General features: G+C 45.0%; 2 protein-coding genes across 2 annotated transcripts; both read right to left on the minus strand.

Annotated features, from left to right (window-relative positions):
* Positions 1-6286: 6286 nt before the first annotated feature.
* Positions 6287-22792, minus strand: LOC144166832 (annexin A6-like). Its single transcript, XM_077696319.1, has 5 exons — positions 22727-22792; positions 18556-18684; positions 14660-14738; positions 12652-12746; positions 6287-6496 (listed from the first exon to the last, which is right to left on the minus strand). The coding sequence occupies exons 1-5, from the start codon at positions 22790-22792 to the stop codon at positions 6287-6289; spliced, it is 579 nt and encodes a 192-aa protein (XP_077552445.1).
* Positions 22793-32536: 9744 nt separating this feature from the next.
* On the minus strand, positions 32537-48648 carry LOC144166833 (annexin A13-like). The gene is made up of 3 exons (XM_077696320.1): positions 48588-48648; positions 40274-40368; positions 32537-32782 (listed from the first exon to the last, which is right to left on the minus strand). Exons 1-3 carry the CDS (start codon positions 48646-48648, stop codon positions 32537-32539), a joined length of 402 nt encoding a protein of 133 aa, XP_077552446.1.
* Between the last annotated feature and the right edge of the window lie 23441 nt (positions 48649-72089).

The raw sequence follows: 72089 nt of genomic DNA on the forward strand, positions 1-72089 counted from the left end.
GTGTGGGTGCAGGTGAAAATCACGTTTCCGAAACAAATATAAGTGGCGGATGAGATATACAGTTACTTTTTCAGATGTACGGCGCAATAACCCTACTTCGATGTGTTACTTGCATTTACAATGTATGCTTTGCTCGCACTGAAGGCTATAGAAGCAAGGAAAACGCACACGGTGCTAATGGTCGAGTTAGAAGAAAGACAGAGACAATATGCACTTATGTGGTTGAAGATGCCAGCTGAAAAGGTTGCGGCTGCGGGTTGTAGGTCGGAAGTGACAGCGCCAGTGTTTTAAAGATTTATTCTCTCGCATCGTAATCGTCCTTAACAAATTTTTGGTTTCCGTTCTAACAGGGATGAGGCGGAGAAAAACCCTCTATTGGGCAAGTTGTAGTGGGAGTTCGTGAAGTGCAGGGCCTTGGTGCAGCTGCCATTTTTGCTCTCTCAAGCGCTCACGCTGATGTGTAGTGACGTGTAGTGGCAGCTTTCATGTACCACCCCCTTGCAAATCTATGTATAGAGTCCTCCAAGGCGCCCATTTTCCTGGTACTCTACGTAGTGTGGAGCGCAGAGATCTCGCAAGGCGTGCTCCCGCCAGAAGCCCATTCGAAAATAGCTCAACATATCGAATTCGGGGGTGCTTAAAAAAGATAAAGAAAACATGGAGTTTTGGCAATGCCCAACGCAAATATTACAGGCCACTTTGCGTGCTAAACGGAGGTTTTATTCTGTCATAACTTCGATGCTCGAAAAGCCCAGTTAGTACTCTTTTCTTTAGTGAGATGCGTCTTACTTTGTCTGGGGTGCAGCAAGGTTTACACGCATTCTCTTTGTGAAGAGCGGTGAAGCTTATAAAAAGAAAGCTTACGGTCAGTCTATGGCATCATTATAATTCAATTGTCTCACATGGACAAGTTTTAAGGTAGAGTAACAAAATATAGTCATTGACAGGCATAGATGTACAGAAGTTTTGAACATCAAAGGAGAAAGCTGAGTAACGCCTTTAGATGCCGTTATTATACTCACGTTAGCGTCGTTTCTTGCTTTATTAAAATCCAGAACACCTTCTTGGCGGCGGGCCTGCAAATATAGGGAATGCTTTTGAGGTCGCTTCTGAGCGAATACGGGCGACAAAATATTTGTTCACCAGCATCGCCGTCAGTACAAGGCCGTAAAGACTTGTGTATTAAAGGCTCATACTCGTGGATGCGTTCGCTTTAACATCGGTGGCTACAAGTAAGGGGGGGTGAAGACGTGAGGAAAATGCTTCCATTTCTTGGAGGCCAACTACTTCTACTTTTATTTCTCATTTACGCTTCTCTGGCTTGTCGGCGACACAGACTCGATGGCCAAAATTTGATAACCGGTGATGTACGCATAAATATAACAGAGATTACCAAAATGCTTGTTGACGGCACGGCATTGTTATTTTTCAGTACAAAGCAGATGTGAGACACCCAAACTTCCATCCACCCGCACCTAACGTAAACAAATGTTAGCTTGAACTGTGTATTTAAAATAATTGTAGACATCATAGAATTGTGTTTTATTCAACTGAATTTTTTTACTGTTAGGAAAGTTCTGGCGCTTCCGCCTAGACAGCTACTACAAAAACAATGAGGGCTACACATCCAGCCAATCGCCGCTTCCTTCTAGAGCCTTTACTGCAGGTGTCCTACCCTTGATTGAAATCGTACCAATTCTACAGGGTTCTCGCGGCTCAATATACGAAACAAAATTGCGTTAGGGTCAGAATGCTGTTGCAAGCTGTAGATGACCGTGTAGAAGTCGTTTCGTTGTTATGGAGATCCGTCAGTTAATATGAACCCAGCGGTTTCTATTGTCAAACTTGTGATTGAATACACTGACACTTTACAACATTCCCCGGCTGTCGTGCTTTTGCAATCTGTTTTTAGTTCAGTAACCACTGATGCCTTCAAGCTTTCCATCAAGTTTCGTCGTCGCAACTGTGTTCCACTGACATTCGTCTTCTGATCAACCACATTGAATTGAATATCACGTCCGTTTCTCCGTTTCCAATTGGCCTCCTGCGTGATGTTGTTACTACAAAGACAAACACTTGCAAGTATTAAAACAATTGTTATTTCTGATTTTCCAAGCAAGGCTGCCGAAAACAGGGTTTAGCTTCCCAGGTTCTGAATGAATCCATTTTCAGGAAATCAATCCAACCCATTCCTGTAATGTTCCGGATGTGTATCAGCGGAGCTATCGACTCTACACAAAAAATCCCAAAGTGCTGCACTGCTGTACCGGTTTATTCCTTTTTAGCTCTCCTGCAACAGGCTTATCATAAATCAAGTTACACTCAGCATCGACACTGATACCCACAATCACATTAGCAACGGCCACACGGTGTTTTGCTCAGCGTAGCGTCGGAGCCTAGGTTCAGCCGCACTCCGGTTTTTATTACACATGGCATGCAGTTTCATGCTAAGGGGCAAGTAAGGGTTGCTGCCCGCCAAAGTAGGCACGGGAACCTTGGTGGGTTTCCCCCGCAAGGTTAGCGCATAAACAGGAAAAGGTTTGTTCGTTTTGGCGGCGTCTTCCGTTCTACCAGGAGTGGAAACTTACGGTGCACATTGAGAGGATGAGTTTTCTAAACTCTGCGGAGGCCTCACTCCCAAGGTCGCTTTCCACGTCCGTTCCGAATGCTGCGTGGAAAGAACAAAGCGCGATTGGAGGCTACCGAAGTGTTTATTACTCTCAGGGGTTTATTACTGTTTATTACTCTACCGAAGTGTTTATTATTAATTACGCACCCTTAAGAGCATAAACGATTGTTGTATGAGGACGCTCGTGTTCTAAACACCCCTGGTCACATTCAACGAATAAGCTTTGGATGCGGCTAGTCCGAAAGGCTCCGGACGCAAGGCGAAGCTTCGAGTGCAGAACCCATTCAAACATTTTTAAGGCTGTTTGAGTGGTGGATCCATGTAATACACTGCCATTGTCCAGGCGCGACCTCGCCAAGCTGTTGAAGAGACGCAGAAGGCAGGTTTTATCTGCTCCATATGACTGCTGAGTCAATATTTTCAGTATATTCATTGCCCTGACACAGTTATTTTTAGTTGTATAATGGATAAAATAAACGTTAACATCATCTAGCACAGAACCTAAAAAAATGTGTTCTTTCTAACCGAATGGTCACAAAGTTCAGAATAATATACGGATCTGGCCTAACGCCACATGGCGTGGAGAACAAAACGCAAGTGCTCTTTTCAAGATTCACCTGGAAACCATTTTCATCAGCCCACTTTGCATGTTTTAGCACCCAATTGTAACTACCGCTCACAGACTGAGAGAATAAAATATTTGTAGTTCATTTTTATATCGTGAACCTAAACCGAGTACAAAATAGTAGGCGGCAGTGCCTTTTGGCGGCAGTGCCTTTTGAAGTCAGTGCATTTTGGCGGTGAAATGTGTGCTGCTCATTACGGCACCTTGCGGGACCCCGCTTTCTTGAATCTGTCTTCTAGAAAGCAATGCTACAACCCTTAGGCGAAAAGGTCGTTCAGTGTTGAGCGTGCTTCCCTATACACCGTAACGTAATAGTTCATGCATGATGCCTTGTATCCATGGAGTATCGTAGCGTTTTTCAAGCCAAAGAAAATAGGCATACAGTTCTGCGTCCAGATAAAGCATCTTTGACGTGCGATTCGAAAGCCACAAGCTGGGCGGCCATATATCTTGCCCAGAAACCTGCCTGCAGTTATCCAGAATACCATGGTATTCTCAAAAGTACACAAGTCTTTTATTGACCATTTGTTTCGAACAGCTTGCTTAGACAGCTGGTTAGGGCTATTCGCCGGTACCTTGCCGGACAGGAGGCACCTTTCCCTCGTTTTAGTAACGTAACCATAATTGACTCCTTCCAAGCCCTTGGGAAACATCCGGCCCACCATATCTTATATAATAAAAGCAGGAGGGTTTGGAGGGTATCTGCATACAGGTGTTTAATCATTGTGTATGTGTTCTGGTTTGCACCCTGTGGTAATAACCTACACGTCGCCAAGGCAACTTTAAGCTCAAGGAGGGAAAATGGACTGGTGTAAGTCTTGTGACGATTGCGTTATATCCCTAGTTGATTTGCGCTCCTCAGATCTTTTCTGCCTAATTAATCTGTCTGTGTAGTGTGAAGATCTTGATACAATTTCAAAGTGTATATGCAGTGTATTTGCTTTATTTTCTATTGTGCCACCAGTGGTGTTTACAAGGGGTAAGTGGTTTGTGTTTTGGGACCTTTTACTTTTCGTATTCCGTTCGAGACTTTTCTTGTGTCTGTGTAAGAATTATTCGACGATACAAAAGCCCTCCAGCTGTTCGTTTTTGCCTCTCGGCGAATACGCTTGCCAACTTCCTTAGCATGCCCAATTAAAAGCAATGGGGTTCTATGCACTTTCATAGTTGGAAAGCATACCCCAGGCTTTTTTTGTACTTTACGTCATCTCGACACTCTTCATTGCACCGAAACCACCTGGGGTTTCGTAGATTGCCACAGGTCTGAGGAATAGAACTCCTAGCAACATCGAAAATGTGTGCGGTAAAGATGCTACAAGCTTCTCCAAACTGTAAGGGTTGTATGGATGTGTGGGATAGTTGCAACTTTAGGATGAAAGCCACCGAGTCTGTGCGAGTTTCTTTAAACTTTTTATGGTACCTAAAACTGTGCTAGCGTTTATCTAGGCTTTTCAGAGTGACAGGGAAGTGATCGCTTAAATAGGGGTTGGAGTCCACGTTCCACTCGAAGTAAGGGAAAAGAACGGCCGAACCAATTGCTAAATCAATGGGTGGGTAGGTGTTGTGTTCAAGAAAATCCTTCAACCCTTCAGGAATATCTGCTTCAGTTTCAGTTATCAGATAACTTTCTGAGATGACACATTGGCAGGTGTTGAGGCTTTGGTGAGGTGTTATAAAGATTTGTAGGCCAGATTTGTTTGTTTGCTTGAGAAGGTTAGTAGACTGTTCCTTACATGTAAATTCAATAAGCACGTCCAGAGGTGCAAGTTTCTTTGCGTCATAGATTGTTGCCACCACACTTTCAATAAGCTTGGCGAATAGGAAAACAGATTTCAACGAAAGTGAGGTTGCTTTGTCGACGGTGTACACGACTAAAAAACGGGAAATTTTTCCGGGTTTGTAAAGACAAGGTTCGATAGGGGTTTGAAGATTTCTTCGGTGCGCACCCTTTTCGGGGCCCGATCACTTGGAAAGGGAGATTAGGCACATACCATAAAGCATAATATGAATGAGGTCAGGAGGTATTGTGTCCACTGAGGTTACCCTCATGCCCAGCAAGACCACGGGGCCCCCTGCCTGATAAAGTGACAGTGAGCCCGTCCGCCGCAGCTTGGCCAAGAGTCCGAAGGACAGCATTCAGGGCTTCTAACCCTTCAACTTTAAACTTCTCACCACGGTATGTAATAGCTTAGGTACGGGCGCTTGGGGTACGTGGCGTCACCACTCACCGTCACCTGGATTACTCAAGGTGACCCATGCGGGGATGCAGAGAGAAGTGAAGCACTCTCGATTCGATTGTTTTACTAAGTTTATAGCGTAAATTCACCCAGAGGGGACCAAACATGGCCAAGGTTACGCAGGCTTCAATTTGCACACGTAACTGCACAATATTTACACATCACTTCAGTGTTCCTTTAGGTCTGGAACGCTTATACCAGTACAAACTGCTGAATTGGCAATTAGCTTCTGACGTCAGCCGTCATAGTCACTAGCTAATCACTGGAAGTAGGTCCTGCAGATAAATAAAAATGAATACAAAAAATTTTGCGGAAACGCTGAACTTTTGCAACAAAGCTCACCACATGCCTTACAGCTGTGTTGTCCTAAAATTAGGCCACCAAAAATAAATGTATCACACCTGGCTTAAGCTATCCAAAGGCAATATGCACTAGTACTTCGGGCGTGATATCACCCGCATATGCATAAACACCGAAACTTCACAAAATGGTTATTTACCAGTAGAAATATCTGGTTCATGTCCCACCTGTACATAATATCAAGTGAGAATAAACTTGACACAAGAAATAATACTGCCGCAGGACAGGCACTTTCGCCTGTCCTCTGTGAGTAACTTTTGGGTCATCGTTTTTCTCGCGCTTTTTATCATTTCGAAGCTTCATAAACCAACTAGCCCAGATTTCTGCATTTAACCATGACCGGCAGCCGCTAGCGTTGCTGAGGCACTATGGATCCAATGAACGATATCAGCTACGAGTGTTCCAACGATATCAGCTACGAGTGTTCCCAGAGCACTAGCCTTTGGCGTAGCTCTCCTTGATGCCGCGGATGTCCTTGTTGCTGCGAGTGCACAATATCTCGACGAGCACTTCCTCGTCGGCTCCAGCGCCCTTAATAGCTGCGCGTAGCTCCCGGGCTAGGAACTCTTCCATGGGGCACAGCAGGGTGACCACCAGTTCTTCAAAGCGGCCCCGAAGTTCCGACTTGATATGAGGCTCCAAGTCCTGAAAGAGTTATTACTTATTCCCTCCACCCAAACACAGTTACGTGTCTCGTCAGCGCCATCGCAATATTCACCAACACCACGCCAACTCAGACCCACTGGCACCGAGTAGTGGAAACATGCAGAACTTTTTGTAACTGGCCGCTAACCGATTATTCTGGTCTAGTCGTCAGATATAGGTTTATAATGAAATGCACATATTTTGCCACTGGAGCTGCTCTCCGATCAGCCCCTTACCTTCAGTCAAACTAACGAGATTCAAGGCCGCACATAAAGCGAAGACACCGCATTATAACGGGTGAGCTATCTGCCTAAGATAGCCTCCTGCTGCATTCCCAATCCTTGAGTAGATCTTGCAGCTTTTATAGCAGGCAATGCATGTCGAAAAATGTAACCTTGCGCTTACCTGTCACCCCATTCAGAAGAGCTTAATGGTAAGGCGAACCCTACTCTGGAAATGATTTTAGCTTAGCACGAAGCTCTGCTTCCTTAAAGGGCCATGAGAACAAAATACAAGTTTGTTTTATTCGAAACATTTCGTGGTCTATATTGCCCCCCAGTGCTTGTCGGGAAGCAAAAGATGCTTTACTCATAATCAATTCAAGCCCAAATTTTGACTCTCGCGCCAAATTGTGTGTTTGAACGACGTTTTTAATGACATCATAAGAACACGTCTTTCAGCTAATTTAAATTGAGGGGGGGGAGACTTCCTTACTGTTAGTGAACCTAGAAGGCGCCACCACACCACAGCAAGCCGTTTTCTGTCTTTGGTTTGTTTGGGACCATATTTAAAAAACCTGGCTTATTTTTGTTCACGGAGAACATAATCGTTTCGTAAAACATGGTGCTTGCTCGACAAATATAGTCACGTAAGACGCCGTAGCTTGCGTAAATCAGCTAGTGTCGTCTGAGACAACCCCACAGGCCCGCAGTGCTGTGCATCTAAAAGAAGCATAGTGCACGCAGTACCAACAGCAGTACGCATCAGTACTTTTATGTTTACGTGTGCTTTCGTAACTTCCACTGTTTGTCCCGCCAATCTTACTAATATAAAAAGAATGTACCCTAAATTAAAGCGCAAATAGCTCGTTCGGCTAACTTGTAAATTCTGCCTAATTTGCGTTTGCTTTTTCCGGCCTCCGCCAATCTCCGAGCTGGCTGGTATGCCATCATAGGTTCTGCTGCAGGAAATCAGCTGGTTTTTCGCATGACCATTCTCTTTTTTGTAATTATACAGCTTATGTGAGCGAAGTTTAAGCTAATGTGGTGTCAGTATGATTCTAACGAGGCCACAGTTCGAAAAAACCAAACTTGCAATTTGTATTCACGACTCCTTTAAGAAAGGCATACTTGCGGAACGCGCCGGATTTAGAGAAATCGTCGCCAGCCAATTTTTATTTGCTGATCTGGAGAAACTACCAATATTTACCTTCATTTGTGTCAAGTCAGTAGCTTTTAAAAATTATTAAAGGCCAGAACACCCAGGGATAGAAGTGTAGGTTCAAGTGCTGCTGTTTGCGAAAAAAGATTATTTAGTGAAAGTCGCAGGAAAATTTCTACTCGGGAAAGTAATTTACGCGGCAGAAATCGAAGAGCGTGAGTAGAGTAGGAAAAATGTCAAAGGCAAGTACAACAGTTCCCTACGCTTACTTTTAGACCATTCTGATAGTCCAGAAACAGGCACAGCTCAGTAGCTTTTGTGCCGCTTCAGTATTGATACTGCCGGAGGAAAATCTCGGAAATAATAAAGCTTCAAGCACGTCTGTGGAGCACTGTTTCAAAAATTGTAGTTAATATTAGCGCCATAGCTAATGTAATATTGAAGCGTTCAACACCCGTTACGTCCCAGCTGCTTTGATAGGATTATATGTGAGCTTTACCCGGGTTATCTGATCTTTGGATTGAACATTACATCGCTTTTTTCTTTAGGTGGTGGAATAAACAACACAAAAATTGTAAGATACGGAAACTCAAGTCTCCTTTGAACAGGGAAGCTGTTTATCAAATTTTATTTTTTCCTGTCCGCAACTAACACCAACAAACTGCCGAGCGGGCCAAGTGAGCGCAGGCCTCGCGTTTTGCGTCCGGGCGTTAAAGAAACAAAGAAAGTGGCTAGCGCTCGTGTGGACGTGCTTTGAGAGGACGGCCCATCGTCCCCAGCGCACGTTCGTCAAACCAAGCATACCCACTTAGAAAGATTGTCCAAGATTGCGGCGACCACCCGGAAGTGAAATTAACCAAGCAAATGCCCAGCGTTCATGCGTGCGTACCTCGACACACGCACGTATGTCATGCCAAGCATACCCACTTAGAAAGATTGACCAAGATTGGCTAAAAATACCGGCGTCCGCCGTAATCGTGGCAACACTTGCTCGAAACGAGAAAGACATGTCATAGCGTGCGCCCCTCCTAGGTGGTGTTCAATGATTATCACTTCCAAAAATATGAAAAAAGCTCACACCTATAGCAACAATGATGTTGTAACGGTCGTTGCGGCGGCGAAGAAGTAGCCAATCGGCGTCAATTGTCGACTCAAAGCGTCGTTATGCTTTGCAGCTTGCGCATAGCTTCGCCACCTTCAAGTCTTTTGGGTTAGTGCAAACTTCCTTCATTTTTTGATGCGGTGGGTGCGTTATGCGTGCACATCAAAATTGGTGTTTTGAAAGTGCACTGGCTTTCTCGCGTATGTGCGAATTTGTTTTTCCTTTCAGCTCGGTTATTCTGACAACTACCTTCCTTTGCAGCGAATCATAAAATAAAAAAAAATCCGTTTCTTGTACGCACTCGTGTTTTTGTAATAATAAGTTCCCGGTCACACGAACCTATAACTGCGAAAATACGCCGGTCTTCCTACATAATGCAGCAAGAAAAACCCCAACCAAACATAAAACCTACAAATACTGCGTAAAGCTCCAACATAACACATAGAGATGAGTCCAAATAAGTAGGCTTGCCTTTACTCCCTTTGAAATTTACCTATTGCGCCGGGCTTCATTGACAATACAGCAAGAAGCCGCTAACGAAACAAAGTGTGTAGTCACAATACAATGTTCAATATTTATTCGCAGCAGTGAAATTTGTTCTAAATAATGTAAAAATGGAAACGGTATTTTTTCTAATATCCGTGCAGATAATTATGGTGAGTGCTGTCAGCAAAGTATAGACCCAATTATGGACTCTATTAATTTTTCGTAAATGGCCAGCCTAACCTCAAGGCTTTTTAAATAACCTCTCAGTTCAATGTCCTGGTTCCTCCCAACCCACCCATTGCGTGTAGTGATATTTTTTAGGTTTCATTAGAACACATGTGCATAATTGCACGTCTGCTTTAGTTTCCGATGCGTCACTTATCATTGCACAAAAAGCGGTGGAAGACAAGGCTTTATACGTTCTTTTGCTGTTCAACCACAATACCGATTGCCCAACTCCCGGGGGCCATCCTCATTTTGTGATTGGAGTGAATGTCGTGACGTGGTACAAATATTTACGGAATAGATTACGTTAGTGATTTTAGTTTGCTCAAAGATCATGTATTACTTCGTCAAAACGAAATTTGGGTCGCAATTATGAAGAATTACGCGAACGTTTTTCGAAACCTTTAAGCCCCGTTGTTTTCTTTGTATGTCGCGAGCAGCTACCATTCGCACTGCATACAATTTAAGCCTGTTTGTTCATTTCAACTTGTTTTAAGTGAAGAATTAGTGAGTGCTAATATACGAATCGGGTTTTGCGTTTACTACCTCTAGTAAATTTCTAGCAGTTAGTTTCTAGTAGATGGTTCTAAAGAGGGCTGTGCCTTTGAAAACGGGTGAGCCTATTATTTTATGTGCATGATAGTTGCGGAGAAAAACAATGACAGCGGATATGTCACTTAGCGAGGCACAATTAATGCTTCTTTCAGAAAAGAAGGTATCTTGAAGCGTACTTGTGCCCCGCAACCTACAAGTAACAACAAGCGATCAAGAAGCAGTCAACAAAGCGGCAGGCGCAGTCGTGCCTCGGCGAATGGAAAGCTGAAGCAATTTCCTAGCGACCATTTATCGTTTCGAGTAATTCTTCTTGGAAGTGTTGAGATTGTAAACACGGACGATCAAGGGGCACATTTTAGTTTAGTGAAAACAGGGCAAAACACACTCGCTATAAAAAAACATAGTCGGTGCGGCATGCACAAAAATGAGAAGACGCGCGCTCTGCTTTGAAATCAGATAAGTCATCCGGGCGAGGGAAGACCAAGGCACAAAACACGTAAATGAACAAAACTGCCGGCAGGGTTCGCGGCAATGTCTACATCAGAGAGCTTAAGGACCCGGTCTAGAGAGTCTACGACTCCAGACTGTTACTGGGTTTCAGCAAAATTTCAATGTTTTGGTTTTGCAACATGTGAGAATCCTGACAGCGCCAGTTCTTTGCTGTGTTTCGCCGTGTATCGCTTGAAGGTCAAAGTTCGCGGGTGGTACCGTGGGTGGAAAATTGGAAAGCTACTTTTAACCTGCCGCATTACGACACTTTTTACGGGCGTTGTTACTTATTACGGGATATTTTACGTCGTTCATGGACATAATATGGCCATTACGTACGTTTTTCATAGTCTAGCCTAAATTGTGTTGGCTATGCCTGCTTAAGTGATGCAATCCTGGCCCGGACAATAGTTTCGGTAGGGAAGGTGGTTTGTGCATGGCATTTGTTCCGAGAATATCTGGCGACGGTGTCTGCCAAGCACCGTACGAGCCCCCAAGAGGGAAGACGGATCTTCGCTGAGCAGGACCACCACATGCTAAGATCGCGTAGCATTGATTTGTATCGCCTTTTCGGTGAGGCTACGGGCATGGCACCACTAAACTTTCCCGTTGACGCAGTTTTCGTGCTTGAAAAAGAGGACTGCAGTTGTGCTAGTGGGCCTAGCCATTAAGATGGCCGTAACGACCATCATCCTCGCCATTGGTGGACGGGCGTAGGTAGGGATGTCGAGCCACCATTGTGGAATAGTTGCAACTGCTCTCCTTAAGTGTCACTTCATATCAAGCTGTGTAGCGTTGTGTCTGCGGCCCAAATCAATGGTTGACGTGACGTTTTCGGCTATTGGGTACTCCCTAGAACAAAAGTTTAAAAGCGCTTCTCCTTGACACCACTTTTCATCTTTCGGTATTTTGGGTTGTAAACTTTTTTTAATAGATTAACGAGGCAGCCGAAACGTAGGCCCTGCTGCCATGAACTATATTTTTCCGCACGTTCATACCACCGTGCTCGAGCCACTTACACTGCAGTTAAGTTACGAATTGCAGCAATTGAAATAAATAATTCCTTCTTCCTTTCTTTCCTTCCTTCCTTCCTTCCTTCCTTCCTTCCTTCCTTCGTTCATTCGTTCGTTCCTCCCTTCCTTCGTTCTTTCCTTCGTTACTGTATTCCTTCAGTTCTTCCTGAATTTATTATAATTAGTTAATTATTAAATTAATTATTTAAATAAATAATTAATAATTATTTAAATAATTATTAATTAACTGATTTGTATTCATGTTCATTGTACTTCCAAAATACCACCTCGCCTTTTGCCATGACACGCGTGTCGCAGCGATAAAAATATGAGTGCTTGTAAGAACTGGCAGATTGTCCCCAACGAAATCTCTCAAGCGTTGAAATGGATAGAAAAAAAGGTACACTTGCATAAAAGCTATACGGTCAAGTAAATGCATTCAAAACATTTTTTTTCATATCTCATTGGGAGGCTTGAGATCCCCTTTAAGCAGGCATTGCCCATGTTCCCATATTCTCTATTTTTTGCGGAGCAATCAGAAGTGAATAAAATTAGTGCCCCAAATCTTAGAGTGTGTTCGTAAGACTATTAGGGAGGGAAGAACGGAAGCAATACCAATGTTTCTCCAAATCGTCATTGCCCGCCAAAACTTCAGGGTGTATAGAAGGCCAGGGGCGCAACCACTACGTACTTTTAATTTAATAAAGATGCATTCGCTATAAAGAAGATGAATATCAAACTTGTTTTCTTGTAGTTATCAAGCTTTCACCTTGGGATATCTTATATGTCAAGTGTTAACGATGTCGATGATGCCTAACGCCAGAGAAGATTTTCAGAGCGATATGGGTAAGTGATGCAGGAATGTAGACTGTGTGACAAAAGCAAGTGGTCCAAAGCGAACTTACGCGATTAAACATCTGCTTGTACTCCCGTACAATTTCTTGTCGCTGGTCTCCGGAACGGGCGCAGAGAACTTCCATGATGGCCGTCTTGTCAGCGCCTACGTATGAAAGAGATCCACACAGTACAGATAGTTATGTACTGTGATTGGGTACAGCTAGAAACAAATATAAGAATATACATATAAATGGAAGTCTGAAATCGCACGAAACGAATTTGAAAGCACCATCTGCCTACATTCTGTGCACTCCCAGAGCACAGAGCCAGGCTATGGAAGGAATGGGGGAGACAAAGGACTCGTGATTGCGATAAATTCGCTCCGTTCTCGGAGCTTATACGCTGTAATTTCGGAGCGCACTAACTTTTTTGTCGTACGATGTGTTTTGCAATGAGAGCACAAGCTGCGCCAACCATGAGGGTTGATTGTCAAATTTTGAAGCCGTGTTTTTATAGGGCACCTACGTCAGCTGAAAAAAAACAATATTGGGATGCCTCACCTCGTGTGGTGGTACTGCTTAAGATAAAATGTTTCGCCTTGCAACCAATTGCCACTTGTGCATACAAACATACGACAGCAGGCTGCCGTTGAGAGATTATTTTCGCAGCGCTCTTCGCTGCAGAGAACCGAATACGTCGGATTTATTGAAAGTCTAATCGTGCGCGTATTTTCTTTAACTTCCCCCATGCGGAAGTTTTGTATGTGTGACATGAAGGAGCGTGGCTTGAAGGCCGGCTCTTTTTTTTTTTTAAATGCCGGTACTGCAATCTGTCGTGAATATGTTCTTTATGTATTTCTTCAATCGTTTAGGTGAGTGTGAGAGCCGATAAAAACCTTCTTTGAGGGTGATCTGACAATAGAGTAGAAACCTAATTTGGCGCCGGCTAGTTCTCTTATCTTTTTGGCACGCTATACCACGTTATGAAAATTCGAAGAGAACAGAAGAGAAGAATGGTGCCTGTATAGTGGAAGCCTATGGAAGATTGGAACGATGCTTTGTTTCTCCAGGCGCGCACTGGCAGGCTGGAGACCAAACAACCACGCAAGCTAAACCGGTAGCACTGATGCATAAAAACGTTCCTTCTGCGCATGCCCTCCCAGGCAACCTCTACGCCGACAGTCACACAATTTTTGTGCGCCTTTTTGGTTTTGTGACTGGGCCACAACTGTAGCTTTAATTATAGATTCCCCGCAACCAAGGCACCCCTAACCGTCGAAAAAGAGCAGAGCAGCCAAGAAAACACGTCACCTTGCGAGAACATCCAATTCAGCTTTATGACCGCCTAAGATTGGGGGCTTTGTGAGTCACGTTGGAACCGGCCTTGATAGGTCACCATTTGGGTCGTTGCAAGGTTACGTGCTCTTCTGTTTCCTGTTTACACTCTCGCACCAATATCAGGGAGCATCTCATAACACAGGTGGGGAAGAAGGCTGTGGTGCCGATATTGGCGGGTTTCATGAAATAGTGCAGCGAATCAACTTTTCCGACTCTGGAGGAAGCCGCCGGTAGTATGAGCGGTTTGGGTGGCGTCTGCGCGAGTGTTACTCCGGAATGGTCTGTGTATGTAGGGAAGAATGTCGATCGTCATCATCTGTCACACGAGCTTAATTGAGTTTCTCGATGTATCGTGACGTTTACAAGATATGAATAACGCTGAGAAGAATGAAGCTTCTTCGGCAGGCGGAAACGTTACGCGTGCGACCGCGGAAAGCATCAGCCTGCATGGTGCCCGAAACGCGATAACGGCCCAGTGGCTAAGAAATTGTGGTGGTGAGCCGAGGGACACGGGTTTTTTTCCCGGTCACGGCGTATACATTTTTGATGGAAGCAAACAGCGAAAACACCCGTGTGTTCGAAACTTCAACGCACGTTAGAGATCCCCATGTGGTCAAATACAACCCAAAGCCTTCCACTAATGCCCGCCTCGTGTCTGTAGCGTTGGTGCGTTATTATTCATAACCACGAAAAAAATCAAGTTAATATTGACTGGACAACAGCTTACGGATAAACTTACCTTTTCCTTTCATAGCAGTCCATAGAGTGTTTGCATCTGCCTGAGCGTTGAAAGCCGCGTAGGGCCTCAATGTGGCAGGCTGCAAAAATTATTGCGAGAGAAACAAAACACAATTAGCTCATTTAACGAGCGTCCGATAATTTTTTACTGTTTGTTTCGAACGTTGAGTGAATGCATAAAACGTAACTACAACCAAGGTTCTTGTTTACGGTGTCTCGTTACAGGCTGAAGAGTGATGTGCAATAGGTTGCACGCTGTATATAAGCACGACTGTCATGAGTCTTAAAAAATCCAAAAAGGCGACATCGAAAAAGAGGAGCCTACACGAAATACAGGGCGGCGCTCAAAGAAGGCGCTCAAAAATTATATTCGGGCCAATGGCGTGACCATTGGCAGAGGTATTTGAAGAAGGTCCCACAAAGTATTAAGAGGATGTAGCGAAATAAAAACGAAGCAGTGATGCAAATGAAAGATACGCCAGTAAGGAAATGCCGCTATGAGAGGGGGATAATGAACTTTGGAAGAAACGCTGGTGCTGCAGGAGACAGCAGACGAAAGCGAGCAGGGGTGGCACGAGGTTACGGGGAGTTTCTGAACAACTGAGCAGGGGTAAGGCCGACTGGATATCGAGGTCATCACTTTGGCAAGAGCGTGCTATAGCGACGCGTCAGTTCCTGCCTTCTTAAGACACCGCTAACATGCCTTTGGCCACCACCGAAGCCAGGGGTGGGTGCCTTTGTGCAGCGGCAGCGCACCATCAACACACGCTTCGACGGCTCTAGGTGTATACATAATGTTTCCGGTGAGACCTGCCTGTTGTTCCTGGCTGCCACGAGAGTATGCGTCCAATTGGGAACGTCTACGGGTGCGATAACAACGCCGGTCGGTCAAGCCGGGACTTCTCACATCGTTACTGGTGACTTTCAGTGGGTTTAATTATGAACGCCTACTGTGCGGACTTTATGGAGTTTCTTATGGAATTTAGTAGAGCGCTGTTGAGTGGATCCATGTAATATTCCCTCGCAATTAAGAGTTCCTTTTCATTTATGGGGTTTGTTCGTCGCGTTTTATTTCTTTAGGGGTTTCATTTGTTAGAGGGTGGTCGAGGCCTCCTTTAACAAGCAACATAAGGGTTTAACCAGATCATCTATCTCTATTCGCGGGTAGGACACGCGCTAATTAGCACCATGCAGGTCTAATCTACGACTTGTGCTCATGTGTAAATTTTGCGTTTTTTTCAATATACCGGTAGTTGCGAGTAAGCGCTTGTGTGTGTCGCTCCTGTATGTCCCCTTTTTTTGTGCGCTTCAAGTGTTTTTAATATTGCACCAACTAGCCGAACTCACAGTATTGCTGTAAACCTAGAGCCATTTTACAGCGCGGACCGACCATTGTGCCCTCGGTTGGCTGCAGTCACAAAAAGCTTCACGGATACCTTGGTCGCTGGAATCTTTGTGTCTACTTCAAGCGTATTCTGCGAACAGTTCGCTTCTCGTTAAAACGCAGCCGTCCATTCGGTCGCTTGCATTTAGAATCTTGAGGACACGACCTGAAGTTTGGCGGAACCATAGCGACATATTTGTAATTTGCACACCATTATGTAAGCGTGAACAAGGTAACAAATTTGTGCAGGCGTTTATTTGTCCATGACCCATCTTTGAAGACGCCTCTTCTACCAACTATCGTGCTGTTCCTATAGTTACGCTTGCACAAACCACTGCTACAGTTGCACTGAGCTCGCGCACGTCAACAGGAATATCCATTCATGCCATGTGCGTCCTTCAAGCGCCCTTAATGCCGCTTATGATGAAGTGGACTTAACAACTTATGCGGAAAAAGGGAGTATATTTCTCATCATGGAATACTGCCCGGTACATTATTGAAATAGCAACATTCTACATCATTTTTTACAAATCCTTTCAACGTGCTTTGTACAAGTTTTCAGTGTGTTTTGGTTTCTAGTTTTTTATGCTGATTTGTGCACAGATGCACACCGCAGTGTAATCCTGTGGTATATTTGATGGGCTATGCTTTATGCTCCATTTGCATTGTTTTTAATGAAGTAATGTCATTTTACCTATGATAACAGCTCCTTCTGATGCTGGTTTTTAGCAGGTGTACGGGCAATAGACTATTTCAACAATGACGGCATTTAACACAGAATGTTTCTCTGCCATAATGGCGGTCTAGCTTTTTATCGTCTTTATGATCACTGTCGTTGACTGCGCGATCGATCACACCATTTCGTTTGCTGAAATTGTTCTAAAACTCTTTTAATAAATGCCTGAGCAAAGCAAGAATTTCCGCAGATATGCTTGCTTGGAAACAAATTAAATATGATCGAGATATTTTTCCATCGCCCCTGTCGCGAAACTTCCCCTTCACACACCCTTTTCCTCTTCCTATTTTAACATAAGACAAACTTGTTCAATTCGGTACAATTTTCCGGCTTCCGTACTGCTCGCGCTGCATCTGTCGAGATGGCGAGTTTTAGGTCCCCTTCTTCTGATGCCGTTGTTAACGCGTTTTTAACACCGATGATGTTAAGGCTAGTGATTGATCCGATGACCGTGCGCCAGAAAACCCTACGAAACGATGACGCCATCATGTGCGCCAACACCACAGTAACTGGGCCCCGCCGCGCTCGAGTATACGACACGTGCCGCCACCAGCCGGAGGCACGATCCAACTGGGCTGTGGAAACGCGTCGCGGGGTGGCTCGCTGGAATGCTTGTTGACACGAGAGGTGATTTTTGAGGGCGCCAAGCAATTGTTGACGAAATGAGAAAAGCAAAAAGGAGGAGCAGCGATAACGTTAATCAAGTAATCAATTAGTGTCCCACACTTCATAGCACACATGTTGAACGGTGGCTACCAAACGATTTCAAAACTTTCGAAAAAAAACTCTCCCCCGCTGCTCCCACCGCTACTCATGGAGTTTCTCCGCAATACCAGGGGGACACGTACATCCTGCATAAAACTTGAGCGAATGTTGAAGCATAACCGTGCCGGAAACGTGGCCGTGTCTCCAAGTGTAACCATGCATAACTTAGCCAAACCAAGAGTAGGCTAGGCGGGCAGCCATCTTTGCTGTGTGCCAAGTCATCGAGTAACTGTTGTGAAGTTTCGGAATTTGTTTTATTGGCTGTCATAAACCCACATAAGCGCGAACTGGTAATTTAGAACACGACGGTTCTTCTTAGTTTCTTGAATATGTAGTGCGTAAATGACTGCTACGATTTTCTTTGGCTGAATAATGTGGACCCGTATGAGCCAGGGAACATTTCATTTACCGCAAAGCAATTAGGTACCGAGAGATTTTATACACTGGGGATAACTGGTTTTATGTAGTTTCAAACAGGGCGAACAACATACGTTCGGCATTTAGGTCGCTCATGAGAGATAATTGCTTTGAAAACGCGCCTTACCATGGAGTCGTCGGATCGGGAACGTGGCCTTGATAATTTTCCCTGGACAAGGATAAGTAGGGAATCCCTGTAGTCGCCGGACTTGTCCCTCTAAAACAAATGTGAAATGCTCTATGTAAATGTTTACGTATCCACTGTCGCCCACAGAAGGACATTATGATTTAGAAATTTCGTTGCGCCATTGCATTACGTAGGCAGTTATAAAACCAATTTTGATTGGTTTGTTCAAGAATTTTATGTCTGCGCTCCGCGATACCAGTTGTAAAATACTAGACACGCCGCGGTGGCTTAGCCCAAGATAGATGGTCCAATCCCGGACGCGCCAGTCATTTTTCTGATGGATGCGAAATTGAAAACTCCCAAGGGTCGAATTTTTTGTGAAGGTTAACGAATGCAATATGGTTAAAATTAACCCGTGGCTGCCTTATTATGCAGCTGTGCGACGTAATAAATTTGTTGTCTTCGTACCCGTATGGCGTCCTGTAGTGTCATATTGAAAGTCTTGGCGTACACATCCTTGATCTGTGCCAGGTCCACTTCGCACCGAGAGACGATTATCCGCACCAATGCCTTGTCGCAGGATTCAACGCCCTCTGCCTGAAAATGTAACAAACGTAGTCCTCGAAATATTATCTCCTTTCTTTTTAAAATTCGGAATCATGGTTTCAAGTGGAATGATGAACATTCCTTCATACATTAGAATTTCTGGGAATAAACAAGCGCAGCGGAAGACCTGCCCCGTAATTTTCTGTCGTCATTTGCACCATTAGCATTTTTGCATGGTTCAACAACTCGCAAAAGAGCAAGCTTCCATGTAAAGTTGTTGTGTTTGGATGTGTGGTGCGGCACAAAAGAAAAATTTTCGCCGGTACAATTGTCCTTCATTGTGCAGTAAAGAGTGCGAACACTTTGATTGAGTTGATTGAGGGATTGGTATTTCAGTTTCAAAAACACCGAGTCAAAAAAGAGGTAACTGTCTTTGAGGCGCTTGGTTGGCGCTATGCGGCGATTGAGTTGATTGAGGGATTGGTATTTCAGTTTCAAAAATACAGAGTCAAAAAAGAGGTAACTGTCTTTGCGGCGCGTGGTTGGCGCTATGCGGCGGGCCCCAGTATACAACCTCACGGGAAGATTGTGAACTGGGATATACCAGAGACCTTTTAAATGCAGATCATTTCTTAGCCTGGCCTGTTCCTGCGCCGGACGGTGTCAACAGTTTCGCGTCCGCAGCAGGTGCGCCTCTGCTTCCCTCCTCTCTCTCAACAGCAGCTGGCGCGCGCATGCGTCGTAGTCAGCCTGTTCGCTCCGTGGCGGTCTCGGCCTAACCGGTGCGTGATAGCAGCGCGGTGGGTCGTGGAAGGGCGCGCGCTGCTTGCGCATGCGTGCTCTCCCCCCCGTACTGCCTCCCTCTACTGCGCGCGCTGCAAATATAGCGGCTAGCGGTCGCTCGTGTTTCAGTTGTTTCAGTCACTGCGTTGCTCCTTCCTTCCTTGGTTGACGCTCGTGCCCACGTTTACTCGTGTCTGCTAGTCCAGCATCACGGAAGAAGCGATGGAAGCAACACTGCCTTCAATCAGTACTGAGGTCCCAATGCTCTGCATTTACTCGTGTTCCCCTCGCGGGAAGGCGCGGGAATTTTTTAAGGGTTCTTTCTACCTGGGTGTTTGAAATTGCTAAAGATGGTACTTCGGAAACTTGTTACCCTGTGGTTTTGAATAGCTAACGCTCTAAAAAATGTCAGCGAATCTATCTCACCATCACTGTCGACAGATACGTACAAACCACCGCGACGAATAAATTGGCGAATGACAGCGCTCAGCACGCGATTACTGGAACGAAAGAATCTGTGCAATCACAACAGCGCGAGGCTATCATTTGGCGGTGATGTCCTGGCAGACGTTCTGTTCTTTGGAGCTATATTATTATGGATATCGTCATTCGCAAACTTCTCACGGTTTCTGGCGCTGATTTTTTTCCGAAGCGTGCCGGCAAAAGCAACTCTTGGCTTCTTTTCGCAACTCAGCGGTTGTAAACTTTTAAATCCGGCACAAGGCAACCTAGTTCTCGGTATGGTTATAAACAACGTAGAGGTCTGAAAACGTTAACCTGATCGCGAACTTGATATGCTGCATTACATTCCTTCCTACAAAAATCAGAGTCTGAATATTTCATTTTTAATTGGGCTGACAATGCCACCTGTGGGTGGTGCCTGCCAATCAGCCAAATTCAAAAACACCCATTCCCGTGATATGCACGCTTATGAACAGAGAATCTGTTCAAGCATTTTTCTGTCCACGCGGATCTTTATCAGGCAGTTCAGTTGGGCGCAGTGTACAGGAGGAATATCCTAGGCCAAGTTGTGTGATGGATTGCGGTGAGTAGTCACAGATCCCACGAGCAGGTGCTCGGACTGCGCGCCTCAACAAAACAATTGTGGTTGGAGAAGTCCCGTGAATCGAATCCGGACCCTTCACGCCTTGAAACCGACCACCTAAACGCTGGGGCACCACAAAAGTCGGAAAGGTGCGGGGTTAGTAGTGGCGGGAAACAGCAAAATGTGCAACCTATTGGAAAGAACAAAACTGCTTCCGTGGTCGTAATGGAGCCTGGATTTTTTGCAATATAAATCCAGTGTCTCTCACACTGCATTGTCATGCCACTGGGAGCACACTGCAATTTCGTCTGGTTCGTAGCGCGCACGTTGACTTTGGACTTTGGCTGCGTTGAAGTGGGCTTTGGCTTGAGACTTTGGAAGTTCGGAGACTGGAATTCAGGAGGGTGGATTGTCTACTTTCATTTACCTTACTTTGTAAGAAGAAAGCTTCGCTTTTTAACCGTCCTTCTCTTAAGAAAGGGGCAGATCGAAGCAAAGATACGTTTAAGCTGGTGAAGCCGACGAGCCCCACTGTTTCTTCAGGCTTCACGTCTCAACTGCGATGGTAGCCAATTTTTTTTTTATTCTTCAATGGCGATTGGCAACGTTTCACGGCTTCTGCTGCTTGATTAGCAATATCAACGTTTAGGACGCGAACAAATTAAGTAACGGTATGAGTATAGATCAAGAAATCACCATTTATCTTGCAAGACGATGAGCGTTCTGGTACAAAAAAATCGTTCTCTTTTTCACCTTAAGTCAGTGATAGGTATCAGGTTGCGTTAAACAACAAAGGCGTAGCGTAGGACAAACTGCCCCATAGCTACATTAGGTTTTTATCGCATTGGTAGCAGCCGTAACATCGAATGATATCTGAAATAGAAGCAATCTCCTTCACAGATCTAGATGCACCCCCCCCCCCGTCGAAGAATCCCCTTACTTCTGACTCTGTATATGTTACTGAAAAATTCTGAATAGCCGTAGCCAACATCATAGAATCTTGAGGTTGGCAATTGTTTCCTAAGTGTTATTCTTTTGTGGGGCTAACATTGGATTCTCGGAGAGTAATATAGTACTGTTTTTTATGTATTTCGTTTCTTTGTGTTTTAAGCAGCATTCATTTCTTTAAAGTCTCCTGACTTGGAAGCATTAAATTAAATCAAACGACAAACAAATAAACGAATTATGGTGTAGCTCAGCAAGTAAATCAGTATATAAAAAACAAAACAACAAATAAAGCATTTATTAACGTTACCAATTTTAAAAATAGGATGCAAATTTTAAGAAATTGAATCCTTTACGCTGGAAGCACACTTTTCAGTACAGTACCTCCAGAAACTATAGTGATTTGTCAAGTCAAAAGTAGCCCCTGTAATTGCGTGCATTCCACAGTTGGCAACGCCTTCGACCACCCTAGAGGCGAAAAAAGAGGGGTGGTGAAGGCCCGTAGTTCGTTACTCTTATACTGATAACTACTGTCCTTTGATCGAGGTTCTGATGATCTTGGATTCCTCGTAAATTAAAAATTAAATTGCAGTTGCCTCGTTCCGTTCTGTAAAATAAAAAGAAGGTAATGCATGGTAACACCCCTTCTTTTATAAAAAAGGCCCAAAGGCAATATCCGAACGTTGACGACTCACCAGGTAAGAAAATATTCGTGCAGTTGTTTATAGCTCACGAATTTGAGTACTGTGATTGAATTTAAAATTTGTAGCTCCCAGTCCTGCAGGGCAGCACACTAGACGAATAAATGCGTTTGCAGGGAAATTGGCCACCTTGTAGTGGATTTACTTATGTTATAGCCTGGTTATTACCCTATGAGTCGGTACGCGTTTACGACCGACCACTCTTAGAAAAATCAAACGGTTATTACAGAAAGCATAAGCTGAGTTTCAGGCCCTTTTCTCGTATTGTTAGCTCGGAATCCTGGGGCAAATGCTGAAGTAGATTGGAACGCGACAGTAAAACGCATTCCGCACTTGCAGTAGATGCGCTGCCCAATGCCGACAAGCATTTTGTGACAGGATGCATCTGGCCCAGGGCAGTTATTTATGCATGAAATGAAAAAAAAGATAAAGCTTCGCATAGAGTAGGTATTATACGCCGGATTTATTTGTACAGCTAAAAATACGCATAACTGAAAGTTTCATGTGCACACTATGTACGACGGTTGCAAAGTACTCTAAATCCGAACTACGCATATCTCGGATAACAATACATAAAATATCTGAACAATTTTTGTAAACAAAAACAGGGTTGCCTCACCTTCAGTGCACTGTCAAGCTTCTCGGCGAAGTAGTATGGGATGTTGGCAAGACACTTGGCTGCCATTGTAACAAAGAATGAGAGGAAACGACATGCAGTTTTACTATACAATAAATAGGCAGAATTTATAAAACACAAAAGTCGCTGTGTTGAAGTGCCAACTACACCTTTCATTAAAGAGCAAAGCACAAGCTGATCCAAAGACCTCCACTGAATGTTCTCAAATCCAGACAAGGCCAGCACATCCACAAAATATTTGAACTCACAGTAAATATTGCCGAGGAACACGAATTGGCTTACGCAGACTGAAAAACTTCCATACGTACAGAAATTCAACAGGCTTTTCATTTTTCTCTTACTAAAAAAAACATGGTCAGAGGTATATCGAATGCACAACGTTGTTACTACAAAATATAACGCGGAAGTCAACACCATGGCTGTCACAGCGAGCAAACCGGCAGGTTTGATGAATCTCAAAACTTAATTTCGAATGTTCACTCTCCTGCCCTTTGTTTTCAATCCTTCTTTATTCCCGTCATAGGGGAAAATCATCCTGTTCAATATCGTCGTTCTTACCAATGGCGAGGTACGCTGTGCGGACGTTCCCAGTCATCTCGCTTTCGATTGCCTGTACTACGGGGCGTCCTGTGATGTTGTTGTATTCCTGGAATACCAGTCGCAGTTGCTCGTAGCTCTGACTGGCGATGATCTGGTTGAACAACGATCCATCGGTGCTCCACGTGTTCACTCCGGCCAGTTCAAGAGTCTGCGTTGCGGAACGGGAAGGACACCAATTGATGTCGTACAGGTATCAGAGGTGCTAATCGGTACAAAGCGCTCTGACGCTGCTGGATGCGGGACTTCAAAAATAAATTTACTAGCGGGCATGCGTAAAACTTCACTGAAAGAAAATGTTCATAACAAAATGGCGGCTACTGACAAAGTCAAAAGAATAAAATTGACGTTTCGGATCCCCTGAGGAATCCTTGATCAGAATGAGGATTCCGTAGGGGATCCGAAACGTCAATTTTATTCTTTTGACTTGGTCAGTGACCGCAATTTTTTATGAACTTACCACCTGACCAGACGGACTTCCGTCGAACCCTGGACAGCATGAAGGAAAATGCACTCTGAAACTGTCTTGTGCATAAGGCATCAAGGCTACCTTGGGTTAAACTATTTAGGCAGGAATTAAACACAGTTCGCAGAGTAGCATTACAGAAACAAAGGTGCAATACGTCTGGCAAGCACTCACTGTCCCTGAAAAGGATGGCTGTATTTTTTTCCGTAAATATGCAATGTGTTCCCCAAAAATTAGAAGTAGTCACGGACACGAATGTGCATGGACAAAATTGAAATGTCGTATAAAACGTAGGGGCCCTTCGTAAATATAAATAGTCTGAAATTTCAGTTACGTATTCTTAACAGTACCTTAAGACGCACCGAATCACCTCTACAAAAATTGTATTTGGGAGCCCATGAAACAAGTTATGGTGCTCTTTTTCCGCCTATAGGTCCCTATCGCCCCCCATACCACCATTGACACCCATAAAAGCATATGTTAGAAATAGCGAGCTATGAAGTTTTTATGTTTCAGGCGCTAAATACTCTAAACCATAAAAGTCTCCTTAGGGACTGTAGAACAACCTACTCTTTTAAGCTAAAGAGTCACAGTTATTCAGGTTATATTAGTCGCCTAAAAGTATGTAAATATATAGGTCTTCAGTCGTTTAGTAGAGCCCCGACAAAGCTGTTTAAGCTGGCTATATATAATTTTTTACTCCAAGTGTGCAGATTGGGCTGCCTTTGCTAGTTGCTTGATATACGTTTCTCTAATGATACCCAGGTTGCCATAAAACCTACTGCACCGGGCTGTAAAGCAATATAAGACTATCAGCCTTTAAACGTTTGGCCACCTAGCAACATTTAGCTGGTTGTAGAAAAGTGTATGGCGCAGAAGCTACAGACCCGCATCCGTAGAAGCTTCCTTAGCTAGTCACGTAGTGATATAGGGCTCTGAGCGTCTAGCTTCCTAATGAACAGTGTGATCCCATCAGGTATAAATCGAGAATTTTTTAAAACTCATTCCACTGATTTCAAAATGACTTAGGACGCGAAACCAATGGGGTCACGAATTACGCACATCTATGACAGAGAGTGGATGACGATGATAATGTTGGTCAGCCGGTTATATAAAAGTATATGCTAAGTAATATTTGTTACCTAATGTACCAACATTCTTCAAGAAGTAAAATAAAATAAATATAGCGATTAACACTTAAAATCAGGTTGCAACTGTTCACAGTTTACGACCTCAGAGCTAGCAAAGGAACGTGGAGAGAGGGACGTAAGCTCGGAAAAACATTTGTTCAGAGTAAGCTTCGGCGGTAATTCGCTGCCGGGGACCAGTCAAAGAGCTGGCTTCCCTGCAAACTGCTCTCTCAGCATCTATGGAGATTAAAAAACATTTTCGCAGCGCATGCTGTCTACCGACATTGCCAAGGATATGGTGGCAGCTGCAACCACCCGCAATGCTTGCCCCGAGCAGCCCAAATAAAATTAGCCGGTGAATAGTTCGGAACAACACTACAGAAGCGACTCACGCAAGAAAAAAACCCTTACAGGAAAGGCTCGGTGTGGCGATAAAAATGCAGAGAGGACACCCTTGCTCTTTTTCAAATTTTTTTGGTTGTGTTTGTTTGACAGACCAGGTTTTTCCACTGTTCATGACATAAACCTTTTGTTGAAGGTAAGGGGGAAGCTGTCCTGTGGGTCGTTAGTATTAGTAAGAGGAGCGGTGATAGTTGCAGGCACTTTTTCCCTCAGTACTGAGAGCGGATATCGCTGCTCGGCTGAAGAAAAGAAAAAAGTTTAGGGATACTATATTCACCGAATTAAGTAATTGCCAGCGAAAAAGTTAGAAAACCGTAGAAACATGACGGCGTTCTTCCGCATGATTTTCTGGCCCAATGGATCTTCTTACACCATCATTTGCTCAGTTAACCAACTTTTGCCTCCTTGCTCGTGCACGCGTGCACTGCGGGTGTTGTTCCGCATTGCTTGGAATTTCAAATTCGGCCGCAATGAGCTCGTGTAGAGGCTGGAACGCCAAGCAAGCGTGTCGCTCGGGTGTGTCGCAACTTTCTGCTGTTTCTGGTGACGGTCTTACGAATACTTCAACATGCATCCCTGAGAAAAGAGATGTCTGCGATACTCTGAAACAAATTTTACGTTGCGGTGACATTAGGAAATTTCACCCATGCAATAGTGCCTCTGCAGCGGCATTTCCTCATTATTTATAGCTATCAACGCTGACATACAGTGTGACTATCTCTGTAACTTTGTGTGACTGGCAGGCTGTCAACAACCTGGCACCAAAACCGTAAAAACAGTACATCTCCTACATAAGGTATGAATGCGAAGAAATGTCCACTAACGCTCGCAATACATGGTAATGCACGCGGCGTGATGTGTGCACACATAATACGGCCTCCACAATCAGTCCCTTTGCCATGACATCGCTGATCGCGCAGGCCGTGCGCGAAGGACACAAATGCCAGTGCGTCGAGGAACGCGCCAGGGTACCGCTCGTGCACTGCGCGGGCTTGCGCGTGGTGAAATAACGCGTCCTGTTTCTCCTCCTCTATACTAACTTTAATTCTTTCCTGTCCGGCACCGATCTTCCGAAGTGAGTAAGGTGAATTGTATTGTGTTTTGTTATTTCAGCTGCTGTCTTCCGGAGCAGAACAAAGGAACAGACGTGAAGCGTTAAAATTTAAAAATGTTGCTTGTCTACACCGGGCTCCAGGGTAAGTGCGCAAGTGCCTTTACAAGCTACCATGTTTTCCTCCCTTAAGGCGCTCTGCTGCTGACCCTCCATACCAGTAGCTTTCATAAAAATCTCGCGTTTTGGAAAGCGGTGACACCGAACGACGGAACCTCAGCGTCACAAGTCGGCGGCTCAATTCTTCCCAGTTGTTTTCATCACCTCTGAGCATACTCATAGTATGCTGAGTATGCTCAAAGTATACCCAGAGTATACTCAGAGTATATCGTGACGTATACGGCACAGGTCGCGCAGTGCGTGCAATGAGAAAACTGCCTTTCTGTACGTTAAACTGTGGCTTTATGTCTGAAATTTATCATGACTGCGGTTTTCCGAATGCCTTTTCGTATTATTCTTTGCTTTAGCCGGAAGCCTCCAGGTTCAAAGCCCCTCAAAATGTTCCTTGTTTTACGGGTCGATGCTCCAACTGGTCTAGAAGGCGTACCGTAGTGGTGGTCTTCGGAAAATGTTTTGATCCGCCGTAGATGTTTATGGAGCGACGAGTTGTTCAAAAGCATAAATTTGAAGTTTTCCTTGCGCAGCAGGTCAAGGGAGTCGAATCACTGCCATGGACAGAATATTGTATATTAAAATAATAGTTGTCTGCTGCGAAATGAAAGTTGCTTTTATCGCGCCACCGATTCAACAGAAACAGCACGAAGGTCCTCTTCTTCAGATTATTGTCATTCTACCTAATACGCCATAGCTTCAAAGCAGGGTCATTAATTGCGGTCATCGAAAGGCACAACGAATATGGTGAAACGCAGAGCATCGCCGCTGTATTGACATGCTGTACTCACCAGGGCATCATTCTTCGCTTTGGCAGGATCTGGAGTACCGCCCTCTTGACGATTGGCCTGAAAAACAACGTGAGAGGTAGACTGTTTGCTTGCTTCTGCCATCCCCGCACAACCTGGTCTAGCCTGAAAGCGATATTTTTATGAGCCTTCGGTGTTTTTTTGAACTATTGATGGGTATTGTATAGTATGTATTTAAATTACTTCGAGGTAGGGAGGTAGGGAAGACAGTGGAGATGAGTGGAAGAACTTGCAGCTGCGGGCTCTTGCTCTGGCATTAATAAAAAGCATATATGGTGAAATATTAACAGTGACGGGAAGCTCTCTGCGCGTAAACTTTAGTTCGCCCGATTTACTACGGGCTGTTCGAAATTTATGCGGCGAGGAAAAGTGTCCTTCGAACAGGCACCACGCAAAGGAACTTTTCCTTGGAAGTTCATCACAGTAGAAACTTTTTATCGAGGCACTTGAAGGAGGCATGAATACAGAATACGACTTTGGTTAATGTAAATTAAATAGTCTCTGGTTCACCAGTCCTGTCCGAACGACGGTTGTACGTGTCACAATGGGTGAAATAAAAAAAATTGAAATTTCTTGGCACACGTTAGAAGGGCCGCAAGGAAATGAACCCTTAAAGAGAGTTATAATTTCGTTAAGTCTACGTTAGCGTTCAAGTAGTATGATCCAACGAAGCTAAAGAGGGCACTACGACAGCACTGTCATGCGTGTTGATGGTGGTTGAATGGGCGTGTGGCGTTACGTAAATCAGGCGGAATAGTGGCTGCTGAGACCACGCCACCTCCTCTGTTTTCCTTACTATATAGAGTCAAGTTTGAGATAAAGTAAGCATCATTGTTGACTCAACAAAGCAATCTTATCAGCAAGTCAATAATGTGCTTTGTGTTAAGGACCCCTTTAAATCCTCTTGCGTGGCTTGGTGGGATGCGAAGGGGTTTCAATAACAGTGTACCTCTTCGTTACTTCTGCCTTGTTGCGCCTCTTTGCGATGTCAACACCTCTAAAGGCCAGAAAACATGGAGCGATCTTTCACCATGAAGTTCGCGTGGCGGAAAATCTGCCGCGGCAGGAAGCCGTATGTTCGTCGGGCTGACTACATGGAGTGAAGGCGGCGTCTGCAGCAGCGCCACCGCTGGGTTCCTTTCTGTGTGGCTAACTAAACCTCCATGCCCAGAATCAACGGCGGCGTTGAATAAACCGACCCAATCAAAGAGCTTCCCGCTTTGGTACGTCGTTTGACGATTCTGCGTGACTGGGGGGCGTTTATTTTTCTGAAATAGGCGTATTCAGCACTGAGATGTGCTAAACGCAGTAAAAAAATTGGCTCCAATTCACGTTGTGAAGATAGTTTAAAAGCAAAGGTTTAAACGTCACCCAAAACAACTGCCCAAGTGAAGTCATTGAATTCACACACGTGGCTCTACAAAGAGTGAAACCATAGATTCCCAGCCGTTAACTCTAATTTATAGGGGTGGCGTCCCGAACACAGCAGCGTCGGGCACGGCCACGATAGAGCGGTGCACGCCGCCGCTGTAGCCAGGCATTGCGTCTCCGAAGAGAAAACGGAGAAGAGCGTCTTTCCAAGGGTGAGACAGCGGAACTTAACCATCCCGATGTGCTAGGTCGGGGCTACACCACCACGCGATACAAGCGGAGACACCGAAACAATTTGGCATGTGAGCTTAGTGATTTGCAGTTATACTGATTTAAACTAGTTAGTTTTGAAAGTTTGAGAATTGCGAGAAAGCTGAGGGAACTTTTATACTCGCTTTTTGTCAGATCCAGTTGCTTCTTTCGCATATTGTAACACATCTTAAACAGAGCCGAATTGGTACTCACCAATTTAAAAAAAAAAACAGAGTCCCGTTCGTTGCAAGCAGTGCTCAAAGGGTAGCGTTTCTCTAGCGCCCAGACGCTTGTATGTGGTCTCTAAATTTTGTCCTCCTGTCCTGCAAACCGATCTTTAACGTATCTTTGCCGTACGCTCACCTAATTCCGTCGGGTCTGGGTTACCCAGCAGGTGCTGTCGAGACAGTTAAACAAGACGTGCGAAGAAAGCGCGCAATGCACTCGAAGCAGCGCCAAAACAGGCCCAAAACAACTGTGGCTTAAGCAGACGACAAAGGCGTCCCGCCGACCCACCCGCGGTCGAGCAGTCACCTGCGTGCGGAGAACGCTGGGTAATATCGCCCTATTGCCAAGCCATCTACATTTTGCTCCGTCAGTTAAAAGCGGCCTCCCAATCCTCGGCCGCGTTATCACTTTCGTGTCCGGAAAGGCAGGTAGAGGTAGCAAGCCTTTCTTTCAAAAAAGAAACGTACCCGCGGAGACTGGCACCAGTGACTCCCAGAACATGAGGCGCATCAATGCAAACTACAGCATGTCAAGCCAGCCTCTGAATACATGCCGCTGGGTGCTTGCAGTTTTTTGCTGCATTTCAAAGGCCCTCGCAGTGATATCGCCTGCTCCTCCTACGGCGATATTCAAGACGGGCCCCATGTTCGTGTTAATACAAGTTATGTAACCGGATCGCATTATTTAACCTAATAAATGTACATGTCTATCTCAGCTACACATCACGGTAGTTGGGTCGGGACCGTGTTGCGCTTGCGGCTTGAACTATCAGAAAAGCGTGAATTTAAATTCCTGATACACCATGTTTGTCAATCTATCACGGCCTTACAATGCGTTTTTTAGCTCAATCGAGTAGGCACGCGGCAAGCGCACGCCTACCAAACTCTTCCTAAGCGGGTGTCTGCAGTGGCCTGCACACGCCATACGCCATGTAGGGGAAATCGAAAGACCTGATTGGTTCCTTAGGTTTGCCGCTCGCTGCTGCTCCGCCACCGACGAACTTTGCTTACCCTTCTAGATCGGCGGCGTGCGACGTGTTTGCCGCCGCCGGCACCCGTCGAGTGTTCGTCGCCGGGCGTTCGTCGTCTTTTGGTTGCATATTCGCTCCATGTATGGTGCCCTTAAGACTACATAGACACATGGCGTAACAAACGAGTTCAAGTTACTTCGTATCGTAAAACAGGGTACCAGTCGCTTCTACAAACATCAAGCATATTACAGCTTTCATTCGGCGTGATAAGACGCCAACAGGCGCCCCCGTTCGTGGAGTCATGAGGAACTAACGCTTGTGTTTTCTGTTCTGAAGGATTTACTTCTACTTTGGGATGCTTTTTTTGGAGCTATCTCCACCATGCGCATGTTGAATCTGATGGAACGGGCTGCTCACTATCACGAGGTTTATGTCCTCACGGGGACCAACAGGCTTTCGCATCCAAAAGCAGAAAATAAACTGTACAAAGTGGTTTTTCCGTGCCGCCAATTGCGTATACTCACGTTGTACATTAAAACGAGCAGTTTTGTGAACTCTGTGGATGTCACGCTCTTAACGTCACTCTCCAGGTCTTTTCCGAATGCTGAAAAAAAAAAGCAGGACACAATTAGAGACTTGGCGAAGAGCTCCTTTGGTTAAACTGCGGCTACACATTTCAAGTTATTTTCTGCGCTGTGTGATTGGCCGTTCAGTACGTGGGGACGATTCAGTCGCTAAGCTTCTGTATGAAGATAAATTATTTGGTTGAAACTGTTTCACGTTATGCTGTTTTGTAGAAAAACAATAGCGTATGAACGAGGTGTACATCGGGGTACTTTCCAACATGTGAGAGGAAGAACGCTGACATTCGGTGTACTTGGTTCATTGCAGAAAACATAATAATGGCACACATAAAGACGCCAACAAAACTACGTTATTAAACAATAAATGAAACTTTTTGTGTGGTTCCTTGCAAAAACCTGTAGGCTATAGAGATATGGTAGGATGCTGGTTTTCCAACTTGCAATGGCAAGCGGCCAGGTCAACGCCGGTAGAAAGGAAATATCTACATTTCGACGTACTTTTCTTGCGCCACTCAGCTATCGTGGACGTGAGTAGTCGGACAAGGCAGGTGCATATAATAACCTGTGGTTAAGGGGTGTTGGTTTTGGGGTTTTAAACTTATTAAAAATGGGACGGGGGTAATGCTCGGTTTCTATTTTTGAAATGGATAATCGCGCGCAAAAAGCGTCTTTTTTAACAAAAAAATACGTTTTTTTGTTAAATCTACAGGTGTACTATTACTACACTCAGTTTATTTTATCAGTATAGGTATTTTGAACATCTTAACTCTAACGGATTAAAATTTGTTTCAAGCTGTTAATAGGGGATAATTAGGTTTCTAGCAAATACTCCCCAAAATTTGGCGGTAGTTTGGAACTGAACCAGTAATCATGACAGATATAGCAATAATAACTTCTTAAAAATTAAACATTTTATTCACAAAAACTGACAATCGACTTTTTACACATCCGTGTTTACATACATAATAATCTGCATGCGCGACACGACGGTCTCCATTCGAGATGTGTCGGATCGTTGAACATATCTCAGCTTGGATAAAGGTTTCCTCGACCTCATAGCTTCCATTCGCTAGACAAAACATTGTCAGGGTGGCATTTGCCAGCCTGGGGTGGCTAGTGCTAGTGTCGTGCCAATACTCAATAAGTTCAAACGCTGGGTCTATTGGGCATGCCTCCGGCAAGTGCTGGTTGAAAATAGCAGACCGTCAGCTCACAGTTGTGCAGATCACGCATTTAACAGGTCCATTTGGAGAGAATCCAGGTTTAACCCGATTCTTGTGAAACATGTTTGGGGTGCAAAAATCATATAAATTCGGGTTAAACTCGAAAACGAACAGCGCCGTATGTAGTGAAGTTGCGTTTCGTAATTTTTTAGATCCTTTGGCTGCTGTTGTAGCTAATGGTTTAAACAAAATGTATTTAGTTGGCTGCGATGCGCTAGAGATAATTTGGTGTTCTCTGGGCGACCTAGACCTCTACAAAAGACAGGAAGCCAAAGTAGTGACCCCTTTAGCTTCCTGAGTCAGCTCATAAACTGAGGCTATGTTCGGTTTAACATGTCCTGTCACAACAAAATAGAAAACAAAGACGGAATAAAGTTTTCTCAAGAGGAACATGCACAGGCTCGTACAAACATACGCATGCACCCGCAAGTCCACTCAGCGACACCTCCACTAGGTAAATCAGGCATGTAGCAGTTCGCATCTGGGGTGTAAGAACAGGAGCCAATTCGCTCTAGGAACAAGCGAGAGAATCTTTCGACTAGCCATGAATTACACAAGTTACAGGCTCCAGAGTGTCACCTTTGGCATAACTCTCCTTAATGCTGTAGATGTCCTTGTTGCTCCGCGTACAGAGGATCTCGACGAGGCAGTCTACGTCGGTGTGGGTGCCTTTCATAGCGGCGTGGAGCTCGCGGGCCAGAAACTCTCCCATGGGGTACAGCAACGTCACCATCAGGTCTTGAAAGCGACCCCGAATCTCAGATTTTATGTTGGCCACCAGGTCCTGGGACAGCCGGCATTTATTCAGTATACACCACAATAGTCATCCTAGAAAAACTGCCGTCACCACCATTGGCGCAAACAGCACCACAACTACGTTCCGTTCAATATAGGTACCATCCCGGTAGATTGGGTGCAATTGAGAAGGTAAATAAATGCATTGTTATGCTGCCCCGCCACTACAAACGACCTAGAAGGTACCAAAGCACGCCTAATCACAAAATGAATGCTCAGACTTCGAGTAAGAGATTACATTGGAGTACAAAATCTCCCGTCGTTCAAGAAAAGTGGCATTTTCAGGTGCTCTAACTCAGGGAGATGGATCTCAAAGCCGCAATCCCGCCTCTCCAATACGGAGGCCAAACTGCAGGATTTCTTTAGCAATTGCTCGATAGAATTAAGGAATGTTGCAAGGGTATGAGCGGAGGAGCTGGATGCGTATAAGGATCGTGTCAGAAATCGTGCTTCCCAAACTACCCGACGGGTAGCGAAACAGACAACGCTAGGGTATTTACGCAGTGATGGAACGTTCATGGTATGCTCAATAAGTGTTACTTTGTGACCTGTGCAAATACTAAAGTTCTCTTTTAGTAAGTAAGTTTTTCAGATTTGTAGCAGATTCATGCCTTCACGGCAAGCGAACACAGAGACATGCAGTTGGCGGTGCTTGAAGGAAGTGCATGTTTACATTTTGTTGTATGTTCGTGCGCGGAAAATTTGTGTAAATTCTAAAGATGGAACCGATGGAACCAAATGGTAGTCCGTGAAGAGGATAAGAATACGCAGTGCTCATTTTGTTGGTTGTACATATTCGACGGATCGATAATTTCGGAAATACGTGCTCCGCGATTGAGATAGCTGAGGACGGGTGATCCGGCAAAAACTCCACTCTGTTCCTGGTATTTGCCATTTATTCGGCAGTCCTTTCGTATGATGAAATCTTGTTACCCTATCTGAGTAGGGGAAATGAGCGAGAATCTGTTGACGACTACAAATATTAACGTCGCCTTGTTTAGCGCACTGCGGAGATTTTTTTCAGCCATCACGGCTTTGAATCACTAGCTGCTGCTGGAGGTTTTATTATCAACCCCTACGAGTAGATGTGTGCTTATTTTCTTGACCTTCGCCCACTGCTACCTCATCTGCGTTGTTTTTTAGCTCTAATTATAAGTGCGCCCAATCAGCGGTTTGGAAAATTTTGCAAATGTCGCGTTTTTTTATTTACTCGCTCAGGCTACCGAATTTATTGAGCGAGGAACATTCATTCATCAGCAATGCCGACAGCTTAGTTCTACTACTTCACCAATGCAAGACATTCATGCAAATTTTGAGAACAGCAGTCGATCACAGAGGTGTTCGCAAGTATTGGTGTCTGTTTATTGCTTTTTGTTTGGCCGAATGGCAATCCGCGAGGCAGAACAGGAAGCAAACCTCTTTGCACGTGCCTGAACAAATGCCGGAAAAGGGGTAAAGAAACACTGACTTCATTATTAGTTCAAAGCACACGTGGTGGACGCAGCACGTAGGATTACAACAGCTACCTCAATCCAGGTTACTTCTGCGCGTAGAAAACAGCTTTCTCGGTGAGAAAATAGTTCGTATCAACCGGTCTATTTGTTGAAACTGCTTCCTCAGAATGTAAGCAGCGTTCTTTTTTTCTAAGGCAAGCCGGTGATGGTTTATAAGTGCAAGGGAAGCAATAAATATTAATCCTAGTTAACGCTTGCGTTTTGGCAACTTGTTTTGTCAGCCCGGTTTCACTTGAAACAGCACCCCAAGCATTCACACATATACAGCTTTGAAGTTCAAGAAAAGTGATCGAAAGCCTGAATTGCAACAGCGCATGACTCCTTCATTTCGGGGTTTACGTTGGTTTGACAGATTCAGCAACCTTTGGTTGGTGGCGCTGATATGCTGGAGCCCGGCACCTTCTTTACGTGTCGTACGGTTTCTACGGCAAGTGTAGGGCTCGTGTGAATGTGGAAATGAAATTTCCCCTTATTACATGGTTTGTTCGAAAGAGTACAAGGATGTAGCATGCCTTGTAACGTTCTACCCGGTAATCGTTGGCATCTTTCAATCACCTCTACTGTTCTCGATCATTTTTTTGAACACTTCGTCCCGCCACTGAAAGACACCACTGCACCAAACGCCAGAAGGGGGTGTCGCCGTCAAGGCCTTCTCGCCCCCCCCCCCCCCCCTTACTCCCTCAGGGGTTTTCGGAACTGGGAACCCGTATATCATTCTCTCGTCGTTCCTAAACGCCGGACCAACTAACAATTGTGTGTGACTACTAAAAAAAACCGCTGCTCAATTCTATACACACGAGCGTTGAGCTCCGTTGGTGTCCTAAAAAAGAGCATTTCTTTAAAGGAGCCATAAAGATAAAATACAAGTTTGTGTCGTTCGAAAGATTTTGTGTTTTATAATGCCCCCAGCGCTTGTCCGAAGGCAACGGATGCTTTATTCACTGAGAAATAATTATTTTGAATTGAAATTTTATTTTTACCGCTAAATCGTGCGTTTTCGTGGTCTGCAATGACATTACAGGAACCGACCGCTCTGCAGCCGATACGGAAGCCTTGTCTACCGTTATTGAACGTAGATGTCGCAACAATACCATGGCAAGCCGTTTGCTGCCTTTGGTTTGTTTTTGACTGTATTTCAACCTGGCTTGTTCTTGCCCAGGGAGAAAACAATCGTTTTGTGAAACATAGCGCTCGCCCGACAAATGTGGTCACGTGCGACACCGTTGCCATCGTCAATCGGGCAGTTTCGTCTGAGACAACCCCAAAGCCCCGCAGTCCTGTGCAGCTAAATTAAGCATAGTGAGCGCAGTACCAACACCAGTACGCATCGATACTTCTATGTTCACGTGTGCTTTCGTAACTTTCACTGTTTTCCCCACCATGCTTACGGCTTTTTAAAGAATGGGCCCTAAATTTAAGGGCAAATAGCTCGTTCGGCAAGCAAGATCTGCCTAATTCGCGTTTGCTGCTTCCGCCCTCCGCCGATCGCAGAGCTGGCTGGTATGACATCATAGATTCTGTTGCCGGAAATGAGCTAGTGGGTTACACAGCCACTTTGTTTTTTCCTAATTATGTAGCTTGTTTGAGCGACGTTTACGGTAAAAGTGGTGTCAGTATGATTCCAACAAGTCACTCTTTTTAATGAACCAAACTTGTATTTTCTCTTCATGGCTGTTTTAATTTGTTTAATCAAAGGCGCCCTGGAAGTCACGGCTGTCTTCCTACCAGTGCTCACGACGCTCCCGTTCATCTGAACGTACAGTCATACTCATAAAAGGTGCGGCTAGTTACATTTAATCAGTCGCCGCACAAACAAAGCCACATAACGCCATAAGACCCATAAAAAGCCGCATACTTCTACGGAAGCAAAACGGTTGCCAATGTGCTCATGCACACGCACAGCCTTCACTCTACCAGAAGAATCTACTGTGCCACAACCAATATGCGATACGCTATTGGCATTATCATTCGCGGAAAGCGTCACAGTTCAATAAAGCCTGCATGTTGTCAATGCAGCTTCAGGCCGAGACACTTGCGACAGGAGTCGCAGTAACGAAAAGCATTTTCCCTACCTCCAGATGACACCACGATATATATATATATTAAAACCCCGTCGCTTTACCGACGAATCACGCCGTTTGATAAGTTTGTCCAAATTAGCACCAACACTGCATCCAACTGTTGTTTGTGAAGCGCGGCTTCGACTACCAAATCAATGGTCGCTGCTGTGTAGCGGCTGCCAGAAGCTGTTGCTAGGGGTAAAGTGATACCTTTGCGTGACGCAACAAAAAGCTCCTTCAAAAGCCCATCCTTCCGCAAACTTTAACGACATTTTCAACCACGCCTAAGCTCACTTCGTCTGAAACTTAACGTTGAGACTTAACGCATGCATAACCCTTCGCTTAAACTGTTATAAACTGTTATACTGTTATAATCCCTGTAGCTTAGTGCTCCAATGCCGTGTTGTAAACTTACCCAAACCTCTGTCTGGGTGGTAACGTTCCACAACCGTGTGCACTTGTATTTTTTCCGTGAGTATTTGAACAACTTTGGTTGGACTCCCGTGGCACAATATTCTCATCGTTTTGTTCCCGCTTTGCACGCACTCAACATTAAAGCAGTAAAGCTGGCTCAGCACGTTGATGCTAACATTTATATTTCCATCTCTCACCGGGAAAAGCTGTCACGAATTTTCTGCCGACGCGAGGCGTGAAAGTTCGGATGCGCTCTATTTTACGACAAGGCCTCGCCCTACATGCGGTCAAGCTAGCTTGAAGATTTCTCGTAACGACGTTTCTTGCCCTAACTTCGTTCGCTTTGGCGACATACGACGACTCCTAAAGAATCAATGCCCCTTACTTATTAGAAAGATACAAAAATGTGACCGAGACTTTCTCCGGGAAAACTGAGGGAAATCAAATTCCAAATTCACGCTCCGAAAGTTGAAAATCCAAACTACCAGAGTCTAAAGGTGAATTTTATTTCAACTCAGCCAAAATCTAAATCTAACGAAAAAGCAACGAATCCGAAGCGAATGCCAAGCGTCGCAAAGGCAATTATGACACAATCAGGTAGACGTCGCATTCAAAGCGGGCGTGATCGAGAATCTATTCCGTCCATGGGAAGCATTTATTTCCTTGTTAGATCATCATCATCATCGGGGTTAAATTCGTCGCAGCTAGCACAGGACCGTGATAATTGGAGATTAATGGGAGAGGCCTTTGCCATGCAGTGGGCGTACATAGGCTGCTGCTGCTGATGTTGATCATCATCATCATGTGCCCTCCAGTTGTGTAAAGTTAGCTGTGCTGATGTGGAATTTGGATACGACATGGATATTAGTGAGTCCAAGAAAGCTTCGCTTTAATAAACACCTGGGCACTGTTTTTTCACAGATTGCAATCCATTTCTTTTTATTACGTTAAACCTGCTATATATTTCATTTTGCATTATTTAGGCCATATTTTCTTTTTTTTATAATCCCTATCTTCTAATAAGAACTATGAAATCTTCCGTGCTGCATAATAGTAACCGTTATAACGGGTACTGTCCGACACACGTGGGCAGTGTGGCGAAAACCACCCTTCTGAAGGTGTACCGGCGGCTTTTTTATCAGGCTCTCTTAATATGCAACTTTTGGTTTGATGATGAAGGTGCCTATTAAAGAATCATCTTAGACATAAACTATACAATTATAAACAATACTTTTTCCGCCAGGTCTAAGACAGAGCATTGCAGCCACTCCGAGCAGCCACTGCATTCAACTGCATGCCGCATCGTCGTGTCGACGGTTTGCGACGCAACAAACTTCTTGGGAATATCTGTAATGTATGCAGCAACACAAACTGCAACAAAGCATCTTAAACGAACCACACCAAACTGCGCGGGAAGAGGTTCTACGGCAAAGCCGTAAACGTCAAATAACTCCCTCCACCCAGCGAATGCGTAACAGACCGACACAGTGATCCTATCCCTGTGACAACGACAGCCGAGCGTGCACACGAGGGTATAAATCCTGCTGCGTTCCTCCTCGCGTGGCAGGATAATTCGCTGTGCCACGAGCCGGCATATAACGTTAAAAAACAAACCACAAAAAAAGCGACGGCCCCTGGTGCCCCCACGGGTACCCGTTTGTTGAGGCTGCATTACGTGCTAGGGAAAGCCGTCAGTCTACTTGGTGTTACAGCAACGGTTGAAGTAGCTCGCCCTATGTCTCGGGATGAAACGCACTCCATGACTTGGTGTACTGAAAGGTTCTGTGTCGGTAGAGCGTGGTACAACACCCAGGAATGCCAAAACGAAAGCGTAGAAGGGGTAGAGCGCAACTAGAAGATCTAAATGCCTGAACCTAATGCTGCACTGACGATGCTGTTCCGAACTGAATTACGCAAATATAATGGAGAAATACCGCAGTCTTTCATACCTATCGCAGAAAGAGTCGCAATTGTTTTTAGTTTCAAGCAATGTTGATATCTACATAAGTGTTCCATAAAATTCCCCACGTCTCGCGAGCGTCCAGTATCCGATCTCTGAGGTTCATTCAACCTCGATGATGAAAGTCCTGGCTTCACGTTTCGCTCGGTGGTGAATTCTAGATGCCCTATAATTTAGGACGACGTTTGGCGCGGTACGCCCACATTTTAGCGCAATTCTCGCCTATTCCACCCTAATATCGCCCTTCCTCAAACGCGAAGTACCGTGCGACGGACCGTAAGCGTAGCTTCTCACTAGACTTCCTAGTACACAGCACATATTCAGTGTTTGACATTGGTTTAACCCGCTTGAAAGTTTTATTTCTGGCGTATTTTTCCTGATTATTTCACTTCATAAGTAGCTTCGGTTCATCCACCGATACCCGTAATGGCTCCTGTCATCCTCACAAGAGTGAAAAGAATATGGCGCTAAACTGTCGAAGATGAAAAATATACAAAAGCCACGTATAGAGGCACCATATTTGGCGCCTGAAATCTAGGGTTGGACGGAAACCCGTCTGGTCAGGAAAACACATGACAATAAAAAACTGGCACCGACCAAGAATGTTTAAAATCCAATGAAAGACGTCCCGGCTCCCATACGGGTGCCTTGTTAACAACGGGGTGCCTTGTTAACCTTGTTTCACGTGCCTTGTTCGCGGGTGAACAAGGCACCCGTATGGGAGCCGAAACGTCTTTATTTGAATTTTAAACATTCTTGTTCGGTGCCAGTTTTTTATTGTCATATTTGGTGCCTGTATATGTCGCCGTGTCTACTTCTCTCTTCGCCTTTCTAGCGCCCTATTCCTTTTACTACAGATATTACCGAACTACCTCAACAAGTTCCCACTCTCGATAGTAATCATTCCCAATAAGGCCATCGTGAGGCTAGCGATAGCTTATGATTCCCATTAGAACCCACACGTGGAAAAATCTCTTGTACTCTACTGGACGCTGGCTGCCCGCCCCCCGTCACTTCTGCTTGATGTCCGCTGTCCTGAATGACGAATAAAAGTGAACATGAGGCGTATGTAAATGGTTACCAAGGGTGTTTCACAAAACACACTCATAGCCGCTCCAAAAAGCCCATGCGCTGACAATGCAAATGACCTGATGAATCGGACACCTTGGCTAAGCATGTTATTGAGTGCACAATTTGTACCCATTGCCATAAATGGTTGGCAGAGGGATTCGCAAGCTTAGTAGCGATGGAAGGACTATCAACGTGTTTCATATTTGCGCCACCCTGTCACAGTGCTTCGCACGATAAGAAGTCTGGGTTTGTAGGTGTTTGTAACGAAGGTGCTAGCATTTGGAGCAAGATGAGCAACAACTACTCCTTTCGGTAGGCAATTAGCTTTCACCTTTTGTATTCGAAATAATAAAATTTAGAAGTTCTGAACGCGGAAGACAAGAGACAAATCCTAGGGTTGTCTACAGAGTGTCTGCGTGATAGTAGTCCGTAGGAAAAGCCACTGGCCGCAAGATACTTACGCGACGAAACAATTTCTTGTACTCTCTAACAATCTCGACCCTCTGGTCGCCAGATCGGGTGCAAAGAATATCCTTGATGACCGCCTCGTCCGCGCCTGCGAACGCAAAAAAAAAGTTATCTATGTTTTCACATTTGACATTACTAGAAGATTGTTGAAAAAAGACAAAGAACGAGAAGAACAAACAAAAAGCCTTAGGTTTAGGACCGAATAAGTGAATGTTTTATGAAACAAGAAGCACTCTGTTTTGGAGAAAATGAAGAGTGCAGGGACAGGAATGGTGATCCGAATAAATTACAGCCTTTTTTAAAACGTAAGCGTTTTCTGCTGCAGGTAAAGCGTTATTTTAACGTATGAAGTATTGTATTATCTGAATCTCCAATTTATTGCTGAAATTCAAACAAACAGAGACGAACGGCAAGGCGCGGTGCAATTTGATCCCTTTTTGGCTTGATATGTTTGGCCACATTTAAGTCGTTAAACTGGAAAATTTCGTTTCGGGGTTTATAAATGCCCAAACAGTAGGAGTATGCGCATGGAACGCTATGAAGCAGGACCTAGGAGAACCCTGCCTAGATCAAACCACAAAGCCACAGTAAGCCTGTTAGACCACAAGGTATGTACATACCAAGCCACCTCAAAAGCCCAAACCATATCCATTCGACAATCCTAAGATGCCCTACTAGGCAATGATTTATTTTATTCACTCCTGCGCCCTCCACAAACCTCTGCCATGTAATATCCGAGAATGTGACGGCAACATGTTCCGGCATTTGAGACGGAATAACAAAATATTTTCACTAAGTCAACCCCCATAACGTTCGCCTTGTCAGATGATGCAGAACCTCTAAACTGCCCAAACAACCGGACGCAGAAACGTTTCTATGCTCGCACATTTTTATTCCATTTACTCTACCGTTTTTGTTCTGCGCAGTTAATTAGCACGAATCCACTACAGCTACCTCTGCTTTCGCGCATAACAAAACCATGTCCAGAATACTCTCGTGCTAACATTTGTGTGAGACGTACTTCACCACCCACGGGCTTAAAAACCAGTCAACACAAATACGAAAAGTTTTACGAATACACATAAATGTTCACAACGGCACAGTTTGCTTTTTTTAAATTTGTTACTTCAGTACTGCACTAAATCCACAGAACTGTTCCTTGCGAGGCCGATAAAACCCTCTAGTAAACTGATGCCCCAAATTTTTTTCTTATTTGTTTTCTATTTCAATAAAGAAGCGATGCACGTCTAAAAGAAGCAAACTAGGCAATTAGGTATATTCCAATGGATTTGCAAACACTTTCCTATTCAAACTTGACGCCTTTTGGGCCCGTGGTTCATCAATTAGTCAGTCCCGTAGGAATGTTATTAGGTGAGGCATATTTATGCTAGCATTGTCTGACGAGTGCCCCTGTAGTCTCAAAGGTATACCGCCCTGCTTTAGCACGAAAAGGCGTAATTAAGGTATTCAAAAAAAGGTAATAAAGGATCATGGTGATAGAAGATAGCCAGCGGAAGGAAGACGAGGACGAGGAAGGTAACAGACACAGCGCGGCTTTTTTTACCTTCCTCGTTACGTTCCTCGTTCGCTGAATATTTTCTATCACCATGAACCAATACCAACTCGCCCAGCTTGCCATCTTAGGTAATAATGGACTTCACGCGTTTTGTAGTGATTATATGGTGAAATGAGGTACCTGGTCGAATAGGGATTTACAAAACAAAAATTACAAAAATACAATAAAAATGGTAAAACTTTCCCCAAGCACAGTACCTGCTGCCATCTGCTTGCAGACTTACGATACCGCCGATATTTCTGATGTGTTCACACGTCTGGCAAAACGGGAAAACCACCCTTACGCTTGAGTAGTGCACAAATGTTTTTCCCAGTTATTGAACCGGCCGTAAAAAAAGATATGTATCCGCGCAATGGCATTATGAAATATATTTGGAATTTATTACGAACAATCCCATTCTCGAAACGAGCACATATGTATGCTACGTGAGGTTATCTCCCCAAACAAAGGGTTTTAACTGCTCGACAGTAGAAAACATAAAAATACTGCAAAACGTCTGGCTTATAAACTAACCATGTCCTTTCATTGCAGTCCTTAGAGCTTGTGCGTCTGCTTCAGCGTTGAAGTTTGGGTATGGCATCAGGGTTCCGCCCTGTAAAATACGAAAGAATGAAGCACATATGAACATTTTTGGGCGGTGTAGACTTTGTAAAGGTTGTTATGGAGAAAATGTTGCTTCTATTAAAAGGGAAATGAATATTTACACTAGAACAAAAACTTCAGGGAAGCTTCCATTGAAGCGCAAGCCAGGCATGGCAAAGCTGTTGTAGCCCAGTCGAAAATGACGACAAAAAAAATTTCTGTAGTTGGCCGTAATTTCGCGTGTCGTACTGTCGTCTTCTCGTGTTCTTGAGATGCCATGGTTCTGAGGTGCTCTCGCGTGTCGTATTCCTCCACTGATTTTGGCGCTCCGTCGGGCCGAATTCCTGTCTTGTCGTGGTCCTTATGTTCCATCAGTAGTTGCACATGGTTTGAATGTTACCACCCATTGTGAAGAGTCGTGTAAATGGAACATAGTTTGATGCAGTCACTGCGGTATTAAAACTTGATCACAACCAGACTACACCGGTGTTTTTGCGCGTTTTCTCGTTGCTAGGTTATGCTCGTGTCGAGTTTCGAGTGTTTTGGAGTGTTCTTGTACTCTTTTAGATACTTTCCGCACAGATTTTCGCTTGATGGTGGTGTGCGCGCGGATGGACGTGGACGGACATTGGGAGATACTAATGTACTCCGCAACCGTTACAGGCGAGGAAGTAAGCCGTTTGACTCTCGGGTACTAACTCACGGTCGTAACCCAGTGAGTGAGATGACTGTCAGTAACCCTGTCGGGTTTACCAGACGCAGGTTCAAATGCTGCCGGTGCTTGTGTGAATTTTTGCTATTGTAAATGCTATGCGCACGGACGCGGATGGACACTGTGAGGTCCTAAGGTGCTCGGCACCTAATGAACTGCGCTAAGGAAGACGTCACACAGAGAAAGGTACACAAAGACAGGCGCATACTTGCAAGTAAAGTTTATTCCACGCAGAAACACACATAAATACAGACGGACCTATCATTGCGCACGCGTGAAAAACAAAAGAAGCGCAAAACATAATGCATCTACAACATGTGGTGAGTATTTTCAGAAACGCTCGTCGCTAAACATCCTCTCACTGTTGCGCAAAAGAATCGCTGTATCGCTGACACAGTTATTTGCCTTTTTCCTGATATGGTAAGCCACGCGAATCTTTCTTGCTCGGCTATTTCTGCCCCTACATAACATCTTAACTTGCTTGAAGAGTGGCTTACAGAGTGGCTTTCACGTGCACGCCGACCAAAGATTAGGGATACGTCTGCTTGCGCGATTCTGAATTGAAAGTTCGTGTTCACGTAAACTCACGTTCACACACCTGCCTGTCTGTACGACGTAAACTTTACCGTATTGAAGGCGAATTTTTAGACTACTCCAACGCAGCAGTCAACGTAGGAATTGTTGTGCTTCTTTCCGCACCCTTGCCGCCTGTTGCTACCCCTTTCAATGCGCGAACACATCCTCGCAAGCTTGATAGGTGCCGAAAAGGTCACCTAGAGTTGTGCCTTATGTTCAGAAGACGTGCCAGAACCTTTAGAACGTCATGCAAAGATATGGCGCGGTAATGGCGTTTTCGACACCTGTCAAGCTTGCGGGGATGTGTTCGCTCATTGAAAGCGGTAACAATAGGTGGCAATGGTGCCGAAAGAAGCACAATTCCTAAGTTGATTTCTGCGTTGGAGTAGTCTATCAGATTCCCCTTTCATGCGGCAACGTTTACGTCGGACAGACTGACGGGTGTGTGAACATGAGATTGCGGGAACACGAAATTTCAATTAGGAATCACGCAATCGGACATCGCCCCATTCATTGCTCGGCATGCACGTGTAAACCACTCTGTAAGCCACTCTTCAGGCAAGTTAAGATATTATGTAGGTGCAAGAATAGCCGAGCAAGAGAGATTCGCGCGGCTTACCATATCAGGAAAAAGGAAAATGACTGCCAGCGATACATCGATTGTTCTGCACAAGAGTGAGATGATGTTTATCGACAAGCGTTTGTGAAAATTCTCACCAGATGTTGTTGATGTGTTATGTTTTGCGGTTTGTTTTGCTTTTCGCCCGTGCGCAACGATAGGCCCTTCTGTATTTATGTGTGTTTCTGCGTTGTATAGAGTTTAATTGCAAGTCTGCTCCTGTCTTTGTGTACCTCTGTCTGTGTGGCGTCTTCCTTAGCGCAGTCTACCCTTTTTGAGAAAATGCACCAACTCGCCAAACAAGTTCTTCTAGATTAAGGAGAATGCTAAAGTTATTTTTTGCCGCTCTCCCTAAGTTGGTATTGTTGTCTTGACAAACGTGTCCGCTTGACAATCCTTTCTACCCAAGAATTTCCCGGAATACCCACCCCACCTGACGTTCCTCTTACGACTTCGTGGCTCAAACTATACAACCTTTTCTCCCCCTCAATACCTCCCCCTGCATTCCACTTCCTTCAGTTCTCTCACCTGGGGACCTACCCCTACATGAAGCGTGCCAGCAAGGCGAGGGTTTGCCCTTATGAAGGCAAGTCTGTTTGCTGAAACCATGGCAACAATGGCTACCTTGTTCGAAGTATTGTTTTCTTGTGTTCTCTAGGATCTTCGAAGATTGTTTACATATATACATACATGCATACTTACGTACCTAGGTACGTACGTACATACATACACACACATTATTACCTACATACATACATACATACATACATACATACATACATACATACATACATACATACATACATACATACATACATACATACATACATACGTACATACGTACATACGTACATACGTACATACATACATACATACATACATACATACATACATACATACATACATACATACATACATACATACTTACATTTTGCCTGCGTACACACATAAAGAAGCTGCTCGGGGGTGAGGCGTTTTGCACACAAGGAGGAAGCACTGCGCTCACGTTTGAAAACCAAACCGGAAACGCAAACAGCGAGAGAAACATTAAATGACGCGTCTGTTACTACCAACTGGTTATCTTTTTTCTCAACAAGCAAAGAATTAAAGAAACCTAGGTTGATGCGTTTGGGAAGATATTAAAAGTCGGTTTGTTGTAAGCATTCGTGTTGTTCCCATTTTGTGGCCCAGCGCTTAAATGGGCTTTGGTTTTCGAGTGGGTATCTGCCCCAACTGCCCGTGACTATATATTACTGGATAAAAACATTGGTACCAATAATGCGCCTTATCAAGTTCTGTGGTTTGGGCATATTTGCTTTCAACAGTAGATGTTACGAGCAGAACTGTTGCACAATCCGTAAATTACGCGTTGCAGAAAGAAATGTCAAGAAAATGCGGAGCGCTCCTTAGCGAGTGGCTTGCCGGCACCGCTGAACATCCTCGGCGCGCGCAAAGACTTTAAAAAAAAGCTTGAAAATCACGGGGGTGAGAAAATGCCGAGCGCTCGTGAGCACGTGTGCCTTGCGGTGACCGCCGACTCTACCTCTCGCGTAGCGGCTTTAGCAAAACAAGAAAAACTCCTGCGCTGTCCTCAACCGCTAACGCTTATATAAACACGACTTCAGTACTGATTCTAAAGTTTAGGAGACATCCGCTTTGGAAAAGATCACCACGGCCGCTGCATTTGTATATGGGTAGTTGGAGACACGCCTACGAGGGTGCCAATCCTTCAGAGAAGACTTTCAGATCCCACCACCGCTGCCCCGAGTGGAAGGAGCTGGTAGAAGTATACAAGGCTGAAGGTTTATTTAGATCGACCACTCACCAAAGGAGTAGACGATGGCCTGTTCGACGTACTGATGAATATTACTAGCACCTCAACTATGAAAATAAACAATTATATTAAACTTGACTTGGGTCAGGTGATGCTCATATACAACAGCCTCTCCTTGAAGCCTTGCGCGTGAGTTCAAGCTTCTCTAATTTTTTGTTCTACGAATTTTTCAATGAAATGTATAACTTGTAGATGTTATTATGAGTGGAGAAACAAACAAATTTTTGCGAACCAACCAGAAAAAAGAGGAAACATAGCGAGGAAACACACCGTTGTTATGGAACATTTTCATCCGTGATTTTGTGCTGTAGTCATGCGCAATTTGTGCTGTAATTAGAAGCACGCATACCTTCGAACTACTACAAAGTCAATTGGGAAAATTTACGTTTACAGACACTCAGGGACAAAAGCCGAAGCGCTGGTGAAAAGTTGCTTTGTTTTAATAACTTGATCAGGAACACGCGCTTCAATTACTCAAATATGTAAACTCCGCAAGTAATGCTAAGACTACTGCTATGCGGCCGCAGCCATCAGATGAGAGGTCAGAAACTCACTGTTGCTCCGGAACCTCCCAAAGAGCTTCCCTGGCCATGGTCAACTGCACTGTACCCTGCGCCTTGTGCTGATCCATATATTCCACTGTGCCCTGAAAAAATAAAAGCTCCTTTATTAAGAGAAAGATGGTTAAAACGCCAAAATGATTTGACCATGTCGGAATTGAATTCGTGTAGGCGCCGGCTATAGAACTCGTGGAACTCGGGCTCAATTCCGACAGCAGAAAGCGTTTTTTTTTCTTGAAGCTATTGACGTGCCTCCGCTTACCATTATCATCGTTTTGAAATACCATTGTGTAAAGTTGCATTTCCTCAAGTGACTTGTGGTGCGGCATCAAATGGCATAATTGAGCCAATAATAACATCGCTTTAAAACAAATTGTAACGGTGTTGGGTATCTGGCTAGGCCGCCATCTGGTGGCACCCCGTAAGCCGGGCTGAGTACTTTGAGATGATGTGTAGGTGGCCATGAACCCCGTAACTCTGATAAACGCCCAACCAGCACACATTGTGGCATATTAGAACAAACACTTGGGTACTATTCAAAACTGTCTTTAAATTTAAATAGTACCCAGGGCTTTGTTCTGATATGCCGGTAACCCAGACTGGTATCCCGCACAAAGCGTTTTCTCGTGAAAACGCTTGAAAAAGTGTTTCAGTTTCCTCTTGGAAACAGAAACGCTTTGTGCGGGATACCGGTACTTTTATACACGCAGGAAGATACATTTGCAGAGGTCTCGCCTCCCCACCCGAACTGCAGCACCAACTGCCTCGTCGGCGTAAAAAAAAAGGAGTTTTCCTACTGCCGCTGCTCATTGTTTCAAGCTGGCCTTACCCACGAGGCTAGGCGTGATACTTTTTGTGGTTTAGGGGGATGATTTTGGAATGCCAGAGACTGTGGCATTTGGAACGCCAGAGAATGCGGAAGTGCTCGAGAATGCGGCATTTTTTATGCTTCCGATCCGTACCGACACGTCTCGAAGAGCTGTGCATTTGCTAGCATTGTGTCAGTGAGCAGCACGCGAGTACAAATGCGGCCTGCCGCAACGTCTTGGTAGTGGTGACGGCTACTCCCGTTTAAATTTTGAGCGCGACTGAAGTGTGTCACGTTGTAAACTTGCTGACAAAATGCATGTGGAGTATGAACATCTGACAGTGAGCGTTGGAAATGGGGGATCTGGTGGAACAGCATACTGTTCAGGGGGTGATCCGTACATTGCACGGACGCAAGTGAATAGTCGCATGCCGTTATAAGCCTACCCCATGGTTCGTATGCAGCACATACAGTGGTCAGTTGAACCCGAACGTGATGATCAAACACCACTTTATTTTCTCAGAATTGGTAGCCACACGAAGTCTACAGACACAGTCCACGCACGGGGCACACAGGAAGCTAGATGTTGCTGATAATCCCGTCCACTAGTCCACGTAGGAGAATACACAAACAAAAGAGAATATAGAACTATTTTGTTTTTCCAGTGATGACATACGGAATGGAAACTTGCGCCCTACTAAACAACTTGAAAGCAAACTTAGTTCGGCTCAGCGGGGTACGCAAATAATAATGATACGAGTAACGCTGAGCGAAACGAAGCAAGCTTCTTGGCTAAGAGAACCAACTAGAGTGGAAGATATCGCAGCTCAAATAAAAAAAAACGATATTACCTTGGGCAGGCATTGTTAGGCAAAATGACAACGGGTAGACTACCAGGGTGGCAGAGTGGATAGCGAGACACGGGGTTAGACAAAGGGGCCACCAGTTAGTCGATGTCGGCACGATAGAACGAATTTCGGAGGAATAGAATAAACTCGAGCGGTGCGGGGAAGCAGCGGTTGCCGGTCGAAGGAAGAGACCTTCGCCCTGCAGTGGAACAGGGGTGCTGTTGATGATGATGATTAGTCCCGGCAGGTCCATGGTAACTTTTTCTTCATAAACTTGAGTGGGTTATAAACGCGTCTGTCCAATTCATATGCTTCTAGGGACCTTTATTGAAAAGCAACAGAGCAACAGATCACTATGCGGATCGAAATGCCGGTGTTAATGTCCCACCGAGGGCGTCTGAATAAAACATAAAAGGCTCGGCTGGGTAAACGATGGAAACGATTTGATGAGAGCTCAAAATGGTGCCACATTAATAAAAAAATCCTCTAAACCAAATTTAGTTGGGTAAACGTTGCTTGCACTGAGATGAATTCTAACCAGTATCCTTTGGAATGCAAAAGTGGTTCCGAAAAGTACTCAGCGATGCAGAAAAATCTTAGCATTGCAATTGCAAAAGAATCTATTGATTGAGTCAAAGGGCATGTTCCTGTTGTTAGCGTACATGCAGATTGAACAAGGATGACTGCCCAATCTATCAATTAGAGTAACCGAAAAATTAGGGAAACTTATCAAAGGGAGGATTGTATTGTGACTTGCACACGAGTGCAAATCGAGCACCTGAATTCCCGTGCACAGAATAACCATACTGCCTTCCACCCGTCATTTGTTGAGCAAACTTCATCAGTGGGTTTGCGGCGATGGACTCTGAACCAACTACATCAACAGCATTTCGCCGCACACAAGACCCGCATGCCCGTTCCAAAATTTAACACTGATGTATTTGAATTCACTACATTAGCAGGAGGTATTAGGTTTGCAGGAATATTTTAGGGGCGTGACCCTTCAGGGACCCCGCTTGTCGTCGTAGCTCTTCGGGGTCACATTATTTAGCCACTCACGTCACTCGACGTCACGCATTCAAACAGCGGCCACAAAACGATCATCGCTTCCGCTGGGCATGCTCGAAGTTGGCTGGCCCCTCGCGTTACGTTGCCGACGTCATTGCTATTGCGCCACAGGGGCCCACTTTATTGATCGGATGTCATGAGGGTGATCTTAGCGCTGCGCTGTTGCCACGGATGCTACCGTTTTTAGGCCGCAATTAAGAACACATTAGTATAAGAGAAGAAAAAACTAGCGAATTACACATTACGTATCCCAAATTGTTGAAAACGCAGTCCTGCGTGTGTTTATAGGCCTTTTCACGGGTTACGCGTGCCTCCCTTGACTACTTTTAGTATCAACAAAAGTTCCATACTAAAAGTATTCCAGAAGAGGCGCCAGAGCCCCTTTGGCGAATGAATGCTCGCAGTTGACTGCGAGCATATTTAGTGGAGATACTTCACTTTTTTTTCTCCGTCCTCTTCAAATTTTTAGAGGTCATACTGAGGCTTTGGTTTTGCTCTGACCATGATATCTCCACACAATATGAGATGGTGCTGGCCCTGGGGTTTCGCTGGAGCTGTTGCACTGCTTTGAAAAGATTTCCACGCGCTTCTCAGTCCGCCTGTTTTAGTTGTCGCTGTCAAAAAACTGAGCGAACGAGCTCATTCCCACTGATGGTGGGAATGATGCGCATGTCGTGCCAGCCATGTGTTGGGACGTCATCATTGGTACGGCCACGTGTTCCATCAGTCTGGCGACATCGATAACTCGAAGTAAACGCTTCTTTGCCGCGCAGTTCGTTAAGTACGCTCCGGGGGCTGTAATTGTTGCCGACGACAACTACCAGCACAGTGCAACACGATTCATTGTGACTAAAGATTTTCACCTCAACCTTTCAAAACGGCAAAATTGCGGTTACCAGGCTAATGGTACATGCCTATCACGTGAGTTTCCTTAGCTGTAACGCTCCACATTGTTCACGGCCTGCGTCTAGAACTGGTGGTTCGACTGAACACTTGTTCGCCCCAAGTATTGAGACATCGAACGTTCCTGCTTGCATCTCGTATTTCTGGACGCACTCGACGCTGTTTGGCGTTTCATAGATTGCCACCCGTATGTATATCCCCGATTTTTTTCTCTCGCTTTCTACATTTAGCAAGTATATCCGGTGAGTTCGTTTTGCCGCTCCCTCCTTCCTGCAAAACAATCCCGGCCAAAAGATTATTCAAGATTGGCAGTCAAATGGTGTTAGCCATATTATTACTCTTTGGCGTAATTTCGCGATGGGATGAGCAATCCTATTTTTCAGAGAGAGAAAGAGATAGTGAATCAAGTTTATTTAGGTACAGCAAAATCACTTTTTATGCTGACACTGTGAATCGGGTAAGTGAGGCCTCCGTCAAGCAATGTCTTCCTTTGTCTCAGCCGTCCCATGGTTTCGCCAAGGAATAAATAAAAATTATAAAAAATGGTAAAACTCTTCAGAGTGGCTGCCTTAATCCAGGACACATTGAACTCTGGCTGCGCCGACCACCTTTTCGATAAAGCCGAACTAATCTTCGAGGCCGGAGCTGGCCAAAGCTCTCCCAAGGCTGTTATGACGGGGGAAATATTGGGTGGGTGTAGGGTATATTTATGTCAGCCGCCCAATGCATGTATGAGGGTCACAGGGTCTCCACAGAATCGGCGAAGAGTCGAAAATTCAGTACGGTGTAAGAGGTTAATTCCGGTGGGGCGTGAGAATCTTCCCTGGTCTCTTGGTAAAAAATACGGCGGGGCGCGGGCGTTTTACGGGACAGCCTATTGTGTTGCGTAATTTCCTGGTATGAGACTACAGAATCCATGCACTCGGCACGAATTCATCAGCGCGGGCTTAGCCGGCAGAATCTCGTTCCACGGGGTTGGCGGTATCGTTGCCAGGGATCCCGCTTTGAGCTGGTGCCAATATATTCCTGGCTGGTCTCGTTGGTGATCTCTTGCTTTCTTAGTCGTACTCCTTTGACGTGAGCTCGAACGTTGGCCAAGTTGCGACATGCCTGCTGATAGTCTCTTAGGATGACTTTCGCGTTGCATTGGGTAGGCGCAAGTGCTATCCCCGCTTAACCGCCTTAGATAGGGCTGTGTGCGTGGCCTTAGCTATAGTTAACCTGGACTCATTGGATAAATCCATGTATTTAAACGATGGTAGATGTCATCGCTGCTCTTCCCGGGTAACAGCCTGCGTCCGTGTAGACGGTAGGTTATTTATCCACGTACAGTTCCAATATTGTCCTAGCCCAGGTTTCTCTGCGCTCTTCGCGATGCACAGGGTGCATGTGGCATGGTCAGACAGGCACAACTAAGTGTTTAGTGTTTTCTAATGGATCTGGGTACATTCTATTAAGGACAGCTGGGTGGCTGACTGAAGGCAGAAGCACCAGGCGTGAGAGGATGAACCTCCCCGTTTTGGTTGCTCGCAACCGCCATCTTCGGCTTGACAGGTGCGCCTCTGTTAACTCCTTGGCCTAGTTGTGGACGCCAAATCACAGTAGCCGTTCAGTAGAGCCGCTTGCCGGGAGCCCCATGGCTTGCTGATTAGCCACCTGAACATGATGTTTAATTACAACAGAGCTTCTGTAGCTGGCCGTAATGTGTTGCGCATTAGCTTTAAATTGCCTTGAAAAATTCGAGCACTCGTGAGCGCGTGCCTCACGGTGGCCGGCTAGCGTCGTCGACCCATGGCGTGGGTTATGCAAAAAAAAACGGAAGAAACCATAGAGGAGCGCCTTGCGTTGCCTGGCCACGAACAACTTTACAGCTGACGCAACACCTGCTCCGTGGAATCTCCACGCGACCCCAGGAATGGCGCGCACGCGCCGTGCACATACGCGCCGCCGCTGCGCCCCAGTTGTCGTAATCCGCTACCGCGCATATAATACATGGCATGACCAACACTACAATATCAATACATACGATGATGACTACGGCTAGCGCAGTGCAAAAACGACGACGGAACATGCGAATAAACTATTCCAAACTTGTAAAGATGCGTGTTGATGTGTCCTTCAGTGCTTAAGTAGAAAAAAATGCCGCAGCTTCGCTATGGTTCAAGCCAATGGTTCGCCAGTCTTTTTACCTAGTCTGATTCGCGCATGTTACGCGCAGCCATAATACTAGAAGACCCAACGTTTGCTGAATGAGGGAGTCCTGTTTCCCTGCACTTCAAACATAGCATAGAGCATTGCTTCCCACTGTACATGTCATTCTCCTCCTCGCTTCGAAGATTTGACGGTTAAAGATTGATTGTTATTATCGTTTCAACGATGTTTTCTGGTTATGATTCGCGCGGCAAGAATTTGTTTGTAAAATTGACATAAATGTGAGGTCATAATAGAGTGAGTGTTGTGGTATGGCCAGATGACGTATATAAAAAATGATGTTACATTGTTTTAACTGAACTCATTACAAGAAAAAATATTAAGACAAACTGGTGGGTTTCTGTACGGGAAATTTTCTACTATCTAAGTGATTCGGGAAGTCCAACACCTTTCCAGTACAATACTCTTTTAGCTTTGCTAGCAAGCAACTGGAACCGATTTTGCATAACAAATTTCTACTGTCTACATTGTATTGGGTGTTAAAAACATTTTCACCACAGGGCTCATTTAACCTTTGCTACCAATTGCTTGAAACGAGTATTTATGGCAGATGTGTCGAAGCTTCAGTTCCTAAAACAAGTGGACGGACTAGCTTCAAAAATGGGTGTCGCTAGGACACAAGTTTGAAAATAAAAAACGTGGCCATAGAGGAACTCTCTACGGCAGTACAATAAATTTATTCTCTAACTTTAAGACGAAGGCACCGGTACCTCTGGCAGCTCCGAAGTCCAAGACGCAGCGTGCGTCCGTACGGTTCTGAGTGTCTTCATCTGCTTCTTTATGTCTATGTACTAGCTTGGTTTCAGGTCTTTGCCGTAGTTCGTATCCGTTGAGGGGTTGCTGGCGTTGCCTGAACCACTAGCTACCCTTGGCTTCATTACTGAGGTCTTTCACGAAGGCTCATAAGCCCGTGACAATTATACGGATGCATTGATTCTAGTGAAAGTAAAATAGGGTGGACCAACTAATGTGGTTAAAAAGAACATCAGTTGTATAATTTAGGCAACACCAAATTAAAATTGACCGCACACGTATTTGTAAGCGTAAGCACCGACAAGTGTTGCAAATACAACATATTTTAAAAGAAGTCCAAAAAAGACTTACTGAGGAAATCTCAACGCTATATTATGTAGCCTGCCATGGTTACGGATCGGTCACCTTCCACTACTTCCACTAAATGCCCATCCACTACTGCTCCATCCCACTGCAGTGTCGAGAAAAATCGTGGTGTGATGTTACTGGGAACGTAAATGCCCTGTATAATACCAGTAAATATTTTATTTATTTGTTTATTCATTTATTTATTTGTTTATTATTTATTTATTTATTTATTTATTTATTTATTTATTTATTTATTTATTTATTTATTTATTTATTTATTTATGTATTTATTTATTTATTTAGAAAACACCAAATCCTGCCCGATTCAATCTAATTCAACAAGCGCCGCATGGAGTTATACCCCTCATTAATATCGCTATGAGGACTTGTTTTCCAGTCTTGGCAGGTGCCTATCTGAAGAAGCTCCTGGGTCTTTCAATTTCTGCCCCAAAACTGCGCTTGTGTACTCTCCTCATAAAAGTTTATCCTGTCAGCCATGATAAAGTTGTATAAATAAGTGTACAGTGAGTGTGTCTGCACACATTCAGATATACAAGGCAATGCTGGTTCTTCTCTAGTTTGTACGCTTTACAAGCTGGAGGAGTTCGTATGCTCTTCGGATCAGGCAATACACGCCCCACCAATTTAGCCACTAAAGCTGTGTTCGCAGTCCCCCAGTGTTGCTAGATGCCTGTGAGTGGCGCAGCAGCCCACAAAACCTCCCCGTTGCGCACCACCAGGGACTCCGATACTCGAGCCCAATGACCACCGAACGCTGAACTACCCTCATTTCCTTCTCCACGAGAATAGGCTCCACCTGGTGAGGATCCTGGACGTGGAGGGTGCACTTGAGCGGTATAGGAGCTTTGCCTTCGTGAGTAGTTTCCGCCAAGAGGGGAGCCTGCTCTGTGCGGTTGGCTCATAGCTTGGAGGACTGTTTTCCTATTCTGATAAGGACCTGCGATAAATAAAGCACTTTGTTAGTGAACCGCACGAAATGGCCGCCAGGTGTTAGGGACTGTTGTATCGTCAGAATGTAAGCCCGTTACGGTGTGAGGACAGTGAATTGCCGATAATTATTGCATCCTTCGCGCTGAGGGAACAAATTGTGATTTACCCTAGGAAAGTTTTGGCTGCAATAAAGAGTACTACAAAAACCCGTGGAGCGCACAACACACTCAAGTGCACACGCACACTTGCCAACAATCCCGCGCCCGCGCTCACAAACGCAAATACGTAGTCGCTGACCAATGGCGCTTGGGGGCGCGGAGTGCGAACTGATATGCATACATCTTTCAGGCACATAAAAGATAACTCCTAAGAAGTAAGCATTCATTGAGAATGTGTCTTTTCAGATGTTTATTTACGGAATATTCGTTTCTGTATCGAGCGGGGAGGAGACGTACAGAAGCGCCATCGCTCACGGTAGTTATAAGAAAGCATGCACTCACACGGAGCTATTTTTGGCTATATCACCTCCCAGACGTCTAATGAGTGTGTTGGCGACTAGTGTGCCCAGCGCTGCTACTTTTGATGGGTGGGGCATGAAGGGTGGCCTTAGGGCCCCACTTTGCCCCTGCACCCCCAAGTGCTTGTAACTCCAAGCCACAATTTAACAGCCAAGACAGCATCAATGCAAATTCCTTCGTAACCACCTTAGCAATACAACGACGAAAGTTCGAACCTTTAGAGATTTTGTGGAGAGTAATTTTAAAAGGGACGGGAAGGTATGAGAAGGAAGATGCGTGTAGAGCTTGTTCCACTGGAACCCGACTTAGAGTGGATAAACGGGCAGACGAACAGTGACGCTAGGAATAAAGAAAGAGGTTCAGCGACAGAAGAGCAAGTATTGGCGCGTCAAAACATAGACTGACCTTTTTTTGGAAACCCTGTTACTGGCATTACTGCGTACGCATTCCTTATCCTAGGGTGTAAAAAGTAAGACGAAGTCAGGAGAAAATAGAACATTGAAAACTGAATTGAAATAACGTAAAGTGTGCTGCGGTGAATAGAAAAGTCTAGATTCAAATAATTGGCATCATTCGAAGCATTGATTTCTGCTTTAAAACTAGATGTTTAGAAAAACTTCCAGGTTTCCACGAGAATGCATTTGCCTTAAGTTGTTGCAGCGGGTAAAGTAATGAAGTCTCTGGCGCTTGACAATGCCTTCACTTTCATGACGGCGGCGTTGCTAAAATTGGCCATCGCGTCCAAATGAAACTCATTTAAAGCCTGTATATGAAAGATGTGATTTCGCCGTACATTCTAGGTAAAGTAACCAAAAGCTACATAGGCAGCAAGCGAGAACTGTCCTCCAAATAAACTGAGGAAGGCATCCCCGCATCAGAAACATGACTGCAGCCTACAGGGAAAACGACTGTCCCGAAACCTACTGCGACGTTTCCGTCTATCTTTCCCCTTATACTTGTGTTTTTGGGCCACTACTCAAACCCTTCAACGTTTCGTTCGTTACCCGCCGTGCCTTGAGAATTCAAAGTACTGTACTTCACCAATTGATCACAGCCGGTGTGAAGTACGAAGTGAGAATAGCGATGTTTTCGTTTCAGAGCTCGACTAGCGACCGGAGAGTACAGCGAAAAGCTGGACCTGTCGCTTAGCGTCGGACATGGAAAAATTTAGGAAGATTTAGCAGTGGTGACAAACGCTTACCGGTTGGCGAATTTGGATGGTACTGTTGGTGCTTCGACGCGATGAGCGGCACATGCCCCCTAAGAGGGAGAGCTATTCTGCTGGTAGAAAAATAGACGTTTACCAGCACAGGGCACAGCTTTATGACAATTGATTGCCCCTCAGACGACATTTCCCGATAATGGGAGATACAGAGGCGAAACAATTCTGTACCTCTCTATCTAATTACGACATTGACTGAACGCAAAGCTTTGTTGTGATGAATTCTTGGGTTGGCCAATCCCACACTGCGAGTATGTGGCACTATGGGGGTGCGCCCCACTTTCCTACAATACTTGCAGTAACACTCGGGTGTGCAGTCCGTAGGAAAAGCGTCTTACTTTGGCATGTACGGGCGGAATCACTCCCTGCTGCTTGGAGTTTGTTTCGACCTCGTCAAAATTGAGTAATCGGACAGATGCTGGCTTCATAACGCCAGAGACCCCAGTTACATTGTGGTCACGGGGAGCGTTTTTTTCTCTTTCATTTCCCCAATGATCGTTCATCATCATCGTCAAAGAAAGGTGGTTTCGCTGCACGGCTTATTGCCGTACAACGCATCAATAAGAACACAAAAGCTTTGCTTTGGCGAACATAAATTAGAAAAAAGCACATAAAAAGTAGTTGCGAGGAATGTAAAAACTGCCGCTTTTTTATGAATACGAATGGAGTGATTGGGCCCGTCCTACTTGTGATGTCAATCCCCACGTTCGGGGTCTTAGAATGACGCACAGGTGAAGACGAGAAGAAACAAGCAGCCCTTGGCGCGCTAGTCGATCGAGTGCTACATCTTACAGAGTTTGCTTGGCACCACAAACTTCGGCTTCTTCGCAGGTCCAACTTTTAGCAAGCGGTCCAATAATCCACGATTTTAAAAGAATAACTGCAGCAATCCATTCATTTTTTTGGTTAACCTCTGGGCAGCATAGACTTGTCTGACGTAATGTGACTTTTTACCCTCAAACTACAGTTAATTGCTGTCTTATGGGGATTAGCCATAGCTAAATACTTAGTTTGACAAATACGTTTTGAATGCCCCGGTATTGGAAATGGTAACTAAATATCTGTCGGTGTATAATAGAAGAGCAATTGGACAAATATACAAGTCGGATAACTAAGTTGGGGAGGTCAACGTGGTGTCCAACCATCGTTGTGTGTCGTTATGTTAACGTCGATTGCTGGAGATGTAGGCCAAAGTTCGAGACAGGTAGTGGGATCAGAATTGTCACTAGTCATAGCTGCAAGACTCTCGTGCCCTCAAAAGATATTGGGTAGATCAGTTTTCTACTTTATTCTAAATTACACAATATTTTGTGTATACTTTGAAAATACTTCGTGCTGATATTTTCTGAATTGCTCTGTACTTTGATATGGCCTTTCTACTTAATTCTGCTTGTTCGAGTTAGCATGATCTTCGCAAAGCTCTTTTGCTCCTCAAATCGTCATTTTATTGCAACACTCAAAGTACGGCTTCTGCAATATTTAAAGCTAACCATGAAATCTTGGTTGCGTTAGTAAAGACTTCACCGTGTACTTAAATTATTGCATACACCTTCCACCTCCCTTGAATGTATAACGCACCATTTGCATTTCAAAAAGGGTGTGCTAACTCAGTTTAGCGTCATATTGTTTTACGCGATTGTGACGACGCTCAGTTGACTGGAATAAACGTTTCTGCAGTCACAGAAGAAAGGCTGCAGGCACAGAATCGAGCCTTGGAGCACTTGGAGTGAAAGAACCACAAGTGCACATCAATCTCCGAGGAGGGCTCAGTGGCCCGTATGCTACGTAAATACGGTGCACCACGCCACAATGATCTTTCGTCACGCTGTGTCAAAGGCATACTTCCTTACGAACCTGACCACTTTATCCCTGGTGGCGCCATAACAGCGTATATTTCTTTCAATGTTCCGAAGCTGCTTATTGTACACTCGCAAACGCTTCATACTGTGTAATTTGCCCCGAACAAGACATTTCTGCAGTAGTTCAGCCCTTGCGAAATTTACAAAAACGCCCGATCTGAACAGATAAAAACTACATTATCTTCTAGGTTTGTCGACCGGGCTCCCCTGCAGCTATATGTGAACATCTAGCAACCCTTTATTGTTGTACCTCACGTGGCAGCATGCAGGGGTTTGTCGGGTCCCTCCTTTCTTTTCTTATTTCTTTATAACGTTTGGTTTGCAGATAGAAATGTGTTTTTACTTACCTGTCATCACACCAATATTTTAAATCAAAGTATGAATATTAGTATTTAGAAACTCCTGCAAGAGGGTACCGTTATTGCGCATGGCAAACTGTCGAAATAAAAAAAGAGATTCCGAGGCATTTATTAATTATTTCGCAGAAACAAATTCGCAAATTGTGGCTTAGGATGCCCGCAAAGCGAGGCTGTTCTCTTGTGCTTTCACAGTGTCAACCCTGGCATTTTTTTAGGTGGACGCATATTGCCTTACTATTGGCATCATCTTGTCAGCGGTTTGCGGCAATACGGCCCACGTCAACTGCCAGGTAGACGATTTTCCTGACAACTCAGAACTTCCCCCGTGCCTGATTGGTGGACCTACAGAATTTCTTCAGGCTGCCGCTTCAGGGATACTTTCACAATAAAAAAAAGAGGAAGGTTGCAAGCCGCCTTTGTTTATTCTATATTGGCTTTAAAACTGCGATAGCCTTGCTGAGGCGCCTATTGTTTCCCACTTCATTTTTTTTCTTGGCGGGGTGGTGCGTAAGAGGGAACACGTAATTTTCAGTAGGTTTAAAGGCTGTCGTGTCGGGCGGTACTACTGATGGCGCCCATCGCTTTGCGTGGGAGCCACGCACCGTTTCCTTGCCTCACGCATTGAAGCCAGAATACGTTGTTTGATCAGCGAAAACACTTTTGCTGGGGTTTCCCGGGCCCCAGTCACTTCTCCGGCCCCGCGGGAGCGACACACACACGCTCAACACGCAAGGAGACAAAGATAGAGTGAGAGGGAATAAAACTTATTACGAGCATCGTAATGTGGGGTGAAATTCGCAGTCCAGGACATCAGTAGAGACTCCTGCTAAAACGGGCATATCCAACAGCTGATGGTGAGAGTCGTAACCGGAGCTGGACAGCTCCTTCTCCCACTGCTCACCGGAAGGGTGCGATATTCTAGAAATCCTTGCGGGCTCCGAACCCTCCCATATCATGTTGTACGGGGTTAAGTTGCAGCGCAGAATTTTCACGGTGAGAAGTACCGCGTAATGGGATAGAATAAAGGGGTGTTCGAATGGCTGAGCAAAGGAGACATTTTGGGGGAGCCGAACGCAATGCTAATATCCCTTGTTTAGGGATTGGTGAGTTCGAGGGGAGGTCATTGTTTGGTATTGATAATACTTAGTTATTTTCGGAGAGTTAACCAAACGATGCGCCGTTTAAAGACAAGGCTCTCTTGTCGGCTGCAGGGATTGATCTCGGGGCACATCGTGGATGGTCTTGTCCTGCACGGTCGTGTGGGTAGGTATCCAAGCAATATTTTCCTTTATTTCGGATGGTTTCTGCGGCATCATGGCAGCACCACAGTTTTGGCAAGCCTGTTTCACGCCCGCCATAAGGGTATCCGTGTTTTTCTGGGATATGGCAACCGCAATGGCTGCTGCACCGGCCATTGCGCCGAGTATGTGAGAGGCCAGCGTTATGAGGTGCGACTTCAACGGGCAGCCCGGCACCAGTCGCTTCTCAGTTCCTGCGTGTGTGGTCCATGGAGGCAAGTGTTATTTCCTGTTAGATGAAACCCAGCTCACCACCGGGACAGGGTGCAGTACCAGCATCCCCCATAAATCGGAAAAAAAGATGCGAAGGATTCCTCGTTTTAAGAGAAAGCAAACGGCGGAAAATATAGAATAGGCCAGCAAGGCATGACACGACCCGCCGAGCTTTTTATAAGCAGTTCGACTTCACTTCTATTAAACGCTACACCGGCAGTCATGTAGATGCTTTAATTGATGTTAAACACACAATTACGTCATAAGTTAGATCTTCGTACAGCGAACTCCTTGGAGTTGGGCGTACTTTTCAAAATATCTCGTGAAGTTTGTATGTCTGGGTGCTCACTGAAACGCTACTATAATGTATATCGTTCTGATACGGAAAAAGTCTTCATTGTCTAAAAGTGTTTGAGCAAATCTAACCGCAGGGGTAATATTAAATTCAAAATAGGCGGTTGTTATTCCTTTCCCATTGGACTTCTTTCAGGTGACTCGCCTCAATCCGGTGTGCAGCTTCGCGTAGAAAACGTCCGAACAACATATGATGTTACATTGTTTTTCATCCTAATTCACACACATACCCGATGTAAGCCCTTAATCAGCGGCGGCTTAAAGTCCTGTCTAAAATAAAAAATCGCTGTTTTATTTATAAATTACGCTTCGTTATTAAGGCTCAATCCTCGGTTCACTTTGTACAGCCCTTCAAAGTTATTCTAGGTGACTGTCGGTATTTGATACCGCCTATTATATGTTTTCACTGGAAAGCCTCGCATATTAGTAATTTGCTCCTATATTTTCAATAAAACTGTATTGACATATTATTTTCGTTGTCCCGTCGTAAAGACAATATTTTTTTTACTGAAACAGAATATTTTGTGGTTTGCGCCATGCATCGTGTAGCTACTTCAACACATGCTCTTGTTTTTACACATTGTGGTTTTCTTGGTACGCGTTATTCATTGGTGAGTAAATATCATCGTTGGTATGAATGAAGAAACTTTGTATTTTTCTATAACGAGATTATTTATGCAGGGTATCATATTCCGGTCTTCTTTTAAACATAATAAACTCAGTTCGCCTTATGTACTAATAACAATAAATTTAAGAGTAATTGCTACATTCGATACATGAGATACAGTTACCCTTAAATGAGCACAGAAATCAAAAAATTAAAAGGGGAGAAGAACAATTCGCGGGAGGATCTAATGACCGGAACACAATATTTCCAGTTGTGTCAACCTACGGCTCGGCGGCTAGGCGACAGCATCTATCAGCTCCCCGTTTTATTTGGAGGCCTTCCCTACTATATAACATTTCTGAATGACTTGTTTTCAGTATGTAATAATTATGCACGCAAATACCGTTATGACACATGTTTTTGCAAAGGTGCGTTCAGGGGCGCTGAAGGCGTTCGGCAAGGCGGGACCGACCCAGAGTTGCGCGGGTCCACCACGGCTGGCGCTGCGGTCGCCCGGCAAACTACGAAAGAATGGATTTGGTAAGATGACTTGTCATCACCCCGGTACAAAGGCCGAACCAATAGCAATTATCACACTTGGCTGTCCGAAGCCTATCGGCTGACTTGTGCCTTTGTTGTTGGCGTAGGCCCACGCCCCTTTCGGCAAAGCCCACTTTACCGCCATGCTGTAATGGCGACGATCGTGAAGATGCATTGGAGGACTGGCACATACGATGGACCAACTGTGCCGATTGGGCTGTTGTTGGAGTTCGTAGCTGGCGTGGACGACGACGACGATTACAATGATGATGATGATGATTATGGTGCTCTTGAAGATTGGCCGTGTATGAAGTGTTAACTGTGCGTTGAAGCTTGGGCCTAGCTCTTGCTCGCCGTTCGCATCTGGCGCGGGTGCGCGTGTACATGGGTCGCGCTATGTGACGCCGCAATGTGAGCTAACGGGCGCCGTAGTTGCCTTCATGCGGCGTCACAGGTGTGGCCGCTCGCTCTAGTCAGAGAGTACACATGCCAGCCTGCATATGGGTAGACCGCATGCAGCTCGCTCTGCAGGAAAGTGGGCAGCCACTGAAGAACGTAAGCGTTATCCATAATAACAGGAGAATGATGTACAGCAACTTGTACCAATCATTTATCTTGCCGTAAACATCAGCAAATGAAGAGATTTTGTTTTGGTCGATCGACGGTTTTGCGTTCGTATTTCATATTTCTTACGGTTTCGATGATACCCAATGAGATACATGGGCGTCACCTGAAGAGAAAGGACGGGAGCTTTGAATAGCACATTTTCTTAGCAAGTGTCCGCTGACGGCATTTCTCGTGCACACAGAGTAGGGTCTTTTGTCGAGTGCTGACCAATATTTTCAAATTTGCGTCCTTTCAAACGAAAGAATGAATTTTATTTCAAAGGGAAAAACTTCAATGTACCCGTATCACCATTCAGGACAAATTTCGTAAAGCCACTTGCCACTCACGCAAAAAGCTTTTTGATTTCGGCAAGGATACCGATAATCAGTATATATTGGGTTTTAATAGGACTGTAAATTTGCAAAAAATGCGGTGTTTATTGCAATGTAACTGACGTACAGTGCCCCTGTTCCCCATAACAAAACAGCAGGAATTATTCTAGCTGAGTTTTCTTACCGCCCCAAACCGCTATCTTGCAATCCTCAGACGTCCCGGCGAAACTCAAACGCTACCATTCGTTTTTATTCACCGACATTAGAAGGTTGGTGAATAAAAGTGACGAGTTATCGAACACGGTTTACACGTGCTCAGCCAATATTATCCTCCTCAGGGAAATGTGGCTGCGTAATAGTAAGGAATGTAAGGAGCTGCCGAATCGCAAAAATGATTACGCCATATACAGACATGACAGGATTGGGCGAGAAGGTGGTGGCATTCTTTTTGCTGTGCCCGAAGAGGTTTTCTCCTATGACGTCTGTATTGCATCGCCTCTCGAATTGTTTGTTTGTAATGATATAAATTACGCAGATTTGGTTTTCTGTGCATACTACCGCCCGCCGAAGAGTTCGCCGACTTTTGGTCATGTACTCCATAGTTGAGTTAACCAAGTTGGCATTAAATTTTCAAAAGCTCCCATTTTGGTTTTGGGGTATTTTAACTTCACGGCAACTTCTTAGGTGGAATTAGGCCTTTCCTAAACAAAGAATTGGTTCTAAAAATTTTCAAATTTTACGGACATTTGCTCAGTATTTTTCCCATACCAATTTGGAAAAAATACCTACTCGAATTACCCAATCGTCTCCTAGCATTCTCATCCTTTTCATAACCAATGTACCCGAATCTTCTTCATCTGTAACGCTTTCGCCTGCTTGAGCGACTGCTTGGTTGTTCCTTTCACTTTAACATGAGCGTATTCCCGCCCCGCCACTTAGTTCAAACTATAGCTACATTAAGCAATAAATGCTTAACTAGAGGCATTTGTAGACTACTTTCTTCCTAGATTTTGGCAGCGCGCGCAAAATGTTACCTGGCCCTTATTCGTAACAAGGTTTAATGAGATACTGATAAGTACACACCGTTGAAACCAATGCTCTGTCCTAAAGGCCAACAGCGATATATTTTATTAAACCGACTGCCTAATACGAAAATGTAGTCTCCGCCACTGTAGGCCTTTAAATACGGCTGACATGTTGGAGGGTTTTGTGCGCGCCACATCACAATATAAAAAGCCGTTTAGCATGCAAAACAGTTTTATCAAGACGCGCTCCCGTTACTCTTATCCACTGATCCCCGCCAGTTTCGGAGCGCAGTTAATATGTGCTTGTGTAAAGACGTCAAAATAAAAGCGCTGGACGGGGAATTTGCTTCACGCAGGTAGTGCTGCGTGTTGCTCAACAATACGTTTCTAAACGAAGATTTAGTGTTAGCACTGATGGGGTGAGTACCGCCAAAATGCCATGCCGAAAAGCCGAATTTTGCTGACGAAGATAATGAACGATTGTTGGCAAAGTGAAAAAAAAAGAACGTTCAGCGGCCGGAATCGAACCTGAGTCCCTTGTGTTACAAAGCCGGTGTATTACCGAATACTCCATTTTTCTTTAATCCATAGAAATGTTAGGGAAAATCTTAGAAAAGGCACTTGACACACAATACAAACACTAACAGATAGCAAAGGGTAAGCAGGTCAGTCGTACAAAGGTCAGCACCATTTCAAAACTCAGGCAAGCAAACGCACGCATCCAAAAGATGCAGCCACTCCGGTGGATCACTCTGCACTGCATAAACGCTCCGTAGCAATGCCGCCTGTTCCTGAAAAATGCACTTGGTTGGCCAAAGGGGGTCCGTATGACGGTCAGTCATGCGGCACTTCGACAAGCTGAACAATCCTAGGAGAACAAAAACGTCATATGGCACCCGAATAATGTCCTGAAATGGCAAGAAGCGAATGGTTTAGCGGGTGATGTCAATGTCCTTTTGTAGTGTCTGTTGCAAAGCGTCCCAGAAAAACACCGAATCAAGGCAGAGCACAAAACAATGGTCAATAGTCTCCGTTTGATTGCACAAGCGGCAATTGTCTGACAAAGGGATCGACATTGTTTTTTTTGCGCAGCCATGTTTTAACTGGAAGCGCTTGCGAATGTAGCCTAATGAAAAACGTTTTGGCATTGGGTGGCACGTACATACGCTTGACATGGTCTAAAACGGTATTATCATAGTCCAGAAAGTATCGCTGGCGATAAAGAGGCACGGGGAACAGATTGGTCGCAACTAAGGCCAAACTCAGGCGACATCTAACGAGCCTTTCTAGAGGAAGCTTCGCGTTCAATCATCGTCGTCGTTAGACGGTGGTGCATGATTCCTGTTACTAAAATATGAACTTGTTTTCTTTTTAAAGGGAACCTAAATATTCATCTAATGAAACCAATTTTTATTGAGTGTACTGGAAGTTTTAAGCTATTACACAGGGATAATATCTCTTCATTTTCAAAAGTAGATTAGAATATTTAAAACTTTATGAAAAGTACTAATGTCAACTCTTGATTGACCCTTTCTTGTGTATTTTCGCTGTCACTACAATAATAATTACTGCCTGACAACTGGGAGGGTGGAAAGGTGATTCCTTTCAACAAGTTTGGTGAAATTATTTCCCCTCATGACTACCGACCTAAAGTCTTAATATCAATCCCTATAAACTACCCAAATACGTGGGTTATTTAAAATCAATGAGGTATCTTGAATATAAATCTTTTTACAGTCCGCCAACGAGGTTTTTTAAAAAATAATTCACGTGAAACTCAAATGTTAAATTTTAGCAATGATATCTATCCCTCGCCTGATCATTCTTCAGTAGTCTATTGCTGCTTCGCTCACTCCGCGAAGGTATATCAGTGCGTTTCCCATCTTGTGATAATTTATAAACTCAGTGAACTTACTACTGACGCTAATTTTTTAAGGTGGATTAAACGTTTCTTGCTCTATCGCTTCAAATATGTGACTGTCAATGAAACCAAATCTCCCGACTATCCCTTTTACGTATGGAATCCCTCAGGGATCAGTAGTGGGACCCTCCTCTTGCCAATTCAGATTATTGAGCGTCTGGATGACAGAGCATCATCAATACGCCTTTCGCTGATTATTGGGTCTTATACAGAAATATTTCTGAGCCGATCGACCCCTGAAATTTTCAAATCAATTTTTATACAGTTTGGGCGTGGTGTCGCACCAGGATAATGAAAGAAAACGTCAACACGTGCAAGTGTATGAGGGTAACGCGCACGATTAGGAACAGCACTGTAAATACGTATTCCGTAGTGGATGTGCTGTTTCTTCGGTCACCAGCTATGAATACCTTGCCGTTCATATTTCTGATAACCGATCTTTGCACCCGAACATTGAACATGTTGCTAATAATAAGAACCGCAAGTTTAGCTTCCTCAAACGCAATTTTTCTCTAGCTCCTACTTCATTAAAACACCAGCTCTACAAAACCCTCATTTTTCCGAAGATTGAATACCCCTCATCTCAATGGGGTACGTATTCCGTTATTCTCCTCTCCACTCTTAAACGTGTCAGAAATAGGGACGCTCGTTTTATTGCTTCTCATTATTCCCGGCAATCCAGTCACTAATTTGCAAAAAGAATATCTTTAGATCCTCCAGATATTGCGGCCTGTAGTATGACACCTTGCTTAGGGGTTTTTCATAATTAATTTTACACCAATGATTCCTAAAACGCTCCCCTTTTTCAACTCCAGCGTACCTGTCATCCCCCACTGATCTGCCACTAAATGTTAGTGTGCCAAACTCCCGAACTAATCTATCTTAACTCGTTTGTTTCAATCACCAGCGTGCAGTGGAATCCCCGTCCATCCTTCAGCGTATTCATCAAACTGCGAAGTTCGGTCTGCAGCCAGCGATCAGATTTTGTAACTGTACGGCCGCGTTTTAGATGCAACGCATCTCTTTAACTCGCCTCGTCGTGCGTTGTCGTGGCGTAGTCCGCACCGCTCCCCCATTCTCCTCGCCGGGGCAGCTGCGCGCTACGCCGCTCTCACCGCAGCGCCATCTGTGCGTCAGCGCGGTCAGCGGGCAGCTTGCGCTGGGCTGCGCTCGCTCCCGTCGCCGTGCCAGCTGGGCGTTAGCGCACAGCTTGCGCTCGGTTAAAAAATTTACACCATCTTCCCGCGAGGGGAACCATGGGGTAGATGTGACGCATCCGGGGTGAACATGCTGCGTAAATAGGATACACAACAGCAATCCACACGCTGACATCACTAACATAACGAAAACGCAACGGCAACCCCCGATGCGTCGCATCTACCCCATGGTTCCCCTCGCGGGAAGATGGTGTAAAGTTTTGTAGTTCTTGTTTATTATTGTAGCTCTCCTCAACGCCTTTAGGGCCTCAGAGAAAATAAATGAAATGAAATGTAGCGTAAGGTGGAAAACACGATATACCACCGAGATAAACTACCTCATAAAGACAGTGTGGGTAATATTTTACGGGGGTCCTAGACACTAAGTATACCATGCCACACTTTGTCGTAGAGGCAGCTGGAGACTCCGGATCAAAAGTTTCATCAATTACCTACTCGCCCATTCCTGCACTTTGATAAGATAGAAGTCCAAATGCATACACGCGATAATGCCGACATTGCGAGGTGATGGCTGAGTGAATCATAGCTCCTATAGAGACGAAGATAATTTTTGACCAGTGGCAAGAAGGAGAATGAGGACGAGCTTAAAGGGGTCCTGAAATACCTTCCGCCGATGCATGGATATACACGTAACCAAATAAGACAATGTATTAGGAATCTCCTCCTGCAAGAATTTTGTTAAAGCGATGAGTATTCGCTGAGAAATCGTAAATCAAAAACCGCGCATTATCGTCGCGCCGCGTTTCCTCCTCTTTTCAACTGTTGACGGCGCGCGAGCACTCCCTCCCATGATGCTGCGCTAGTCAGCGGTTACGTACTTCCGCATTACGCTCCTCCGACTGCCGTCTGCTACGGGCAAGCTTTGTTGACACCATGAATTCCGCACTCCGCTCAAGGATGGTTAAGCGAACGAAAAATCTGGCCGCATGTGTGCGGTGGCCTGGCCTTGCCCTTTCGCGGTGTGCGTTGCTGCAGTGCAGCACGTGACTTTTAATCGGCGGCGAACTCGCAGCCGCTGGGGAGGATCTTGCGGTCGGTCCCTTTCATGCACCACGCACTGTTTATCCAAAAAGCGCCGTATCAGATGTGGCCCCGCTGGTGCCGGGTGTTATTTTGCGGCGGTGGTAATTCCTGCCAGCGCCATGTGAAAAAGACATTTTAAACCAATACAGAACCCGTGCACAAAACGCTTCAATCATGTGACCAGTTCAGCTTGGGGCGACGCGTGGTGGAGAACGGCAACGTTGGCACAACATGCTCCGGCGCGGCTCTGAGCTTTCTAGCGCTGGAGCGAGCGCCTTTCTTTGACGATCTCAAACATCGGTTGCCTTGGCAACAAGGCACAAACCGCCCCAGAAGTCAGTTACGGTTGCGTGATCCCGGTTCAGCTCGGGGCCCCACCTCGCGACATTTGTGCACTGCAGGCGTACCACTCACTCTCATTAGGAAGTGTGAGATGCGTTTGGCATTACAGGAGGCGATGGTGTGTGTGCTGTGGACGCCTTTGTTTCGCGATGAAATGCGACGTTGTGCTTCTGCGGGTGTATAGTGCTTCCCATGGTCTGGATTATCTTTCTCGAGCGACGTACGACTCAACCTCGCATGGGGTATGTGCAGTGTGGGTGGCTAAAAGCCATCTCGGCTTGCGCGCCAGAGTTATGTGACTTGCTGTTCGTCCCCGCAAACCGCGCGCGATGTGAGTGCCGAATTTACGACGGGCAGGAGGAGGCAACCCATCGTCTGTCAATCGTGGTTCAGACTTTCAACGCATGTTGTGACGTTGTGTTCGTTCGAAACGCATCTCTGGATTGCTTTGAAGTGGAAAAAAAATGTATCCGTCAAACCCGGGCATTCGGCTCAGGGCGTTCTGTGCGATTGCACCAAAGAAGTGCCACGGGGCTTCAACGCTTTCTTTATGGAACGTAATCCGGTAAGAGAATATCCATGTCGTGTTGTGGCCGTGTTGCATTCAATACGAACGGTTAAGCGTTTGTTTACACTTGTTTCGTTTGTCGTAAAATGCTCAAGCACTCCGACATTCCCCTGGCAGATCAGCCGGCGAGTCGACGCTATGCAGACGACTCATCTCTTTGCCGGAAGTGCGTGAAGAAGCCGCCCAAGAAGCCGCAGGATGTCTAGCTCATGACGAACATCTGGGAATCGATGATGTAGACATATAAAGATGGCGGCGTCCAAAAAGACGAAGGAAAGGGTGAGAAAAAAGCGCAAACGTTGCAACAAAAGTGTGAGCTTTTCGCTGCGCGTAAAAGAGTAATACTTGGCCCAGATGACCTTGACGACCAAATCTAACGATTACGCTACTTCATTTAGTGTGCTCAAAATGCCTTTCAGGGCCCCTTTAACGCGCCCGTTGGAGCGAATAACACGTTTTTACAACGAACAAGGTCAGCATTGTCCTGATAAAATAAATGATTTAAAACTCAGTAATTTCAATTGTGGCATAAGACGTACAGAACACAACTGCAGTCAGTTTGAGTGAACTAAAATTTGTAACTCGCGTAGCTCTATTCAAGCCACGAGAAAAGTTTTTACAAACAAGAGAACGTGTGAAAGGTTGAAAAAACATTATGCTAGTTTGAAGAAATATGGGCCAGCGTCTAAAACGGTGTTCAGTGCGTTATCTCTAAAGTGAATAAACGGATTAAACACGGTGTAGGTCTTAACACAAGCACCGAGATAGGCTTCTTGGCAGTGCCTTAGGTCGGCTGCCACCATTAGCACAAACAACGTTGTTGTTTGCGAGGCGGCAAAAGGCTATGTGTCGTCATTTCAACAAATACCTTGCGTCGCACCACAAAAAGGGTTTTCGGCCCTTTTTTTACGCACACGTGAATGACCTTAGCTGCATCGATAACCGCGTGGAGTTTGTCTTATATGCTGACGACGAGCGCCTGTTGTCGTCCCCAGGAAACGCTGCGGCTTGTTCTATGCAACAAATGTTGTCCTAGATACTATGCGCGTGTGCCCTGAAGCAAACTGTTTAAGATCTATACAAAAACTTCAAAAGCTATCTGGTTCACACAAAAAACGAAAACATGTATCCCTTTGTGAAAAGCTTTATCCAGGTAATTTTAAGGTCCATCTAACATAATTACACCACGTTTTGGGGGTGATGCTCTCAGATCGAACCAGCTGGGATGCACACATTCAACGGGTCACCAAAAGCTGGTCACGGGTCACTGGTGTCGGGACGCCTTCCCTTTCAGTATCTAAATTCAAATTCTCCGCTGTATTTTTCATCGCGTTTAAAATATTGCACGTTAGCTAGGGGTACTACCACAAAAAATTGGCTCCAATCCATGCTGTGAAGGTGGTTGTAAAGCATACCAGTAAACGACATCAACAGAAATTGCCCATGCGACGTCCCTTGAATTCCCACACGGGGCTCTACGAAGAGTGAAACCAGAGATTCTGCCTGCCGTCACCGAGAATTCGCCGGGGCGGCGTCCCGAACGCAAAAGCGTCTGCCACAGCCTGGATAGAGTAGCGGACGTCGCCGCTGTAGACCGAATGGGCATCCGCAGAAAGAAAACGGCGAGGGGTTTAGACAGCGGAACCTCTTCACCCCGAAGTGCTAGCTCGGGGCTACATCAGCGCGCGACGCAAGCGCGGACACCGAAACATTTTGGCATGTGAGCTTAGTGATCCCATTCATAGCGATTTAAACTAGCTAGTTTAGTAGGTTTGAGAATTGCGGGAAAGTTGAGGGAACTCGTATAATCGATATTTATCAGAACCAGTTGCTCCTTTCGCCTTTTGTAATACCTGGAAAAAAACAACACAATTGGTAATCGCGAATTTATAAAACGGGGTCCCATTTGTGGCAAGCAGTGCGCAATGCGTAGTGTTTTTTAGCGGCCAGATGTCTGTATGTAATCTCTACATTTTCTTTTCGTGCGCTACAAACGAATCTTTAACGTATCTTTACCGTACGACCACTTAATTACGTCGTGTCTGGTTTACCCAGGAGAAGTTGTCGAACAATTTAATTAAGTCGTGCGAAGGAAGCGAGAAATGGCCGCGAAGTTGCGCCTAAACAGGCCCAAAACGACCGTCGCTAAAGCAGACGACAAAGCCGGGTCGTGCCGATGCGCCCGTCGGCATGAGCGCGCGGGGAACGCTGGGTAGATTCGCTGCGCCACTCTGTGCTCTGTGAAGGAAAACCGCCCTTCCCTCCACAGTCGCGTTGGGGGTTTCTTGTCCCGCACGCCAAGAAAGAACCATTGGCTGGTAGAGGTAGAAAGGCTTGCTTTAAAAAGAATATTACCACCATAGTGTTATGTAGAAGACGGCCATTCGCTGCGTTAACAACGTGCCCTACATTCATTCCACTGCAGAACGTTTTGCACCTCATAAAATATTAAGAATCGATTACCTATATGAATACCTTGTTCTAAACCAACTGCACTTTTTCTGATGCTGTCTATCAGAAATTACTTACACGATTATCTTGTCTAACAATGCGGACCCATAGTACTACATCCGGACACCTCATTTTCCACGAGCGAATTACTTTTACCAGGCATTGGCGCATAACCTCCCGTCTATATTAAACAGACAAAACGTCGAACTTTCAGGCAGGAAGTTGACGCGACATGCACTTAGTGATGCTTATGTCAATAGGTAAATTTTCTGCACAATGTGATATTTACTAACGTTTTCGGTACGATGCGTTTGTGTGCTTTCAGTAACAAATGTTAAGTGTGGGAAAAGCTTTGTCTGCCATTGCCTGCTCCACGTTTGTTCTAACCCACCGCGGTGGCTACGTGGCTAAGGCGGTGTGCTGCTTAGCACGAGAACGCGGGTTCCATTCCCGACCACGGCGGCCGCTTTTCTGATGGACGCGAAAGGCCAAAACGCCCGTGGTACAAGATTTCTACGAACGTTAGAGATCTCCAGGTGGTCATAATTATTCCGTACCTCTATTTCGGATCTCCTCCAAGCCTGCGTTGCGTCGGCGCGTTAAACCCTACGATCAAATCAAATGAATCCACATTTGTTGTAAAGCAACAGGTGCTGATACAGAGATGTTTTAGAGAAAATAGTTTTACTATATTATGTGATTGTATACACTTGGTTGTTTTTAATTAATATTTATTCATGTATGCCGTGAAAGATGTGTTTTAGGCCCCTGTGGGTAGCGGCTCCTAGAGACCGCCGCTAGACACAGCGGGCCCAAATTTCAGGGGGTCCGAACAGCTGACACCGGCGCATATATTTGGGGGTAGGGGGTACGAACAGCTGGGTCCGAGCAGGGGGCCCGAACAGACGCAGGGGGCAAAACGTCTGCGCCTACCAACTCCTATTGCAGGGAAGCCTTCAATATTGCAATGTTGAAAATAAAATTTATGGGATTTGATGTCATGGA

This window comes from Haemaphysalis longicornis, unplaced genomic scaffold, assembly GCF_048455015.1.
Source record: "Haemaphysalis longicornis isolate Haplotype H1 unplaced genomic scaffold, Haemaphysalis longicornis Haplotype H1 scaffold_19, whole genome shotgun sequence".
Classification (NCBI taxonomy): Eukaryota; Metazoa; Arthropoda; class Arachnida; order Ixodida; family Ixodidae; genus Haemaphysalis; species Haemaphysalis longicornis.

What these genes read in the sequence shown, in the direction of transcription:
- LOC144166832 (XM_077696319.1), bottom strand. Translation starts at nt 22,792, where the DNA reads ATGGCAGCCAAGTGTCTTGCCAACATCCCATACTACTTCGCCGAGAAG. An exon ending in AGCTTGACAGTGCACTGAAG is followed by an intron (nt 18,685 to 22,726) that starts GTGAGGCAACCC and finishes TTACATTTTCAG; the next exon opens with GCAGAGGGCGTTGAATCCTG. An exon ending in ACAAGCAGATGTTTAATCGC is followed by an intron (nt 6,497 to 12,651) that starts GTAAGTTCGCTT and finishes TAACTCTTTCAG; the next exon opens with GACTTGGAGCCTCATATCAA.
- LOC144166833 (XM_077696320.1), bottom strand. Translation starts at nt 48,648, where the DNA reads ATGGACCTGCCGGGACTAATCATCATCATCAACAGCACCCCTGTTCCA. An exon ending in TGTTCCACTGCAGGGCGAAG is followed by an intron (nt 40,369 to 48,587) that starts GTCTCTTCCTTC and finishes TTGCGTTCGCAG; the next exon opens with GCGCGGACGAGGCGGTCATC. An exon ending in ACAAGAAATTGTTTCGTCGC is followed by an intron (nt 32,783 to 40,273) that starts GTAAGTATCTTG and finishes CGGCTGTCCCAG; the next exon opens with GACCTGGTGGCCAACATAAA.